The sequence below is a fragment of the Lycorma delicatula genome, chromosome 4 (genome assembly GCF_047948215.1).
Source record: "Lycorma delicatula isolate Av1 chromosome 4, ASM4794821v1, whole genome shotgun sequence".
NCBI classification, from domain to species: Eukaryota; Metazoa; Arthropoda; class Insecta; order Hemiptera; family Fulgoridae; genus Lycorma; species Lycorma delicatula.
Genome location: NC_134458.1, coordinates 206430739 through 206502827, shown reverse-complemented (window position 1 = coordinate 206502827; position 72089 = coordinate 206430739).

The following is a 72089-nucleotide window of genomic DNA, read 5'->3' as shown; positions in this document are numbered from 1 at the left end:
AAATTATATGCAGTTCTTTTAAAAACATTACAACAGATTTAACGATAATATAAGTAATTTTATATATTACTAAATTACATTCTTTGTAATACTGTTATTTTTTTGTCATATATTCCAAAGAAATAGTATGAAGTTTTTTTTTAAAAAAAGATCAGGACGTTAACGCAGTAAAAATAACATAAGAATACTGCATATCGGCATAACCACAGCTCAAGATTCATTCGGTTATAGATGAAATTTAATCACTAATGTGATTAGTCTACTGTGATATACAGTCCTACAACAACAAAATTGTGCCTGGAATGCGCGTAACAATCGATCTGGAAATATAGTTTTTAAAAAGAGGTGGTATGACGTTAACTTACGGTAATACAAATAGTGTATTTCGTGAACCATTAAATAAATGGTGACGTTGTTATTATCCACACATTTATATTGAACACTAATACTCCAAGTGCAATTTTACTCCTATCGGACAGTACATATAACAAAGAAAATCTATATTTACATCGTTAAACGTAATGCCGTCAATCGGAAGGTTTGATTAGAATCAAACCATGATAATTAATTTACCGTTGTAGTTTTTAACTACCGCATGACACTTCCGTTATAATATAATTAATGATTTCTTCTTATGCGATGTCGATTTGTCTCAACAACAATGAATTTTTTTTAAATAGAAACAAACACATCCTACTCCTGTCTGAATATTAATTGGTTAATTAACTTCCATATGAAGGTAAGAAATCAGGTGTTTTTTCCCCCATTTTCCTAGGCCCGAGGGCGCAGTTAAGCATCTACCAGGCCCTAGGGCCTCGCCTCTAACCACTAAGGCAGAGCAGCCAAGTCCGGCTATGTCGTTACCAGCCGCCCCACCCCGCAGCCGGAACTCGGTCCTTTGTGTCTTGCCTCTAATGAAGGCACACCCGAGGGGACGCCTCCATCGGGTCTCGATCTTTTATTTCTTAGGGGTTCAGGAGTCCCACCGCTTCATCGCCGCCGCCCATCCAGGCAAGCCCGGATGAACGGCGACTCCAAGAAGGGTTATCCCTCACCCTTCAGCACCCTAGTTTTTTTCTTCAATATCCCCGTAATGAAGTTTACTATTTCACCAAACAGTCTCTCATCCTTTAAGATTTTAGGAATGAAGCTCTCAACCATGAGTGTCCCAACAATCAGTTCACATTGATGGGTATCCTGAGTCCACCTATCACAGTGGAACACCCATGCTTAGGTGTGTCGTCACACCCACAATACAGGCATGCATCGTCCTCACCCCTCTGTCTACCATTCAGATAGACCTTGAACGTACCGTGGCCGGTCAGGAACTGGGTAAGTCAGTTTATTTAACTCACTAATTCCCCTCCCGAACCACGGTCGTATCTCCGGTATTAGACGGTAGGTCCATCTCCTTTTGCTAGATGCGTTCCATCGAGTCTGCCAATCCTCGAGCATCACGTCATGTGACTCGTCCCTGTTCATCTGATCATAGACTCTGACACGGTGTCGGACCAATTGATGCAAGGGGACCACCCCCGTGACCACCATGATGGCTTTGGTGGAGACAGAATTATAGGTCTTCGCAACTCGTAGGGCAATCTTTCTTTGAAGTCCCTCCAACAGTCTCCGGTTACAGTCAACTAAAGCCCCCTGTGCCAAACAGGCACCCCGTAAAACACAACCGAGTTCACGATGTGAACATATATCCTACTTTTCGACGAACGGGGGCCTTCTACTCCCCCCCAGGAGCCCGCTGAGATTAGCGATCACCTTCTCAGTCTTAATACACATTTCGCGAACGTGTATCTTGAGGAACCGCGGTGAATTCGCCAATTTTAATAGTTATCGGGGTGATCATTCTCCTCCGTGCCATAACGACAACTCTCGTCTTATCCGGAATTAACTGTAAGCCTCTTGTTCCAAGCCACCGATGAGTAAAACCAAATGCCTCGTTGGCTGCAGTCATTACCTTATCTTCCGTCTTAGCCGTAACTAGTAGTGCCTAACCATGAGCAAAAGCAGTTGGGGCTACACCCCACAGGAACATAAGTTCCTGTGGGGTGTGGCCCCAACGTAACTGTGAACTGTGGGGTAGACCCCTGTAGGGTCACCCCACAGGGGCGAGCACCCCGTCATAGACTACGTTCCACAACAGCTGGCTCAGAACAGAACACTGAGGGACCCCGCATGCGGCGTGGCGGATTCTTGTATATCTTCATCTTTTTCCCTGCTGTAATCAAATCCCGCAGGTTAAATGGTGTTATTTCATCCACAACCACTTCATCCCTCTCTGGTTCAGAAGCTGCCGAAAAGAGAGCCGCTACACAGTCCCTAACGTTGTTCTCTGGATGCATCGGAAGTCGCCGCCCGAACCTGCCGCTGACGATTTCCTTACCCCAAGGGTTTCAATCGATGTCGTTAATAATCTCCTTCTATTTGTCTCTCTTCGCCTGTCTGAGTTTATATCGGAACAAGTTCCTGGCCTAGATAAAATCCGCTAACATCCATATCTGGTTTCAGGATCATTCCAACCATCGGCACGCTGAAATTTCTGTCGAGCAGACATAGTCCGTCATCAGACATCCTCAAGTTCGGCTGTTCACCAGTATGCGGGTTTATTCGATCGACAATTGACCAGGAGTCGACAGCGACCACACTCTTCTGTTATCATTGCAATAAACTCTTCCCCTCATACCTCGTCCAGAGATCTGTGCCTAATTGCCTCGGAAATATATACACAACCAGCCTTCGAGGTGACAATTCTAGGTCAAACTTGGTGGTGATCACAAAATCTTGAAACGGATTATACGATAGTCCGAAAGACTACCGTTCTCAAGTACAGCCCACCCGTGCATCATGTTGATACGCTCAGATGTTATGAACACAGGATCTAAGACAGAACGCGAAGAACCCTGTTCGAACGTAGCTGCATCTCCGTTAACACAAGCGAGACCCATGGCTCCAGCCCATTCCGCCAAATACATCCCTCTGACGTTACGATCAACACCTCCAAATTCGGGGGATTTTTTAATAAAATCCTCCGTCACGAGAAGAATTCTTCCTGGATGTCGATGGACCTCCTCCCTTAAAGACTCTAAATAGGCATAAAAACTCCTCCACTCCTGTATTAGGTGAATAATATCACGAAAAAATGATCTTGTCGCCCAGATATGCCCATATAAATCCGTTTCCATAACCATTTGCATGTACCAGAATTCCAGGAAGTGGAAATCCGATCGCCGCAGCCGGATTTTTGTTGGGTCGATTAACCAAGACGGATCATCCACTGACTTTATATTCGGTTCCGCTAAGAGGAGCACATCCACGCAATTCCGCAATGCCAACTCCCAACAGGTCGACCAATTGCCTGCTCTTGTTCGCGTTAAGTTGAAGGAATCTCATTTCGAGACATTGCATCCATCGACCTGTGACCCTCCTTGTCACAAATTGCACAGACCGCCGGCGCCACGCACTGTGCCCATCAATGGCCGGACTTCCCAAAATTGAAACATCGCGACGTTCTATCGATGTCAGAGCAGGCATAGGACATGTGGCCCGTGCCCCAACATCGAAATCATCTGTCTTCATACTCTCTTACATAAAGATCTTACACTGCATCCACTCTATTTTCACGTGTGCCTCAGTAAGTTTCTTGGCTGCTCGCAGGAATGTGATAATGGTTGCATTCATGGTATCCCCAAAAGCGGGGCGAACCGACGATATTCTAAACTCATCGCGCCCCACAACAACTTGTGCCATAGCGTCCTTAATTTCCTGTTAGGTGGTTTCCGCCTCTATATCCTTAATGTGAACCACCGATCTTCTATTATCTTTTGACTTTAAGTCCACGTGGAACTCAGCTGCTTTGTTTCTCAGGATAGATTGAAGCTCTTCCACTTTCTGAGCTCCTTTGATCCGGATCCATAATTCATCTTGAGTGCCCCTTCTAAGGGACAACACCTCGCCAGCCTCATCTCTTGTAATGACTTCTTTCAATTTCTTTACCTGAACCACATATGTTTTCCCGCTAGATTTAACAACTAGAGTTCAGCTATCTCTCACTTCCGGCGCAGACCCCAAGATCCCCGGAATCTTAAGCACCTGAGGTTTGGCCTCCCTCTGCTTGTAAAGTCTCATTGGATCCCCGCTCTTCTTAACATGTGCGCAAGTACTTTTTTAATTAAGCCACCCAGCCTTCCTCCCGGTAACACAAAACCCGGTTGTGATGACGCCTCAAGAACACATTTTACTGAACCTACGATCACCATCAGCACTCGCACGCATGTGCAAGTTTGTCACGTCACGAATACAAATAAAGTGATCATGAGTGTATTTATTAATCCTATTGTAAATAAAATTCCTGTATTTAATATACGTATTTAGTATAAAAAAGGAAAAACAGTAACGGAGAAGACAAATTATTAAAGTAGATAAAGATTTTTTTTTTATAATCATTCATTTAAAACTAATTAAGTTAAAAATGATACTCAACTTTAAGAGAAGCATCACTCCTTAATAATCGAATGAGTTCAAGTTTATCTGCTGGATTCAAACTTTGACGTAACGTGTACATTGATCGAATCAAAAAAATAATCTAGAAATATTTTGGATATCTGGTGGATCTTTACTAGGTCGTAACTTGTAAGTAGCTTCATCCGTTCTTTGTAAAGTGATAATGTAAATATTACTGTGGAACATCGTTGAATCGGTAAGCTAGAATGTGTTTGTAATTAGAATTCAACGAGAAATGGAGACCGTAAGAAAGAACAAAGAAAAACTAAATATCTAACTACTTTGTCCGACTCGTAATCTCTTAACTATCCACAAGAAATAATTTGCTACAGTTATACATTCAGTAACAAAAGAAGATAGAATTGTTTTTTCAACCTATTTTAAAACTCTTAGTACAGCTATGAACCGCGGATTAATTTTAATAATCTTTATTTAAATCATATTAACGCCCAATCTTGGGCGTTAATAAGAGCAATCATGTAACTTTCGTTTATACTGCTAAACACATGAATGTCTTTGTTATGGTACTACAGGCTAAAATGTAAACTATACAATAAATTAGCTACAATGTTGTTGAAATCTCCCAGTAGTTTCATAAAGCTTAAAATTTAAACTTTTCCCAGTTGATAATTCTTATATTGAAAATTATTTTTTTAATTGTGATATTTAATTATTTACTTAACTTCTTACAAGAAATAAAAATACACTAATAGTTAAAAAGTAATTTTACAAACCAGTAAAAATGTTTAAAATTGGGAAACAATTCAATTCTGTATTCTGTTCTAATATGTCATAAAAAAAATGATACAGTTCAATATATGGTTGGTAAAGAGTTACAAATATAGGATTGAAAAAAGTTTCTTCATAATTTAATGCTAAAGTAAAACAATAATTTTAATTCAATTGAAATTTATTAAAACATATACATGCCGTTTTCAGCGATCACGTTTTGCCATCTAAAAAAATTTGGCACCTCCCTGTACTAAGATTGGGATCTACTGACAAATAAATTAAAAATCATATTTTTATACTCGTATATTATAAAAAATAATGAAAGAGATTTTATTTTTTTTTTGTCTTCAGTCATCTGAATGGTTTGATGCAGCTTTCCAAGATTCCCTATCTAGTGCCAGTCATTTCAATTCGGTATACCCCCGACATCCTACATCCCTAACAATTTGTTTTATATATCTCAAACGTTGCCTGCCTGCACAATTTTTCTCATCTACCTGTCCCTCCAACATCAAAGCAACATAGCAGGATGCCTTAAGATGTGCTTTATGGGTCTGTCTCTTTTTTTAGCTATATTTTTCGAAATGCTTCTTTCTTCATCGATTTGCCGCAACACCTCTTCATTTGTCACTTTATCCACCCATCTGATTTTACCAGTTTACGGTTTTTAGAACCGCATTTCAAAAGCTTCTAATTTTTTCTTCTCCGGTACTCCGATCGTCCAAGTTTCACTTCCAAAGCTACACTTCAAATATAGACTTTCAAAAATGTTTTCCTGGTGTTTAAATTAATTTTTGATGTAAGAAAATTATATCTCTGACTGAAAGCTCGTTTCCCCTGTGCTATTCAGCATTTTATATCGCTCCCAAAGATTTTCTTTAGGATATGCTACAGAAGATCTGATAGATTGTATCGCTTTTGCAGACGATTTTTCAATCCTAGCAGAGGATACAAAAACGGCGGATGAACTATTGAATATCTTTATGCCGGCTGAAAAAACAGGTCTGAAAATATTAATACATAAAATTGAGTACATGATCAACGCCTAATGTTTACCAAATTATTTAGTATCAAATCTTGTAGAATTAGGAAGACGAGGAAACTAAAATATCTTAGCGAAGTAATACAGTCAAGTGAGTTAATTGTAAAGACAAATAAACTATACAAGGCCTACGCCTTGTAATAAAAAAATAATATCATGAATGGGAAAGATTCGACATTACGTCACAGAAGTTAGGTCTATTTTGAAATGACGGGTTATATAAACCGCTTCAACTCAGTAGGGAATCTTCATGAGCTCACATACTCCATAATATTAGTAATTTTTTTTATTATATGAGAACTAAATTAAAACAATAACAAAGTAACAAAATTAGAAATTTCTTTAACAATGTTTACTCTCTAACATAACATCATATTAGTTTAAAACTCACTTCTATTCGAATGTCTAACAGGAATACATCTGCTCTGCTACACTACGCTTAAAAACTAAAAACTTATACAAGTTCAGCCTAACAAAACTTAAATGTTTTCTGATTACAGAAAAAGAAATAAAGAGCTTTAGTAATTAAAGCAAGAAATCAAAAGCCACAAATAAGGAAAAGACCTAGGTAGACAATTTAAAAATCAAAGTCTAGTTTACAGAAAACAAGAAAGAAAACTAAGCGAAAAAGATTAATTAAGATTAATTAACAACGCTTAAGAAAAAGAAAAGCACTTCTTAATCGTTCAAAACAAAGATTTTAAAACCAAGAGAAACACGAAATCGGATTTACAAGTTGTAAATAAACATTTTAAGAACCAAAAGAGATTTTATTAAAAGAAAACTAAGAAACACACTTAAACTGTTTCATAATAAAAGGCAACAGTCTAAAAAAACTTAATGAAGAGACTAAACACCAAAAGACAGAAAGGAAACTTAAAACAGTTAACAATAGTATAATATAAGGAAAAAGGTATTTAAAAATTAAACGAAAAATAATATAAGTAAAACAGAAATGGTAGAACTACAACGACATTGGTGTGATGCGATTAACCGTGGTGAGGTGGAGGGCCCCCATTCCAAAAATTGTTTTTTATTTTGGATATTTATTTACAATACCTTAATTAAATATTCTTTAAATAAAATACGTAAATAATGAAATTACAATTGCATTTATCTGTACTGGTATGTAATACTAATTGTAATGAAAATATTTTACTTTTTAATAAAATTTTTAATATTATGATTAGATTCTGAATTACATTTTTTTAATAATTTTATAATTTAGTCGATTTACGTTTAACAAAAACCAAGATATTTAAAAAAAGAAAATATTTTTAAATGTTTTTATAGAAATATGCTTTAGTTCGCCTTACAAAGTTTAAAATTAAATTATTATATTTAAAACACTGTAATAGACCAGTGATTTTAATAAAATTTTACACAGCTATTTGTTATTAAAATTTGCAAAAAGCAGTCAACAATTTCAGAAGATAAGTTATTATTCTTAATTTTCTATAAACATTAATCTTGGAAAGCCAGAAAATTTTATTAAAATAATTTCACTGTTTATGTACTTTTCTTCCATACGTATTCAATATTCTTTTAAAATGCGTAAATAATGTTTGAGTCATTTTATATTACAACTGTTTGGAGAGTATATTTAAAAACGCTATATGATTATTTGAAATAAAAATCTGTCAAGCGTAAAGCGGGAAAGTTAAGTATCCTGTTTTTTCAGCCGTCTCCATCATAATTTTATCTCGAATTTCTCCGATTAAATTTGAAAAAAATTTCACCCGGCTAATTTGCCATTTAGTAAAATATGACAACAAAAAACCGTTTCAAATTGATAGGTTAAAACAATAATAGATTCGAAAATAGATAAATCTTGTTATAAAGGTTACAAAGCTAATAAAGGTAACGTTTTCTCAAACACAGTTGAAGCTATCGTTCTACAGCAGAAAGCATTTAATCTGTCTGTCCCAGTATTTCATATGGATGCGATGTACCTAAGGTACCTGAAATATGAGGCATTGTTCAGAGCTGCTTTCTCTGATAATAATGATTTTCTCTAGACATCCAGTCTCTTACCATCATCATCGGTAATTATTCCTCTCATATCTGAGAGTCGGTGACCCGATTTATATCCTGCCGAAAATTTCCCGCCATAGCACCAGGGACAGATCCAAGGGAGCCACGGGGGCTATGGACTCCCCAAAGCCCCGAAGACCCTTGCATTTTGAAAACTCAGTTGGAAAGGATTAAAACATTTTACCAATACTGTATTCAAGTTGCAACTATGTAATTAACGTAAATATACTTTTTTTCTTAAGAGGTAATTAAGAGAGGCTGAAGTCACTTGCTCTAATGCACATTCATAACGACAAGCAAATACGATATAGATCCCGTTATAGTTCGGTATGCTAAGAAGCGTAATCATCGTGATGAATTTATCTTGTAAATAAATTATTGTATTACTATTATTGTATGAAATAAAATGTGTAAAATTTTGCAGTGTAATATATTAATTATAAATACTGAAATGAATGAACAAACAAAAATGAACTTAATCTAAATCTTCCTCTTATTATTTTTTTATTCCATCTTATATTATTAAATAATTTTGATTGTTTGCATGGCAGTTTCGATTAAAGTTGTTCGGACTATACAGTCCGAGCTTAAAAAGGTAATTTAGCTTCTGGGGTCTCCTTGAGGGTCACTTCGAATAACTTACAGCTTAACTTTTATAAATCGGAATAAAACTAATTAAACTTAAGCATTTTCTTAGGTTTGCCGAAACCGTCCCTTTTTGTCTCTTTTACAGAAATACTAATGATTGGTTAAACGATTTTCCGTGTTTAAAAATAGTTCAAAATATAGTATGTATCCAATAAAAGTGTGTGAAATATCATATATCCAACCCAATTAGAAGGGAGTAGAAAAATGTGACCCCTTGCTCCCAATGGCCTTCCCAAATTAAGTTGCTGGATTCACCCCTTCATACTGCAGGGTCTCCGCCATTCCAATCAACCTGCCTAACGTTTCCTCCTGTCGCCTTCTCAATTTGGTCCAGCCATCTTTTCGTCATTCTACCGTGTGACCTCGTGCTCTCAATTTTTTCCTGTACGACTAGCTTCTCAAGATTTTCGCCGGGCTGACAAACTATATGGCTGTAAAAGTGGAAGATGAACTAGAAACTATTTGCGGACAACCTCCTCTGTGTACCCAGCTCCTTTGTAATCAAGTTTCTTATTATCAACTTAATAATATAAAGCAATACTATAATCAATTGCTTTGTCTCAGCTGTCCCAGTTCTCTTATTACTATACAGCTTGTAATTTACCAGAATTCGAATTTCTTTTCCCTAATAACTATTATTGTTAGTTCTACAGCTAGTACCTGTGATAATTAGACTAATACCTGTGATTTCCCTTTGTATGACTGAACATTTTCTGTATATCATTGTGCAACAACATGTTTGGCTTAGTACTGCAGACAAAAGGAAACCGTTGCACTCCTATATTTATTTATTACACCCGACATAGAATGATTAAAATATTGAAAGTATCTATGCCAATTTCGGGAGTGAATTGAAGCTTATGTCAGATCACCTGTAACTTCCTGAATACAGACGACTTAAAATCTGCAAATATAAGTACAATCCCTTAGCATTTAAAACCTTAATACTAATAGAATTCAATTAGCACTACGGTTAATTTCAATTGGTTTTACGTTTCGACCTGCAATATTGATATGTTTATATTATGCAGTGAGCAAAAAATGATGTAATAATGTTTAGTATTTTTGGATTAGTACACCTCAAAATACTGAATTCCGAAATAAGGATTGAAAATTTTGTTTTCCCTGACATCTCAATAAGCGAAACAATATACATAATAATTTTAAGTTGTTGACTGGAACGTTAAAATATTTAAGAAATCTATAGAACTCCTATTTTAAAGGGAGAGAATACATTAATCCAAACATTCAACCGATTATAATAAAAAAAATTACATGTAATGAAAACAATTTTTTTTGATTCAATACTGCATGATAACAGTCAGAAGGTCAAACTTTGAAAAATAAAATGTTAGGTGTAGAATAGTTTTATGAAACTCTTAAAAAAAATATTCAATATATTTACATTGCTACTTCGACTTAAATATCATTCATCTACTTTTCATATTAAGAAAAGTGATATAATCAGTCACCTTAGTAAAAAGCTGAGCTGCAGTTCATGATTTTAAAGCAAAAAGGAGGAAAAAACACAAAGATTAATAAAATTAACGGTCAAAAATTTAGAATACAAAAATTCTCGGGAACCTTTCTTTTGTACACCAAAACAATTGGAAAATTGGTTTTATTAATAAAATAAAATTCTAAAGATATTTCGAAAAGTTTGTATGCATTTTTATTGATTAATCTAACGTTAATTTTAATGAAACTTAAAATACTAAATGAATTTAATGAAAATTTTTATACACGGTACGGCATATTTATAGATTTTTCTTTTTTAAATCTAAACCATAACAAAAATTTAAAAGGGCTTATGTAAGGATATTAGAATTATCATATCGCTTGGTGAAACTACAGTTAGATTAAATACAATATAGAAGGTCTATTAACAGGCTTAGCTCGTTAATCTTTGTCAAATTATCTTAGGAATCATGATTATGTCGCTGGCAGACCTTTTTATATTTAGTCATGCTTGGCCTATCATCAGTAACATTTCATTTTTACCGGTATTTCCCACACACACACACAATATACACATACACATACTCACATATACACACAAACAAACAGCCAGACAATCATGTTACACATAAATTTAACGTAGGATATTACACAAAAGAACAAGTTTCTTTATCTCAAAAATTCTACTAAACAAAGAAATAATGTATAAAAGGGAGATAAAGGGTGCACGGTACATTTTATGCTGCTTTTTTCATTCCATATATACATATAATATACCTAATATAATATATATATATACATATATATATAATTTTAATTTTCTAGCGACTGTAGCTGGAATAGGTATAATAGAGGTGAAAGGATGTTGATCATGTTAAAAATGGGATATTGGGTTTTATGCAAATTTGTAGATTTTAGAGCTCAACTAGTCCATCTAAACAAAGAAAACATATGTATGTGTTTACCGATGTATGTATGTATGTGTCTCGCACTGCTTTTGGCCTTATATCTCAGGATTGACTAAACCTATTTACATCATATTGAGATAAAATATTTCTATATATGAGCCATCCATCATACTAATTTTTTGGGGAGGATATCGCGAACAAACAAATTTCGATTTTCTTCAGAGGCATTTTAGAGAAAACTTTATTAGAAGATTATATGTTACCTGCAATGCAATATACATAATAAAAATTAAAAAAATATCAAACCTCCATCTCTTAAAATTCAAATATATCTATTTGACTATTTTTTTCTATTTCCCTTCGGTTTAAATATTTTTCAAAAATGTATACTTAATATATAGAGCTATCAAGAAATGCCTACAATTTTTTTTTTTTAATTATCCACGCCGGACCTAAAATGCAGAAAAGTTTTATTGGAAATTTCCTTTTTCTTATTTTAGCTTTTATTGAGGAGGATGTTAGATTTAGATTTAGAGAAAACTTTCCTTAAGCAAATTTGTTACGTAACCTATAGGTTACGTAACAAATTTGCACATAAAAATATGCACATATATGTGCATATTTTTAGAAGGTGTTTTTTTTTTCTAATTTATTCCACACTTCTAAAAAACATACATTCTGTGTTTTTGTTTTACAGCTCTAAATTAATAAACGAGAAAATCTTACAATACTTTATCAGATTTTTTGTTTACTAGATTTTTTTCTTCATTCCTTTTGTTTCTTAATATATTTATTACACGACCTACATTCTTAATTTTCTATTTCATATTATTAAATCTTTGTCATCTACAGTTTTTAACTGCAGAATTTGAACGCGGTCAACTTCCTTTATATCGATAAACACAACGTCGATTTCTAAATTACACTCTTGTTTTTTATTTACAAAATAAAGATATATTTGAAATTATACATAAAAAGAAAAAACTAGTTGTAGTAACACAATGTACCGGAGACAATTTCCTTGGTTTATATACATTTTTGTAATCGGTGAAATTCTGCTTTCTATCAACCAGTAACAGAGATGAGTTTGTATTCACAGGTACTTAAGAGATATGGCATTCAAACGATAACTTTACTCGATATTCGTTAATTATTACTGGTTGCTATTGTCAATCAGTAATATGGAGCAGGATAATCACGAAATACTTCACGTTATCAGTGAGTTTCAAAAAATATAAATTTTTGTTTAATGATAAAATATAAACTAGTGTTTGTGACAGAATAAGCAAAAATTTTAGACGTAATCAATCGATAGGTCTCATTAAAATTCTATTATAAACAAAAAAATAAACATAATTAGTGAAGAAATTCTTAGTTTCAGTGATAATTTTAGTACTGTTTAAAGTTCTATATTTTAAAGTTGAAAGAAAACATTTTTTTTGTTTTTAGTTTTACCCAACTCAAAAAGTTTAATAAAACTGAATTTATTACATTTTAATAGCACACTTCCGTGGCTGAGTAGATAGCATCTCGGCATTTCGTGCGGAGATCTCGGGTTCGAATACCGGTCAGGCATGGCATCTTTTCATACGCTATCAGATTAACCGCATCGGACTAACAACCGTAGCCCTTAATGCCCGCTCTTCTTATTCTTTTAAAATTGGGCACCTTAGGACCACAATAAATATCTTAACCTTTTTTTTCTTTTACCTTCCTTTCTTCCCAATATTTCTTCATTCTTTTTCCGTGTTTTCGCTTTGTCTCTTCACGCAATCCATAGTCATGCTTCTTTTTTGGTTATTTCTGGAAACCCTTGTTTTCTAAAACAATATTTCTAGATTTATTTCTATATAATATTAATTATTCCGTGATATTTAGTTCTCTCATATCCTTTAAAGCCTCATTAAACCAGATGTTTGTAGTTTTTTGATTATAGACAAAATTAAAAATTCTTTTACTCAGTTTTTCTTTCGTTCTGAAAAGATTTCAAAAAAATATCAGTCTTCTTTTTCTTGTAAAATCTGAAAGCCTGTCATTAAATTTATAAAGCTCTTCATTTTTTCTAATCCTCCACTTATCTCTTCAATTTTAACCGGCTCTAATATTTTTCTTAATATTTTCCTTTCTTTCTTCTCTAGCTCTTCAATTTCGCCAAGGTATACTCCGCAGCGTACAGACATTTAGGTTTAATAACTATATTATAATGTCAATTTTTTGTTTTTCTGGAAATTGATTTTTTATTGTATAAATGTTAAGTGATACGAAAAAATTATTTTAATAGCCCTAATTTTATTTGATTTTATCTAAACCGTTGAATTTTATTATTTCACCTAGATATTTCAATTTATCCTCTTTACTAATTTTTCTATAATCGGTTTTTAAAGTCTTTGGAGTATTTTTAATATGTGTCATAAATTCAATTTTTTGAGAAGAAATCTGTAAACCTGTTATTTCTATTAACATTTTTAAAAGAATAATTTGAATTTCTGCAGTTTTAATATCCGGAGACAAAATTGCCAAATCATCTGCAAAGGCTAAACAACTGACTGAGTTTCTCACTCTTACTTCCTAGTTTAACATTTTTTAACTTTAAAATTTCTATCTGTTTGTTTTATTTCCTAATTACTTTCATAACAAAAGAAAAGTTCTTATATTCATTTATATTCATTCATTATAAATTAGTTTTTAATCTATTATTTCATAAATGTATTCATGACGATAAATATATTTAAACTGTTTTTCTCGCAAATAAATTCAGTGTGCAGTAACTTTTATATAAAAAAAAATAAGACTGAGAGATATTCTAACGAATTATTAAGCGAAAAATAAAATATAATATGGAAAATAAAATTTTGAGGGATTTGAAAAGACTAGATTTAAACTGAATTCTCAAGGATTATCGATAAGATTCCTATTTAATAAACAAGTAAAAGTTTTACGATTTTTTTTTTTTTTTTTTTTTTTTTTTTTTTTTTTTTTTTTACTTCATCCAAAAAACATAAAACAAAAAAAACCAGTTAGAAAAAAATATTAATACATAGCAAAATCTACTGACAATTTTATTTAGAAGAACAAAAAGAAAATATATAAAAGGGTGAAAGAGCAAATCAATAAAATCATGATTTCTTTTAAAAGTTAAGAGTCGGTCGTAACAATACATTTGAATACAATACAAAGAACTGATTTTGAATTCAATTTAAATTAATTTTCTTCTCTTGTATATAATAGTCTCCTCTTATCTTGTGTAGCCTATATATTTATGTTGCGATTTTTTTTTCGTGGTAGGAATTACATTCCTTTGTTTAGCAGTTATTTAATAGGCTACGTAAAAGAAAATAATGAACTGCACATTAAAAACTAACTTTAAAAAAATTCTAACTTTCACGTTCTGAATATTGAATGGAATAAAATTATAGTTCATCGGAAATCTAAACAAAATGAATTAGAAAAAAATTTATAATATATTAAAATAATGAAGCAATAATAATAAAAAATAATTATTAAAATACAAATTGAAAAATAATAAAAGTACTAATTATTTAACAGATTTAAACACAATAATTTATTTTACTAACATTAAAATTAAGAGAACTAAATTCTGCCTTAAAATCTGCAAATTCTAGAAAAAAAAGTAATAAAGAAGAATATTTATAATATAACTGAACTTACATAAAAAAAATTCCCTGGCGAAATGGTAGTGTCTCAGCCTGTCATCCGGATATCCCGGGTTCGAATCCAGGTCAAGCATGTTATTTTTCATACACTGCAAATTTCTGTCAGATAATGAAAATGCCAGTTGATGTCTGTAAAATTAAAAAAAATTTCGTCCGTAAATAAAAAATAATAAGTTAAAAATACAGAAAAATTATAAATAAAGCGCTATTCCGAATTTATAACAACGAAATCTTAAAAGAAAAATCAAATAAACAAAAAAAAAAACATTAAAAAGTAGAGTCGAATATACTTAATTGTCTAAATTTCAACTTTTGGAAATGTGTGCCATAAAAAAGATATTTTCCTGATTTGGCAATAACTTAAAGAAATTGAGTTTTAAAGAACGACTGAACAGTACTCTACCTTTTAAATTAATAAAAATGTTTGTGAATATGAAAATGGAATTCTGTAGCGTATAAAAAATGCCATGCCTGGCCGGGATTTATGCCCAGGACCCCCGGGTAAAGGTCGAGACGTTACCACTCCGGAGATCGGAGACAAATTATTAAAAATATTTTTTAAATACAGATAAACATACAAAAAATGATAGTGGTACGTGTCGAATAATTTACCGCCATGGTTTCATAGCTCGGTTGGGTTAAAATTATTCTAAGTATTATTTTATTCGCAGGTTCATTGTAATAAATAAAAGTCTTTGTTTTGATTATATCCCAAATTATTTTTATTCTAATATTCAAACTTACGCTTCATATACGTAACGTTGTTATAAATTAATTATACATGACTGTTAAACACATGTTGAGTCTTTGATGGCTGATACTGGACAGACTAACAAGAGCGTAAGACCGTAGTTAAAAATTCATTTAAAAAGGCGTAACAAAAAAGTGAGAAACCATTATTAAAAAATTAAATAACTCATATTAACAGTATGAAAAAATATTGTTCGTAAAAAAAATAAAAAGTTGAGAAACCTTTCTTTTTTTTTTTTTTTAGTGTTGCGGAGAAATACCAATTACGTACTCCCACAAGTGGGGGAGTGTCGGACTCGCACGTGTTCAGCTAGATGTTATATTAAGAGCCTATGTGTGCCCGCACCCTACCGACTAAAACTCCTATTTCACCGTTCCTCCCCACCCGAGGTCGGATCCGCAGTTAAGCAATACACGACCCCGTGGGTGCCTTTGAGTTCGGGGGTCAAGAGTTCCCGTGCCTCATCACCATCGCCCATCCACGCAAGCGCGGACGAACGACGGCTCCGCAGAGGGCTGTCTATCGCTCCTTCGCTCTCCGGTCAGTTCTTCACCTGTATTCAGGGCTTCATTTTCTTTAACTCTCTTTTATCTTTTTCTTATCACTCTCTACTCCTCTATTTTCTTATTACATCAGTTTTTGATTTTTCTAGAAGATGTTCTCAGGACTTCTTTCTCTTTCCTCTCTTCACTCGTTTCTCTCACTTCTCTGCTTTCTCTTAATACATTATTTTATACCTTTAATGGAACCTGGATCGGTATTTATTTTAATTTAAACCTCACCCTCCCAGCCAGTAAAATTTCTTTGAATTAACTAAAACAGAGTGAGCTAAACTATTTAATAACCGGGAAATATATTGATTTTCTCACCACAAATTTTCCAGTCGATTTTCTTGAAGTTTGAAATGAAAATATTTTTAATACTAGAATGATTTTAGCCTAGACATAATTGCGGTATAACAGTACAATATGAAGAGAGATGATGAGAAAAAGTTGAATCTTAAAATAATTTATCTAATCGTATAGTTTTCAAAAAGGTTCTAAACTGGTTTTACCTGAAAGAAGCATACTACGGAACCACCAATTCTCTGCAAACTAAAAAAAATCATCGAAATCGGTGTTTGTAATCGTGAAAAAAAATTTTCACAATAATCAGTATTTATTAAAACATTAATTAAATATTAATCGAATTGAGAACTAAAATTCTGTATGACTAAACGTCGAGAAAATTTATCATTTTCTCATTCACATACGATTTTTCAGAAAACATTCTAAACATTAAACTGATATAAACACATCATAAACATTTAATTTTTTTACCTTGAAAACAATATATAGATGAAAAAAATACTTTATTGTTTAAAAATTATTTATATACAAATCTCAGGTACGGTCGGCCTGTGGCTGTGGGAGGGTTGCTAATTGAACACTAGTCGAACACACATAGGAAATACACATTAGGAAATAATATACAAATATTTTCGAATAACCCTTTACAGGGTACGATAAATCAACTTTGGTTTTACTTCCTTTATGCCCACACTTCTTTCATCCTTCAAGATGTCGTTTTTTCTCTTCTTCAGACCACTTCCTTCCACCGGTTGATTCTTTCCTCTCCTGAAAACCTGCCATCTGAATTACCTGTCTAAAAAGTATTCTGTCATTTATTAAGTCTGTATTTATTCTAATGTTTTGCATGTTTTTTTCTATTTCCCGATACTATGTGGACTTGGATTTGTAACTTCATACAAACTCAAAGATCTGTTTAGAAAATTTATTATCATCCATCCTATGTATAGGTCCATACCATTATAATCTTCTTTTTCTCATAACATCTGTCAGTTTTTCAACTTTCAAATACATTCTTTATTAGGTCGTAATTTTAATTCTGATTCACTGTTACTTTTAAGACCTACTATTTTCCTCAAAATTTTACTTTCGATCTTTTATCATTTTTCAAGATCTCCAATCCCGGTTAGTTTAAACATTTCGGATCTAATCACTGTTTGATAATATTTCAGGTTTGTGTTCCACGATAGACGTCTCTTGTTATCTGTGTTTCTCGTAATGTGAAATGGTCTTTCCATTTTTTGTATTCTAGTCCCTATTTCTATTTTTTTTTTCTTTTGTGGTGTTTGATATCCATTCTCCAAGATATTTAAAGCAATCCGTTTCAGGTATGAATTTATTATTTGAGGTGCATCGCTGACGTTTGTCATGAACTGTGTTTTTCTAAATTATATTTGTAATCCTATTTGGCTGTTTTTTTATGACTCGGGGATTTGTTCTTGTGCATTATATATTTCATTAAAATACAATATAATCTAATTAATTTAACATTAAACGTTTTACAGTAAATTCTATCTTTGATCTGAAAGTACCTTTTTTTGATATTGATAAGTCGGAGAAATGCCATTTACGCACGCCCCATAAATGGGGCAGAGTCCGACTCGCTAGATGTTGTTAAGAGCGTATGTATACCTGCACCCTACCGACTGAAACTGAATTGAAACTGATTGAAACTGAACTGGAATATTTAGGACTTTCTCAAGCTATTCTGTCCTCGCATCTGACTCCTTACTCCTAATAGTACGGGTGACCATACGAGTGCGTTTACGACCATATGACCAAGCGTTTAGTCCACGCACAGGTGGACGCTTCACTCCAACGGACCTGCCATCGCTATAACAAAAGGTCGTACGCCTCGCTTTTCTTCATACCTGAATAAGTTGCGCATCTCATTTTAGCAAGCAACTCGACTGATGGTGTTCCTGCTATAACAAAGACTGCCTCATCCGAGACAGTCCTATATGCGGAGCACGCTTTCAGAGCCATACGCCTCTGTAAGCCCTCTAATGTGCGTACATTTCTCTTCGAACTCATGGCTTTTTCCCAAACAGGATCCCATAAAGAATTATAGAGTTAACGTACGTATATTTTACGCATGGAAGATTTAGAGCCACCTACATTTCTGAAAGTACCTGGGTTCAAATTGCAGTCATATTTGGCACCGTTTAAATATACAACATTTATCCTATCGAATAAGAAAAGTTCGGTTAAATGTAATTTAATTTCAGCCTCTAGTTCCTTTATTGAATAGATAAATTTGAAACTGAAACTAAGTTGTACGAAGATGTTTTTTGAGTTTAGTAGCTGGTATATTCTTCCAAAATCACGCAATATATCACTGATATAAAGAGAAAATACTTAACGAATCGCTAATTTTATGTAGCGTAATAATGTAATACTACGTCATGAATTTAAAGTATAATAATTCAAACCTAATTTTATCATTACCGACAAATATAGTGTGGAAATAGAGCTGCACTTCATTTTTAAAATAATGATACAAAAGAAAGTAAATATAGTTCGTACCAATCCCGACCACGATAATTTTCTAACCGTAAAGATTGACTATTATTGTTAACCCTAAGTAATTTGCTTGATTACAGAACTACTGTTAGGTAATTATTTTGTAAAAAAAATAATAATAAAGCTAATTACTCTATAAAGCTGAATAAGAAAGTTAAATAAATATTTGGTTATCGTTATATTAGAAAAGGATTTGACATAATAACAAGTTGTTTTAACCATTTTTTATTTGTAAAGGTTAATAAATATATAAATATCATTTCAGTTCTGTATTCAATTATTTTAAATAAGTTATTTAATTTTAATAATCTACTGCTCTGATAAATAAATAGTACACTCGGTCAAAATATAACCTCAACTTGTAATTACTATTATTATAGCAACCTTGACAAATAATTTTGTTGTATCATGATGATGAGAAATTGCATAAAATGATATAATATTTTCATTTTAAAATGTCATCTATTTATAATAAAGAAGTAACACTTGCAAAATTATATATTGACTAAATTTAAAGTTATTCTATAATATAGAGATTAGCACATTTCATTAATATTATTTTTAAAAAAGAACACATATTTATAGCTTCAATTTGAATGAATCCTCATAATAATGTAGCAGCTATTTTGGTTTACTATAATTTAATAAAAAAACCTTAAAAAATATATGATGTATACAAATGAATAAACATTTTCGATAGTTTGTAAAAAAATGTATTTTTCAAATATGAAGATTATTGCTTATATGATTTTAAAAGAAATTTCTTTAAAGTATGTGTGTAAAACTAGAACAAGTTCCATTTTTCCGGCGCAAAAGCACTTTTGTACGTGCACAATGAGTGGACAGATATCAACACTACAATCCAATTCATCCTAACAGTTGAAATTATATTCCGTTCAATACCAACAATAATGGTTGTGGTGTGATGATACCTTTTTTAGGTAATCTGCATCAACAGAAAGGGAAGATAAAACTTTGCTTTTTATAGAACCCTACAGGAGTAGTTGCAAGTCGTTAAGTTTGGGTTTCTTGGTAGCCATTGATCATTTGTCACCAACTTTTATAATTTCATTAGTATACGTGTATTAAAAGCGAAATGCAACTGACATTACTGTACAAATAACGAACAAGCTGAATTGGCCTTTCATATTTTATTTTAATACATAATTGGGATAATTACTGCTTGGTGCTCAACTCCATGAACCTGTAAAGTATGATAACAGGAAAACTCCCACTCTTTTCACAATATTTTCTTATCGTAGATATCCATAATACCTATGATTACTTCCTTTCGTATATCGCATATTACAGAGATAATATACAAAAATTAAACTGAAAGTTGATCAACTTGTTATACGTTAAAGTTATTGATAAAAACATAATTAAATTCCAATAAAAATTGACGTTATTTCTTTTTACTTCCGTGTACGAAATAAAGGAATTATGAGATAGCGAAAAATTTCAGTTTCCAGATTTCAACGGAAATGTCCATTATGACCATCCCGGAATCCATTTTGACTACTTTCGGCGTGACGTCTGTACTTACGTTTGTATCTCACATAACTCAAAAACTATTAGCCGTAGGATGTTGAAATTTTGAATTTAAGACCGTTGTAACATCTAGCTGTGCATGTTCCCTTATGATTGGAATCGGCTGAACCAAAAGGGTCCTTAAAAGTCCAAAACCCCCAAAAAATTGGATTTTGTACTTTTTCTTAACTGCAGTAATAAGCCCTTATTGAGAATTTTTCAACGATATTACTTGAAAATTGATATATTACGAAATATATATATATATATGATAATAAGTGGTACTTATTCTCATTGGTTCCAGAGTTATAGCCAAATAAAATATGAATTAATGTAATATTTGGATCTTACAATCATCGGTAACAATATTTCTAAGTACGTACTTTCGTGACTGCACACATAAGAATTTCATACAAATTCTGTTTATTATTCAAAAATAATTCATTCAAAATAGCAATTCAGATTAAATACAAAATTAAGTTAATGGCAATTAAATTATAAATACCAAAATACAGTCCAATTTACTAAAAAATTTATAATGAACAATAGAAACTAATATTGAATTAACAATAGGCTAACAGAACAAAAATCTGCAATTCACACATTTCACTTTATGTATTATTCACTTTTACGGTTTACAAAACACCCTACTATTTATGAATGAATAGAATACTATCACTTTCATTCTTGTTTACAAATAAATTACCGAACAGTTTTTCGTTTTCAACCACTGTCCAAAATTGAATACTTGTGACGCACTCTTTATTTTTTTTTTTTTTTTTTTTTTTTTTAGTAAACACTAACTTTTATAGTTTTTCTGCACCAGACTCAAACTTCAAAAAATCGCCAAATCGCCACTCCACAAAAAAGAGCTGGTCTTCGGCAGTATTTATATTTCCTGATCTGCAGTACCAGAACCCGAACCGTCCTTTTGATTGTTCAGTTGAATAATCAAACTACATCATCAACAATCATTACTACAATTGCAGTAATTTCCATTGTGGCTTTTATACAAGTCTTTTTCTAGAAAGAATCCCTTTTTCGCCTCTTCTAGATTTTTCTTTCTTAATATTCTCTTTCTGGAAGCTTTTCTACCTATTAAAATATATATATATATATATATATATATATATATATATATATATACATATATACGATATATATATATATATATATATATATATATATATACACATATATATCGTATATATGTACACATGTACAGAGTGATCACAAAGACTGTAACAAACAATTAGAACATATTCTACTGGTGAAAATAACGAAGAAATTTCATACAAACATATGTTCGGAAACGCTTCGTTAGTGTCGACTGTTGAAAGCCAGTCTTCGGTAAAATACTGCGCCTTCGGTAAAATTAGGCCAGTCTATAATTCTTGGAATCCAAATTATAGGGTAAATTTAGCGGTTTAATTTAAAATTGGAAAATAGGTCCCAGAACTGTATTTTTAGTTGTTTTCGAGAAAGGTGGAGTAAAAGACAAAAGATTGGGTGGTCGGAAACACAATTTAAACCAAACTTGTAAAGACTTTAGACCATTTTAATAAAATGGTTTGCATAAGGTCCACAGAAACTAAATAGAAACGAAAGTTTATATGGCATTGTTAGATAATACACGCATTATCGATTATAAAAAAACTATAATCGATCTACAAAAAAATAAGTTTAACAATGTAGCCACTGAAAATTCCAAAATGTTAGCTATTTAACTGATGTATTATGGATATGTATGAAAATAAAATATTACGAAACGTTAATTTTTCAAATTTAGAGATAATTATTAACAAGGTTTTGAGGAAATTTCTTCAATTTATTATCTATTAGTGGAACACATTCCATATGTGCACCGTGAGTCAACAGATATCATCGACACGATAGTCCAGTTGATCTCAAACATGAGAGAGCGTATCTCGTTCAACAGCGTTTGTTATACGTTGTTTTAAGTAAAAGATTAAAACTTCGTCTTTTATATAAACCCCTCCCACATGAAGTAGTCACAAGGCGTTAAGTCTGGACTTCTTGTTGATTAACATATCATCGCCATGTTTTCGACAGTTGCGGCCGATCCACCCGCTTGGAAATGTTCATCCAGATAATCTCGAACCTCTATGAGCCAGCGACGGAGCTCGCTTCTTGTACGAGAATAAAGTTCTCAGATTTTTGCATCGATTAAGAAATTAAATATTTGCTTAAAATCTCGAGATGAATTTCTCCAATTACTACGCATTTGTAAAAAAAAGCCGGTCCTTACTCCTTTTCACAGGAAACAGCACAAAACCCGTTCACATTAGGCGAATCGTATATTTGTTGCACAGTTTCTCTAGGGTTTTCTGTTTTCTATATTCGTACATTATGAACTGACCTTTTAGTCAGTACACTAAAAGTTTATGTAGCTAACATAAACTTAACTCGTCATCAAAAATTAGACCGTGAAAGAAATTATCTGTTCCATCAATACGTTCCTGCATGTATACACAAAACGTTTTACGTAAAACTTTATCTCACTATAGCTCACTTACAACGCCATTTTCAACAGCATCCATAAAATGTTCCATACTATTCTATTGGTTGCAGGATATTTAATTCTAAACTCACTGAACTAGTTAATTTACATCGACTACATCGATATAAGGCGCGACATGATCACCTCGTTCTTCTGACGCGGGAGTTCTTCCAAAACGTTTCTTATTACCGAGACACCCTGGTTTTGTAATTATTCTTTTCAGTCATAGGTGGATTGTCTTGTAGGTGGACATTTACGGAAATTTGTTCTAAAACTTCGCTGCACGGTAATAACTGAGATTGTTTTGGTAAATGCCAGCACACAAAAACCTTTTCCACAGGAGTAGCAGCCATCTTGTCATACTGGTTATGCGACACAATAAACAACATTAATATTAGCAGCAGCAATTACACAAATTTAAAAACAATCGCTGTAAAACTATATTAGTTACTGTCTTTACATATAAAAGTTACTTTTTTATAAACTATCAAAAGTATTTGTTTAATTAATAATCACTAAATATAAATATATATAAATTTTTAGGAAGCAATTTTCAATTAAAAACTGAACATTTAGGCAAGAATATGTAATAGACGATCCAGTAGAAAAAGAATGCGTGAGTTAGTCACGTGTATAAAATAGACGAAGAAAAAAAAGAAGATGCATTCCCAAGAGATTTTAATCACTATTCAAGACACCACAGAATGGAAGAGTAAAGTTGTAACTGTCAAAATGTAATTATTGATGCAGTGTGTACAGGAAGTTTTGATTCTCTATAATTGGTACCGCAGAGTCAAAGCGAAACTATAATGGGGATATATCGTTGAAGAACTTCGTAAGAGGTTTTTTGTACGAATATATTATTAACATTTAAAATACAAAAATATGTAATAAATTTGAAATAAATATGGATTATTAAATTTATGAATTAAATACTTTTAAATAATGTTTGATTTCTTCCAGTAATTTAGAAAGTACAAGATAAATAAAAACAAAATAAAATTTTGAACCAATGTATTAAAAAAAATTCCTTAACCCCTTTAAAAAGATCCGTAATGACTACTGGTATAAAAATTAATGATATCGTTAAAAGTACTCGTTTTCTTTTAGTTTTTCAAATAAGAGACACAAGATAGTTGACGACTACATTGAGGTTTTATTTTAATTTTAGATGTGATACACGTCTAATCATCCGCAGTTCCTTAATACGATCATTAAGTAAAATTATTGTCAGTCAGCACAGGTATATAATATTACTGTTACTACTTCTATTATTTCTATTATTATTATTAGTATACATGTTTTAATAGTTGATGTAATCAAACATAAAATCCGTAAAGGAATTTTCCATGGATCATAATAAAACTTTGATTTAAAACTTTTCTGTTTTTTTTTTCTTTTTATGAATCAGCTTTACAATACGATATTGTACAAGTACTAAATATGGTACCTAATAGTTATTTATACATTAAATCTTATTTAGCTTTTATATTTTAAAATTATACAAATGTGTACATCTTTTTTTGTGAATATTTCATTTTTCTTTTTACTTTATCGTCGCTAGGAAAAAATAAAAAATAAAAACTTAAACTAATATATTAAATACAAAAACATACAACTACTATCACAGCTAACATACTAAAAATTAATTATAATTACTATCACAGAAGAAAAAATATATATATATATTTATATATATATATATATATATATATATATATATAAAACTAAAATAAAAATAAATTTAACGAACTCGGAAGAAAGGAGTGTAAAGCTCCTTCTCGGATAACAGAAATAATAAAAATTTAACATGAAATTCATAACAATAAAAAAAATAAAACAAACAGCAATATTAAAAAGTATGTAAAATAATAACACGTCGAAGAAATAAAAACACCCGGCAAAACTTCTTTATCATTGCCCAGGATTCGACGATTGTTCCTGGGCAATTTAAATTTACGACGTAAGGCCGCATAACATATGCAATCCTAAAGGATGTGGCGCACAGTCAAGCGGCAGTCGCATCGTATTGGTGCGTTTATTTTTGACATCAGATACCCGTGAGTGACTAACCGCAATCGACAAAGGACCACTTCCTCTAGACGGAATTTTCTGAATGACAGGTCCCATGACAACACAGTGTTTTTAATGTACCGGATTTTATTATTCGCTGTGGCAGTCCAGTCACTTTGCCACTTTGCTCGAAGAGCGTGTTTTTCACAACATAAGCCGCATGTAGTAACACGAGTGGTGAAGGAAGGTTGACTACATGCATCTTTAGCAGCGGAATGTGCACGTCCATTACCCGCAATTCCTACGTGGCTAAGGATCCAGCTCACTTATGTGTTGCGATGGTTCAACTCACCGTTTGCATTATAGATTTCGGTGACCAAAGGATGTCTACAGTAAAAATCTTCTAAACCTTGGCGTGTACTACAAGAGTCGCTAAAAATATGGATATGACGGTATTTTGGGTTAACGATATTCAAGACCTTTATGACAGCGTACAGTTCAGCGGTAAATACAGAAGTAATATTAGATAGATCAAACATATACGTAGATTCCGCTATTAAGAATAAATGCGCATCCAACGGTATCACTATGTTTCGATCCATCTGTGTATACTATTGTGTCTGGGCCTATTTTGCAGAGAATATGATAAACAATTTGCTGAAAGACGATAGGTGGTGTTGATTGTTTCTTGTATATGGTAAGATCAAAAATAAAATTTATAAGGTTGATTCTCCACGGAGGATATGAACAGGGATACGTTGGAAAAATAGAACCTATGTAAACGTATAAAAGATGTAGTAACCACCGAGTTCGAACGCTGAACTGCGTTGGTTTGCTTGGCATTTCTGCCGCCACCACGCCATTCGGTCGCCCTGAAGCATAATACCGAGTGTCTGTGCCACAAACGGCAACTGAGCCTCAGACAGTTTAGCGACCAGTGTCCTAAATAGCTCCTAGAGCTTTTCTAAAGTGTCAGCGAACTAAGCGCGGTACCATACACCACCGGCTTACGTGTCCCAATCGCTCATTTGTCATATATTTACTAAAATTCCGCACATATGGTCATGTATGGCATATTAATATAAAAGGAGCACCCCGTCAACTACTAAAAATATATATGACATCCATAAACTAAATTTTACTTCGTCTAGACAGCAATTCGCTGCCACGACTAGGTCGCTGAATGCTAGCAAATACCTGTCCGCCATATTAAAGCGCTTGCAGCCTTAATTGACTGGTGGTCAGCCATATAATTCTAAGTTAGCTTCCCACAGCAGTGCGGTAGGAGTCTTTCCCTTAAGTAAACTACTGATGTCGGTTGAATAAAGCAACCGCATCAAGGAACTCCCACACGGTCCGACAATGCGGCTCTCGCCACATTGACTCGCCGCTTGTGAGTGGCCAATTTGCCCCTTGTTCTTTAAGTTCCAGGACGGCCCGGTCTCTGGCCTCCCAAGAACAGGACAGTCTAATATCAGGTGTTCATTTGATTGGACCTCCCCGCAGACGCACAGGTCATCACCCACCAGGCTGAAACGAAACAGATATTGGTTCAAATTAACATGGTTGATGAGCACCTGGGCACCCGTTGCCTTTAAAACGAACTGGAGGCATACCATTCCCCCCAGATCCCCCTTTAAAATGCAGATATGCAATTTAAAGAGGGATCTGGGGGGATGACTAAGATTTTTACAGCAACAGCTTGAATGAGGGTAGCTTGTGGTATCCTTGTAGTCGACAACTCATTCCGCATGAAAATAGCAACACCACCACTCTCTCTACTGTCTACCAGACAGTCGTATCTCTCACAGATATAGCCTCTGAGTGTTACCGCATCTTGTAATAGACGCATTTCTTGGAATTAATGGTTCATGTGTGCACATAAACACTCTAACATCTTCAATGCGGGACCTCTAACGTTCCACTGAATAATGCTCATAAATAAAAGTAGTTAGATACAGAAATACAGATAAATATATGAAAAATTAGTTATAGGTGATCCGGTTTTTCTTTCGAATTCTTTGTTTTAAAAAACTCCGATGCCCTGTGGTCATACGGTTCCTCTACCATATCCTCCAGTATACATGGTGCTGGAGGGGGAGATTTTGAAAAATTAGAATTTGCAGACGACATCCCAGAGGAGGTGATTTTATTGAGATCCCTTGACAGGGAGCTTACTAGTATTTGGTGGCTTACCACCAGCTTTATTTACTCCTTTCCGCAAAGGTACAACTTCAGGGACAAAAACTTTCAGAGGGATTCCCCTAGTGTTAGTTTCACTAGCTGTAATTACTGACTTCTTATTCATCTTCGTTAACTGAGAAATAGTTGCAGTAAGTAAAGCAACCTGGTCAGATAACATCTGAACAAGATTTTTAAATCAGCACATAACCTAGCCCAATGCTCTCTTTTTTCTCTCCTTATTGTTCTATTAAGGGCTCTTCTAGCATCAATGTATTTAATGGATGCATCCTGATATCTCTGCCCACCTACTAGTCTGTCTTTGTTTGATGCGTCTTTTAGCTTGTAACGTCTGCCTCAGGTACGCTATCTCTCTTGTCCACCAATAAACCATATGCTTTTTGGCTCCATTACGTGACTCCCTGTCCATTGGTCAGTGGCTACCGCCACTATGCCCTTGCCTCTGTAACTTAGTCTCCATGCAATTCTGTGGCTGATATCCTTAAAAGCCACGTCTCCCTTCGTGTCTGTCTGCCATCCGGATCTTGCAGCCTCATAGACATTCTGCTCCGTGATAACCAAAAAGTCAGCATTATTTTCCGCAACTATTCTGGAGACTAGATTATGAGACAGCGTACTCCTGTTGACGTTAGCCTGCAGTATTCTAAGCATTCTGGTTTTTAACACACTGCCAAGCCCCTGTTCTGTGTTCTTGACTATTACATGTACGACATTTCTTAAGTTCCTGGCAGTCAGCTATCAGGTGCCCTTTTCCACCACAATTAAACCAGAGGTTAGTTCTATCCGGGCCTTTACAATCCTGATGTCGATGGCCAGTACCCCAACATCTAAAACATTTCTCCCCTTCTTCACGTATAAAAGCTCTACAATTTACCCAGCCTATTCGTAACCGTTGTTCTTTCATTTTACAGGCTGCCTTGTAAGATGTAATCACCGTCACATTTTTGGTTTCAGCAAAACCTGGTCTTATAGAAGAGATCTTAACCTCGTCAGTATCGCCGATCCTTGCCGTAATTGCGGCCAAAATCTCCTCCTCCGTGGTGTCGCTCTCGACATCCCTAATATGAACAGTCGTACGCCGACCAGCTCTAGTCTTCAGATCACTTTTAGATCCGCCACCTTATCTTTCAGTATACTCGAAAACTCTGCAGCGCGTTTTGAGCCCTGTATTCTGACCAGAACCTCTTCGTTTTTTCCCTTTTTGTAATGAGATTACATCTTTAACGTCGTCTCTAGCTACAGCCGTCTTCATTGCTCCCAGGAGCTCTGCATATGTTTTGCCCTCAGACTTAACTACTATTGTCCTACTATCCTACGCAGGTGGAGTAGCCTTCTTGATACGTATTTGTCCAGGCCTAACCTGCGTGGCAGCCCTATCAGTATGTAGGGTCAAAACTTTTATCGTGTCCTCTTTTTTCCTATTCAAGTACGATACAATCTTCTTCATATAATTGCCGATGTTATTGTTCGGCACTATATAGGACAAATTAGAAGTATTACTCGAGATTCTCCTCAGAGCTTTTAATATAATATACATTGTATTTTTGTCGTCCATGATAGAATCATAAAATATTCTATACTTGCACACTGTTACCTAATTATTAATTTAAAATAACAAATTAATATACCGTTATATTAATTTATTATTATTTTATATACTTAACATCCTCAATTACAAAAATGTACTTTAACCATTTCTATTTTTCTTCTTTTTTTCTTTTTCTGTTCAAATCTAGTTTATTATAGTCGGAAATGGGAAAAATCGAAAATGGAAAAAATTTAAAATTGTTTTTCAAATTTTTTCCATTTTACGATTGAATAAACAACATAATTTACGTTTAATATTTCACATTATTAAGAAATAAAAACGACGGTATGCTTTTATATGTAATTTTATTCTAAATAAATGAAGAATAACAATAAACAAGTAATAAAGTTTATATTTGCCCTTCAAATAAAACAGTATATGTGTATATATCCACATAGGTGCAAATGATGGTTACTTTATAAAATAGCCGTCATTTGCGTATTTTATTCATAACAGGCTCTTTTTTTTCTTTTTTTGCGTAAATAACAATTTACTGAACAAAATATTATCTCTATTAACAACGTAACAATTATATTAATAACAATCTTTTAATAGAATAACCTTGAAAAAAATAAGATTGTTAACAGTTCTATTGAAACAATATCCTTAAAAACAATGGCCTAATCAACTCTCCAATTAACATGATATCATTTCTATATATATATATATATATATATATACACACACATGTAAGAATAATAGAAAAATATTACGAATGAGCTACCTAATTTAATTGTTATTTTTATTTTAATCTTTTGCTTTCAAACAATTGTTGAAAAGTTCTAATTAACAATAAAAATAGTCTAATTATTATTAATAAAATAGCCTTAGCGAAATATGTAAATATGTTTAAATAATTAATTCGTATTAATTCTTAGTAAAGATTACGATAATTTATATATATATATATATATATATATATGTATAGTATGACAAGATTCAGGATACATTTTTTTTTTTAATCGTACATATTACGTCATCACCTGTATCTTTCATAAAATGTATTGTTTTCGACCTGCTTATAAATATCTTATTTGTTTCGGAGGAAAGCAAAATGCTTACTACACAGAGAAGCTGTTCGTCATTTCGTAAACGATGGAAAAAGTTAAAAATTTTTTATCATTTCAATAGAATTTGTAGTAAGAATGAATTGTAACTGCCATTACTGTACTAAAAATGAACAATTTGAATCGGTCTATTATATTTTCTGGATAAAGTGAACAATGAAGAGGTGTTGCGGCAAATAGATGAAGAAAGAAGCATTTGGAAGGAAAAAATTGTGTACGGTGGCCACGTTTGGAATATGTATAACAAATTGTTAGGTATGTAGGATGTAGAGGGTATACTGAAATGAAACGACTAGCAGTAGATAAGGAATCTTGGAGAGCTGCTTCAAACCAGTCAAATGACTGAAGACAAAAAAAAAATATTTTCTATTTACATAACTGGAATAATTACTACTTGGTGTTCAACTCCATGGACCTGTAAAGTGTAATAAAGTGAAAACTCCTAATTATTTCATATCTTCTCATTGTACATATCCGTAATATGTAACACACCGCAATTACAGAAAAAACATCCAAAATTTAATAACAGTAAGAAAATTAAATTGAAAGTTGGTGGATTGTTGCTTATACTTTAAAAATTATGAACTTTTATGTAACTGAATCCCAATAAAAATTGATTTTTTTTTCTTAAGAAAGAAAATAGGGAGAAATGTTCAATATTTATTTAGTTTTTAATAAATAACCCCATACATAAATAACATTACTTTTCAAGAGAAATTATAAACATTTTTTTTTTTAAAAAGCTTATTAAATTATTTTGTAGCTAATATTAATATACTTTTAATACTAATAGACTTTTGTTAATATAAATTATGTTTTTATTAATATAAATAAAAAAACTGGATGCAAAAAAATTTTTTTATTAGTTAGTTTTCCCTTTCTATAAAAATAAATTTTTCTTTTTTATCTTAATTTTGTTAAAATAGTATGCCAAATAATGAAGAGGTTGATATTTGTTAAAAGATTATTAAATTTTGATAAATAAATTATTATAAATAAATATATATACATAAATATAAATATAAAATAAAAATAATAAAATTTTATAAATATAAATAATATATAAATATAAATATATATATTATTTATAAATATATTATTATTATAAATATTATATATATTTGTGCGCATATATATATATATATATATATATATATATATATATATATATATATATATATATATATATATATATTCGCATAGTTTTACCAAAAAGAGAAGTATTTTAGGATATTATTGTAGAGTTAAAAATAAAGTCGTACAAGTATACGACAGTGAAAATCTATAAAACATTAATTCGACCAAACGTGACCTATGGATCGAGGCGTGGACCTTAAACATGGGAGACTTTAAGGCTTTGAAGGTGTTCGAACGGTAAATAATAAGGAGAATATATAGACCTGTATTTGAAGAAGGAACATGGAGCATAAGAAGGAATGAGGAAATAAAAGGAAAAATTTGTCCACTGCGTGGACAAAATACAGGAAGGGTAATAAAGTCACGAAGAACTGGTTGGCTGGATCACGTGGAAAGAATGACAAAACAAAAATTGTAACGAGGGACAAAGCATGAAGGAATCGACAGAACTAGGACAAGAGGCAGGCCAATAACGCGTTGGCTCAAGGATGTAACAAAGGATGTGACAGCGATGGGAGTAAGAAAATGAAGAGAGGCGGCAAGAATAGGGAAGATTGGATGTGAACTGTGGAGGAGCCTGTAGCCCACGCCAGGCTGTAGCGCCAGGATAAGAAGAAGAAGAAATATACGACGGTCAATCAATAATTAAAGACACAAATACCTGTGGTGGCAAAAGGCCTGGTAAGAGTCTTACGACACTCTTAGAACAGAAAATTGATAACCTTGTGCTGCCTTTTGAACAGCTGTATGAGTAAAATCGTTTTGTTTATAACCTCAAAATCTCATTTTAGATGGTGAGTCCTCTTGAAATTTGCAAATTAGTTGAACAGCATGCAATGATCTGTTTTTCTTTACGAAGGTGAAAAACCAAGGTAAAATTTACTCTCGCTTGACAAAATAACACGGACAAAGTTGTATGAATCTCAGAAATGTACACATAATATAGAAGCGGATACAAAATTTAAAGACTGTTGAACTTCAGTGATTGACGACCACCATTCTGAACGTTCGATTGAAGTTTCAACTCCAGCGCTGAAACCTGCATAGACTCCCTCTCATCCAAGAAGACCGTGGATTACAGTTGAGAATATAACTGAAAGATTACAAGGAAGTGTTAGGACAGTTCTTAACATTATCATAGACAAGCTCAATACTGTAAAATAAGCGTAAGACGTGTTGCAAGAGTTGACAGATTACAATAGGATTACAAAAGGAAGAGCATGGAGTGGAATCACGCGAGTTTACCTGTCAAGAAAAAATTCAGAACCCGACCATTAAACATGTCAAACACATCAAACTTTAAAGGCCAAAACGGCCTTTTGGGACGCAAAAGGCCGTTTTTTTGTCGATTTTCTAGAAAATCAGCAAAGAATAAACAACTCATACTACTAGGACATGACTACGACATGCTTATCAACAAAATGCCAATAGTAATGAAAGAACGCCCTGATTACAGCGCAGAGACATAATTCTACTCGACAGCGCCCGGCGTCACACAGCTTAGGTAACTTGAGAAACCATTGAAAAATTGCATTCGGAAGTAGTACCTCATCTTCCTTATAATCCTGATTCGGTTCAATAGGATTTCCACTTGTTTGGTCAACTTAAAGAGGAGCTATATAGTAAGAAGTTTATGGTGAAGAACTTTAACGTCAAAAAATATGTGCTATATGTTAAAAGTAAAAAATATCACACTGATTAAATAAGCCGTTCAAACTCTACAGCAATTTGTATCTTTAATTACTGAATGACCCTCTTTGATCAAGAATCTTTTGTTCTGAATTACGGCTGCCAAAATATTATTCTGATTTCTGTTATATAGGTAACAAAAAGTAGTACTAAAAAACTATTACAGACACCAATTTTTGTAAAGGTTAGTATAGTTTTATATTATATAACGTGAAAAATACTTTTTTTAAGTGGTTCCTACGACTATATCTCTAATCTTTTGGGGGGGGGGGGAAATCAAGAAAAACTTAAAATCAAGTTAGAAAATACGTTTTTTTTTTGTTTTAAGGCGTAAAATAGGCGCAAATTACTAATTTGCCGATTAATATAGAAAACGTTGTAATAAATTTTACAAAGAATTTAATTCTGAAAAAAATTGTTGTAAATAAAGTCAATACGAAACAAACTACTTTGAAAAAATTTGTTATAAAGCAAACGTGACAAAGAATTTTTAGATTCGAAACAACAATTAAGATGACCAATACTCAAGGTAGTAAAGATTAAATTTAATTGTCTTTAAGATGATTTTAAAAATAAAACAAATCTAATTTCATTAGCTTCAAATGAATGTTAAAAAATTCCATCATTTAAAGCAACATTGTTTAGAATTTTATCAGTTCATCTCGCTTTTTATAAAGTTGATAAAAAAAAATTTTTTTTTTTTTGTAAACATGAAAATTTTATTACTTTAAAAGTCTATAAACAAAGATTTGGAATCATATCGTAAATTGATATAGTTTTCACTACATTGTATAATATCCAATTGCAAATGTTAATAATATCCTTCTTTCATAAAAAACTTAATGCACTGAACTACGATTTACAATTCCTTGTCTCAATAATAAAATTAACCGAAATATTGCCAATAAAAAAAGTACTTCAGATTTACTATTATAAGAACATAAATATTTTTTTTTTTTTAAATGACGAATACTAAAATTTTCATATAACTAAAAAGTAAAGAAAAAATATTTCAATATATAATGTTTCGCCATGGATTATTATATGTATTCTTTTTTCAATTTTTTTACCGTTTTTACTATGACGTGTTTTAATCCGTGTATTTTCTGCGCTCGTGGCATGTAAATATATTAATGTGAAACGGCTACTTCACTAAGTCTAACAATATCTTCTGATTTCGTTAAGTAGTATGTAAATACGTTTCTGAAAAGTTTTGACCCTCAACATGAAGATCAACAAAAAGCAATCATCAACAAAAGTTAGGGAATGTATTCGCGCATACGTTGAAATGTACTCACTAAAATTTCTACCATTTTGGACGCTCAGTTTTTGTTTGATAATCGTTTGAGCAAGCCATTGTGAGTGTTTTTGTGAAAATAGAAAAAATCGAATATCGTGCCGTGATTAAATACTTGCGTTTTTGTTTTACCTTCTCCCCCGGGCCGGATCCTGCAGTTAAGTATTACAAAGCCCAGGGTAGTGTTCTTTACTCTTACCGACTGGCGGGCCTCCACGTCTCGGCCCGCCAGTCGGATCTTACTTTGTGCCCGCCGTAAACCCCCAGAGTAGGATCCACCAGGCCCGGCTATGCCATCCCTGGGTCCCACTCCAGGATCTGGAACTCGGTGTTTATGCCAATGCCTCTAACGGGGAACCCCGAGTGAGGCATCCCCGCCGGAACTAGGTCTTCTTCGCTCAGGGATGCGAGAGTCCCCGTGTCTCATTTCTTCCACTCACTCATGCAAGCACGAGCAGCTCCGCAGAGGGCTGTCCCTCATCCCCGAGTCCCCCGATCCTTCTCCTGAAGAACCCTCGCCACGAACCCTGCGATGGTATCAAAACCCTTGGAGCTTCACAACATGGTGGCGATGATGTTCTCCACTCTGAGCGGTCTGGTAATCGCCAAGAAACCTAGGCGGTATTCGTCCCACTGCAAACACCAGAACACCACGTGTTCTGGAGTATCCGGGTCGCCACAGTAACAGCAGTAGTGGTCATCTGCTTTCTTCCTACCACACAGGTAGGCGCGGAAGACTACATGGCCGGTCAGGAATTCCATGAGCCAGTAGTTTACCTCACCAAACCACCGACCGGCCCACGGCTTTACATCCGCGATAAAATGGTGCATCCACATGCCCTTAGTGGACGCATCCTACCTAGTTTACCAATTTCGTTACAGGACCGCTTGTATGACCCCCGGGAGCATTTCCCGGTAGCCCAACACTCGAGCCTCTGCAAGCTACTGAAGAAGTGGCTGCCCCGTGGTCACCACTACTACCTCTGCCGACACCGAGGAATATGCTGATGCCACCTTGAGGCCCATGTGACGCTTTATCCCCTCTAGCATCCTCCTGTTGCGACCATGGGCCTCTTCCGCACAGGAACGCCATAGAGAAGTGTTGCATTGACCGTGTGTGCATAAAGCCTTTTTTTTGCCGCTGGTGGTCTGCCGATCTTCAAGAGCAACCTAGCCAAACGTTGCACCATTCGTTAGCGAGAAGGCGCGCTAACCTCTTTCACATGGTGGGTGAACGATCGCTTGTGGTCCAGCCACATTCCCAGGTACTTGGTGGTTCCCCGCGACTGGACCACATCTCCCTCAATGGTGATCGCGAAGGGCGCCAGCACCCGTCTCCTCGCCAGCGGGACGAACACAAATTTTCCTGAGGTCAGCTGCAACCCTTTTTCCGTTATCCATCTTCTGATCTCAGCTATATCAGCGTTCGAAGCGTTAGCCACCCCCTCCTCAGTTGCTCCACAACCTAAAGGACCAAATCATCACCGTGCAATGGGCAATGGGAGTCACCACTCTCGTGTAACGCAGTCAAAGTATCTCATCATAGACCACGTTCCACAGGAGGGGGCCCAAAACAGAGCCCTGGGGCACCCCACGCGTAGACCGGAACCGCAGCTCTTCAAATAGCCACTAACGCCCAACCTCCTCAGCAATGGAAGATAGACTCCCAGCTGAGGGAGTTGAATACGTTCCTCACATCAAGAAATATTACTATTGGTATAAGCCTGGTCCTCCAGGTACTGGCCACCGCCTTGTCAACTATCTCCATTACTGAATCGACAGCATCAATCGTAGACCTTAGACCATCAACCGTAGGTCGAAAGCCAAACAGTCAGTCGTGGAGACCTCCGCCACGTCAATCTCTTCCCGGAGCCTTACGTCGATCATTCGCTCCAATAACTTAGTAATTTCGCTCACCAGACATATAGGCCTGTACGAAGACGGAGACTCCTCAGTGTTCGGTTTCTTTACTAAGATCAGCCGTGATCTTTTGCAGGCCTCCAGGATGGATCCTCTACTTAAAACGCCATTTAGTAATGATTTGTGTTTATAAGGAACGTTTAGTTAGTTTCTCAATATCCTGGTCGAACCGTGAATACGCAACAATACCCTAGACACGAACTATAAAATTCATCTTTACATTTTTTAGGGATGATTTAAAGGAAAAGCCCGACATTTGTTTCTTTCAATATCGACATAATTTATAATGCAAAATGTCTGTAAGGTTAAATATCTGTACCAAAAAATTATCATCTGTAAACTTGAAATCGCCTTCATCAAAACAGGATCATAGATATACAAACAATTTTACAATCGTTTGTTTGTCTTTTTTAGGAATGGTTTAAAAGGAAATTCCTAAACATTTAGTAAATTTTATCTAAATATGGTTGGCGTAAACATTTCTTATAAACATCATTGTTGTGGCTCAAATGTAGATAAATTGATTTGCTTCACTTTTCATGTCGTTATGAAACGAAAATATGATTTTTTAGTGGTAGTTAGTACAGATGAATTATTTTAACCAAGCAGAACGGCCCATATTCATGAAGTCAGCTGCTTTGAAAAGGTAGAAATAAGTAAATTTACATCCTTTTAGAATAATTTATAACCAAAAAGAATAATGCTGACAGATTTACAATTTCCCGTTTTTCCGTTCTTAAACAACAATTAAAACGTTTCCCCTTTGGGATCGCTGAGAACAAGGTTTTCTTGTTTTTTTTCTAAACAATTTTTAGGAGTAATTAGGAAATAATTTAGTTATATATCTGTTGGGAAAAATAAATTAATTAGCAACAAGCGAGGGATTATTGATTTATATGGTATCTAGAACTCAATTCCCTCATATGCAGATTTGTATTCAGTATCGAATGGGAAATTTTGCTTTTGCAGCTGGTTATAATCAGCTAATATATTGCTGTAATTACTATTAAAATGATGTTCAAAACAATATTTTGCCTGTGTTGGAAAAAAGTAGCATTTAAGAACACAAAACAAGAACGAATTTGAACGCTTTAGTATTGATGGATACTGCTGTTGTTCCATGAAGAATTTCACTCGAAATTTCCTAGTTCCCTATTACCGGCTCATCAACCTTTGCGTCAACTAAATATAAAATTTGAAAGTACCGAAAGTGTTGGAGAAATTGCACGGCCAGGTAGGTTTAGAACAATTTCCATTTTACAAAACAAATTAATGTCTTTTTGGGAAATCGTCACAGGCATGATATTTTCTTCAAATCCAAATGAACTAAACCGCCTCAAACTGTCGATTGAAAACTCAGATGACTTTGTAAATCGGGAGATAAATTTATCGTGAAAAATTTATAATTCAGTATTTACTGCCGTAAATAAATGAATACAGAAGGATGATAACACTTTCTGATTAATTTTAAACATAACAAAATGCTTTTTTTGTTTAGTTATAAAAATTATCTGGTAATATAATACCGCCAAATTACTTTATTTTTGCCTTCTCCAATCTTCCTTGAATTAGTATAAAGTATTTGAGTGATAATTAATATCGTGTAAGTTGTGAAAAAATCCAGTTCAAAACCAAAAATCCATAGCGTTACAAAAATTAATGTTTTGAAGACTTTTGTGTTTCTTTTTTTTGTCCGAAAGCACATAAAACAAGAATAGCATTGATGCAAGTGAAGCGTATAAAAAGTATTAATTGAAATTTTCATAATACTCAGTTATAATGATAATAAGTAAATATGCATATATTAAAGTAAGGAAACTGCTTCTCATTTCAATTAATCTGAGGAATACTAGGAGGTGCAAATCTACATAGTTACGAAATTACATCTTTATTGTGTTTGACATTTTTTCCACCATCTTAGAACCGTCATATTGAATCTTTTTTTTTTAATAAGAAGGTAAAAATATTATGTAAGAACGTGATTTTGGGTTTAAAATCATTAAACGGTTTTAATATAAATTATTAGGTTTTTGCAACTTTGGTTATAAATAAAAAACGAAAGCAATTATCAAGAAACGGTTTTCTCGTAAACGTTTACATTAAAATCATGTATCACAGGTCCACCTTACTATCTAAAAAAAAAGTTGATTCAATATCGCAGCAGATCCAAGATGGCGGGAAATTTTCAAAAATACACCATAAAGTAGTAATTTTTTAACTATGTACATTTGTACTTGTTTCTACCTCCTAGTATCCCTCAGTTTGAAAATATGAAGCTATTTTCATACTTTAATATCATTCTGTATATAGCTATATATAAATGGAAAGCTATAAATAAACATTTTCTTACATCATCACTAATTACAAATACTCTATTACTAATTACGAAATCTAATCAAAGATAACGCTTGATTGATATTAAAATAATTGTTGAAGTGAAATTACAGTAGCAAAACCGTTATTTTATTTTGACACGATTGGTTTGTTCAAAGACCAAAGTATCCATTACGTTTTTTTTAACAAGAATATATCGGCAATTGAATGAATATTACAAAAATTAAATAAAAAAAAGAAAATAAATTCGATTAAATGGAGTAAAAAATAATAATAAAGATGTAATATCAACTAGAATCAAATGATCTGATACAGATGGATGCTTCAACGCGTTACTGAAATCACGGGAAACAATTTACTATAATTAAACCTAATTTACAAAAGGAATACGACAATTAATACTATTAATAAAATAGAATAAATCATCGGCATTTTATTTTGAAATTTTCCTTAAATTATACATCATTATACATACCATGAAGTAATTCAATTATCATAAATTCTGTCTGTTTTCTTTGGCAATAGAAGGAAATGTAGAAGGTAAAAATTGTTAAATGGAACAAACCCGTAACTGAGGATTTCCGTCTGTTTGTCTGTTGGTTCATAATTTCAAACAATTTTATATGACCTTACATGTGATAAAAATCCATTTCGTAAGTATGTAAAAAAACAAAAAATAACATCTCCAGTAAGCATATTAGAGAAAGCGAACAATTAAGAAGATTTCTTTACCTTTACTCGTGTCTAATACGTTGTAAGTCAATTTTCTGAAAACAAGTAAGAATATAATTTATCTGCGAAGCCGCAGCGATTAAAAAAAAATTTAACACTAAGTTATGATTGTCAAAGATAATTTCAAATTTCTCAGCCCGATCCGTTATACAGTAGTTCGGAAAGTTGCTGTGCACTGGAATTATGGAAGTGTAATGACGAAACTTTTTTAATTATTTTTTTGTATTTTTTTCATTATTTTAACAAAATGGATATTACAGTATAAATGGAATAGTTTATAAAAGGTTTTGAAAATGACCTCTTCCAACATCAATACAACACTGCATATGTTTCAATTTATTTTCAAACACTAACCAGCTGATTTACTGGAATGTCTCGTACGTATGCCATTGCAGTTTTTAGTTCGTCAGTTGTGCGTGGTCTGTTGCAATACACTGCTTGTTTTGCTGCTCTGAAGGAGTCAGATTACGGGGTGTTTGTAGTCTGCACAAACGCCCCGAAATGATTCGTTCACCAAAGACCTTTCGTAAAAACATCACTGACCTGTTAGCTGTGTGCGCTGTGAGCCGTCTTGTTGGAACCAACATGATTGATTTCCACTTCTTTAAACCGACTAATGAAGTTTATTAAAATGTCCATTTCTTTTAAGTGAATAATGAAATTTGTTAAAACAGCACAATAACGATCACTATTAACTATTTTCGAAAAAAATTGGAACCAGAATGAACGTTCTATTCGTACCTAGCTATAGTTTAATTTTCGCTTCGTGTAAAGATTGTTCCTGTAATTCATGGGGGTTAGTTGTCGGCCACAGTTGTTTATTTTGTGAATTAATATACCCACCCAGATGAAACAACGCTTCATCTGTAAAAAAAACTTAAATCGAGGAAACCTACTGAATTTTGGTAAATAAAACGTTTAAACCGTTGACAATAATTTAGTCTTTTAGCATTATCTGTAGGTTTTAGTTCTTTAACATATATTACTTTGTAGGGGAAAAGTTAATTCTTTTCTTACAGCTTTATGCGCGGTAGCAAATCCGATAATTTACTGCTGTGCTAACTTCGCATTGACTTTGATGGACTTTCGGTCATAGCATCCGAATATCAAGCGGCTTCTGTTGGTTTAGTGGTCTTCCAATTCGATCAGCGTCTTCAACACATTCTGTTCCCCGAAAGTTTTCGATAAGAATTCACACTATATTTATAAATCAATTAATAATTTCTTTAATCTTTATATTTGCCACCTTCATGAAAGACCTACTTAACGGGAAAAATGCGTTCCTCGACCGAAAGAATCATTACGTTTCTCGCAACTATTGATTTCGATAAACGAAACAAAGTACGTTCAATCACAACTCAACAACTGACGTCTTTGTTTATTACTGAGCAACGCTCAACGAACTCACAGGATAATCAACCTTACGCCGAAAAAATGCAGAATGCACAGTGACTTTCCGAACGCACTTTAGCTGTTAAAAAAAAAAGTGATTTTATATCTCAATCATGTACAGTGCGAACGATGAAAATAAAAGCTTGCTTGCACGAGACTAACAGTCACTGTGCAGGGTATTATATTCGAATTTCAGACGGCTAGAACAGGACAGTTGATGGCATGAAATAGCAGGAGGTGCCCCGCCCTGTATCGAGCGAAAGTGTGTAATTTTCATTTATTTACTGGAAAGCCATTTTAGAATTTAATCGAAGAAGAATACAAAAAATTAAAAAATTCTATAGGAAACAAGTATTTTTTTCTATTTTGACCGAAGATTTCCTTCCAGGTAATAGATGGGAACTCTTATACGGACAAAATACCATGTAATATGGCTAAAAATTAATAAAAATTGTTTTTTCAGTATTTTTTTCAGTTCCTTTACAACAAACCCTACCGCCTTTTTCGCTCTGGACAAACTTGGATTATGGGAATTTATGAAATTTTTTTCCAAATTTCAACTCGGCTAATAATTTCCGTTCTGGCTTTAACAGTGATCAGAAGATCAGACAGAAGATCTTCATAATTTTAGTATAATATTCTATTTTAGGTGTTGTTTTTTTTTTTATTGTAGAATTTTATAACGAAATTAAAATTTATTTTCTATGCATTAATATACTAAAAATATAACTTAATGGTTAAGACAAAATGTAAAAACCAGTTTTATAACCAGTCCTTTACAAAAAATGAATGTAGTGAAATATACATATAACGCTACAGGAAACAAACTTGTCAGCAAAATTACTTTTAAAACAATTTAATAAAATATTACAAAAAATAATAATACCAGAAAATGTGGAATAATAATTATCGTTCGCGTTAATTATTTACAACTAATAATAACAAAATACTTTAATTGTCATGACATTTTTATTTAAGTACTGTACCAAATGAAATACATTTTTTCTTTGTCAATTTGAACTTCAAAGAAATGTTAGTTTATAAAGTAACTTCTTTATCCCGTATTAATATAAATAACAACCAATTTTTATTCCAGAAAAAAATAATCTTGAAAAAGGGGAAAAAGTGGAAATAATTTTTATAGATCGTTGTTACACACCGAGTGAGGTATGCGAGGGAAAAGCCTTTATAATAAATACCAACCGGTTTCAAAAGCAGTCAATAATACATCTTAAACTGTTTCAATGTTCAACAGCGAAACAGTAAAAAAAATTAATACAGAAAATTCTTTTACCTCAAAACGATCTATATTTTTAGTATGGAACCACTACATTGGGTGTACTGTATGCTACTTTTGAAACTAGCTGTAAATAATATTAAATTGCCACCATTTTTAGGGTTATATTAGCCCGATTTTTTGACGTATGTATGTGTGTTCGTATGTAATTATGTGTGTCGCACTGCTTTATATTATAAATATTAAACAGATACTGTTCCACTTATAAATAAAAATAGTGAGTAAAAATACAATATTATCAATAAGAAAAATTAATTAATTATTATAGAAAGTAAATATAAATATATTTTAAAAAAATAAATAAATAAATTATAGTAATTGTAATACGTTATTGTTGATTAGATAAAAATAGAATAAGATAAGAAATAACGCAAAATAAATTAAAAAACAAAATATTTTTCATTACAAGTACATACAATATCATTAAAAAGCACTGTTAATACATTATATATATATATATATATGTATATATTAGGTATACAAAAGAACTTTCGTTTTACGCTGATTTTTTAACATTACATCTTTATGGTAAAAAATTAATTCATGATAATTATACAAAGTATTTATCTTTAAGTTTTATGTAATTTTTTTTTTAACTAGCATAAAATTAAGTTTTAAATATATATATATATATATATATATATATATATATATAAAAAATAATACAAAAAAAATGTGATAAAAAGGGTAGTTAATATGAAATGAAATAAATAAAAAAATCGCCAAAACTAGGCAAAATAGATTCAGGGATAGTCAAAAAATATTTCCGTTGAAATATGAAAACCGTAATGTTGCGCCATCACAATACTTGCTTTACTTCGTACAAGGAAAAGACGTGTTATATCAAAAAAAATTTGATTTCAGAAAAAGCCAGTAATATGAGAAGAAATTTAATCATCAAATTAATTATTCAGAATCATATATTTGATAAGTCGATCCTCATTAGTCAATTTTGTTTCTGTTTTCTGAACAGAAAATTTTGTTCTGTTTGTTGTGTTAACTAACACAAATGTAGTGGTTTTACTTTGTTCTGTTAGTTGTGTTAAGTGTTTTCCTCAAGTTTGTGTTTTTCTTAACTTAAAAGTGTTTTTTTCGTTATTTTTAGTTATAGGCCTAGTCTAGGCTACATAACCTAGAGGTCACGGCGTTGCTATGGACCAGTTTCCAGCTGTACTGCATAGCAACCACTCAGCGGACGGCAGCTTCGAGGCGGTAAACAACAACACGCTGGTGAATAAAAAACGTGGCCCGTTGAATTACTCAATCTGGTATCCACGGAAGTCGTTACAAAGAAAATTAATTAGGGATGAGATCGTTGAAAATATGAGTGGTTCTTCGGGTAATAGCAGTGACTGCGATATTTCGGACTCGATTCCGATCTCTCCGCCATGGCACCGTTTGCCATTGCGGAAAGCACGTTTCCGGTAACTGATACGACTCCTGGAATTGACATCCTCTCTCGAATAGATTTGATTGTCAGCCGGTGGAGGAGTCTGACGGTGCTGCTTCACAAAAGTAAGAGGTTAAGCCGCCTCCGATGGTATTGTATGGTATTTCGGATATCACGAAGCTACATGAGTTGTTGGAATCGTTGGTAAACATGGTGGAATACCCCGTTAGAATAATAAACAGTAATCAACTTCGGCTGCTGTCGATGGATATTGAGAGCTACAAAAAAATAATTCGTGTTGTTTGCGAAGATAATCTATAAGGTATACCTTCAGGAGGCGTGATGAGAGGGCGTTTCGGATGGTGCTTAATAATCTTCACCATTCGATGCCAGTTGAAGTTATACAGCAGGAGATTGAGAGTCAGGGACACAATGTTCGGAGCATCATAAACGCACGCCATCGAGTACCGAAGGAGCCGTTGGCGACTTTTTCGTAAATCCGGAACTTAAGAATAACAATGAGGAGGTGTTCAGGATATAGTCCACAGCGAACTGTTGCGTTAGGTTTGAAACAGCAAAGAGAACTACAGGGTTGGTGCAGTGCATGAGGTGTCAACAGTACGGTCACACTATAAATAACTGCATGTGGCCGTATCGCTGTGTGAAGCGTGCAGGGGAACACAGGACCGCCGGTTGCCAGATCGCAGGTTGCAGTTCTATAAGGAGATCCTTGAAAGGAAAGAGAAGAGGAGGATGAGTTATGCTCCGAAGCACGCTCCTGAGAGGTCCGAGGGTCTGAGAGGCAAATTGTACGACCTAGGCTATGATTTCCCGTCTTTTGGACAACAGGCCAGTAGTAATGCGGATAATAGTAACTGTGACTCTGGCAATATTCACTGGCAGTGTCGATGAAATTAACTTGATAAAAGTATAACTTTTATAAAATAAAGTATAATTTTTATGAAAGTAATGAAAAAAATTACTTCGCATTTTGGGTACGGAATGTAATTTTATAGATGCCTAAGATTTAACTTTTATAGATGCCGAAGCTACTTTAATATTAATAATTCTTTAAGTAATGAGAAAAAATACAAAAAAGATTTCTTAATAATCCAAATTAAAAGAGTTGTAACCAAAAAACAGTAAATATAATTTTTTGGATTTTGGGAATAAATTGTAAGAAAAATTTGTCTGCAAATTATTCATATAAATTTTAAGCTTTTTTTTAAGGAATGTTTTGTCTAAATTTAACTCTCCTTCAATAAAGGTTAAAATAAGAAAAAAAAGGTTTCAAAAAATCTTTTCGTAATTTTAGGTTCGGAAGTCCATAATTAAAAAAAAGATATTTAAAAAAACTAACTGTAAACATTTCTTCATAGCTCTATACATGAAATAAAAACTTTCAAAGTAGTTTTTAATTTTTGAACCGAAGGGGGATAAAGTAATTTTAAGAGGTTGGGGTTGATTTTATTGATACAAAAACTCTTTCGATTTTTTATATACGAATTGTAGGTAAAAATTTCTTTAATAAAAGTTTTCCCTAAAATGCCTCTTAAGTAAATAGAAATTCATTTTTCGCGATATCCCTCCGCGCTTTAACGAATTTTGAGAAAAAATAATATGATCAATGCCCCATATATAGAAATATTTCAGCCAAATTTGAAGAAAATAGGTTCGATCAATCCTGAAATATAAGGCCAATTGATATTGTCACCATACTTTCACCTTTAATGGTTATTATACCTATATTCGATGGGAAAGTAAAATGTAAACGAGTCGAATAAACAAATTCAAAAAACCTTTATCATTAAATCTTTGATATACGAGTACATCAAATAAGTATATAAAATGTTATTCTGTTTCCCTTTATGCATTCGTAGCAGGTTAACAACTAAATTATACATTTTTTCCCAATAAATCTTCATCCCAATTTATAAAAGCAACTAAGTTTTCAGTCGACAGCTTGAGGTGGTTCAAGTCATTCAAATTTGAAGAAAATACCATATCAATGACAATTCATCAGAAAAAATAATCACAAGGTATCAAATCACATAAAGCTGGTGACTATTTAATTGTTCCTCAGCGGTCGAGTTATTCAGAAAATTATGATCAAGGGAAACTTTGATAATAATGAAGAGAACTAAGTGTAGTGCTCCTCTTCAGGTTGCCAAAAATAAGAACGACCGATGTTAATAAGTCCAGAATAATATTTTGTAACGTTTCAAGTTATGAATTTCCTGTTTCACTTCTTTTTAAGAAATATGCCTCCTATTTTCCTCCTACTGCCTCCAACATACCTCATATTTTCGTGACAACATACCAAACGTGAACTCCAGAAATAATAAGTTCAATATGCGTAATTACACAAAGGTTTTAATAAAATTTACAATACAATTACGACCATCTCGAAATCATCTTCACAAAATGCATGTAAAATTGACTGATAGCTCTTAAACTTAAATGTTTAAAATCTTTCGTAAACTCGGTATGAATATTTCTAGCCTAATGAAAATCTTAACATTGGAGGATTTTTATACCTCTTTATTAATTTCTGTTACATGCAGTTTTTTTTTCTAAAATGGAATTAATCTTAGGCCTCTTAGTACTTTGAAAGTGTTATATTTAACTTACGCACGTGTGAGAGTCGAAAGAAGAGAATTAGGAAATACGTGAAATTCTTCATGAAGGGCAGCTTGTTATGTAATGTGTCATATAATGTTCTTAAATGCGACTATTTTCAATATAAGCGTAAATACTTACTGAACAATAATCTGATACTAATTACATCAACATATCAGCTGATTATTGTCAGTAGCAAAGCCAAAATTTCCCATTTGTGCTAGAATTTAAAACTGCAAATAGATGAAGTATGTCTTCAGGAAAAATATTTATATTAAAATAGGTACGAAAATGCTTTCATTATAAATTTCGGTAAGCAAATTATTTTACTTAAATATTTACTAATATATGCAACTAGTGGTATAAAATTTGATATATATCCTAATTTTTACAAAAATTGACGATTCCAGCAACCAACTCAGTGAAGAATACAAAACTATTTAGATTCTTCGATTTCTTAATAAAATTTGTGATTTTGTAATGAAAAATAACGTTAGAAAGGTCACTTTAATATGCAACACTTAATATCTGTAAAAATTCTCAAAAAAATTTAATTTTAATAAACAATAAAGACTCGAAAAGAATACAGAAAGAAAATTTTTGAATTAGAGTCCTGCAAGTAAAACGAAAAAAATCAGCAGAGGAGAATGAACTGAAAAAATAAAAGCTAAACAGTTCAAAAGAGCTTCTGGAGGAAAAGAAAGAAACTGCATGAAATGATATTTGCGTAGTTCTTGAAGGCCTTCCGCGGAGAAAAAAAAGACAAGTCAAATATTTATGCAAATACCTAATATTATTTTTCAGATATTAGCGGTTACGGTTCATCGGATTGGAGAAACTGACTTTTATTATCCTCTTTTTGTTTGCTTTAAATTTTAATTTATTCACTGTCGTTTAAATGAATCTGCGAATAGTTAAATATTTTATGAAAATTGATTCTTCCGTTCTGTATTTAAAGCACACAAAACACACTACTCAAAAAAAAAAAAAAATACATTATTCTCCTACCGAAGTAGTCAGTTAAAAAAAATTATAATATGACTGCACTAGTTTTTCAATATAACGTAGTTAATTAATTTTTGTAATGTTTATAAATTCTCAACCAGTTTCGTCGGTTTACCCTATACGTAAGTTGTTTCACACAGATAGAAATTTTAATGGTAGCTGAAGTAAAAAGAAATTCTATCAATTTGTCTAACCAGAAATGTAATCAGTACCTAATTAGTTGAACTATAGGCTTATTTTGGTTAAATTAATCCTTTTCAGGTATTTCTTAATCAGAAAAAATAAAACGTTTTGATATTATTTTACTTTCTTTTCTTGGTAATGTATAGATAAACAAGTTATTGTAAACCCTTTTCATTTATTATTCTATGTATATATATATATATATATATATATATATATATATATATATAAATAAAACATTATTTTTAATAAAAATGTTAAGATTCTCAAAGTTTTTAATTTATACGAAAACCAATTATCATGACATATTGTGTAGGATGTATTTTAACAATTTTAATGATTAATAACAAAGAATAAAAGGCAATAACTAGAGTGAGAGATATTGTACTTACAAAATAAATAAGTGTTAATATTTTAAACACACCAAAATAATCTATATTATTAAAAAAAGTTGTGTATGTGTGTGTTTGTGCGCGCGCCCGCATGAGCGCAACTCTAATAAGAAATCGAGCAAAACAAATAGTATGTTCAAATATAGGACCAAAAATCATCTGATTACACCAACTGGCACTTTGCTCCAAACTTGATAGTTTTCGAAATAATCGAGGGAATATAAGGAGGAGATCAAAACATCACGCAAGAATCAAACAACTGATTGCTTTGAAATTTTCAGAATACATTCATCTTATCCCACGGAAGGTTTTAACCCATAGATCGAGGCCCTAGCCCTTGTGTGTGGGGGGGGGTAACAAAGCTTCGATGTCAAGAACGATGGGAACAGATGAAAAAGAGCTTTTCAGGTTTTAATTATTATTTATTATTCTCACAACCACGAAGATTACGAATACAGTGGAGATCCAGCCGTCTGGCTAAAAGGAAAGAGCGAGCGAAGCAAGCCCTAACCGGTTAGTATAACGTAATAATAATCGATAAAATTTAATAAGAAAGAAGAAATACAAAAGATGATGTTTTTTCCAATATTTTAATTAAAGATTTAAATAACATAATGAATTTTATTCCTTACCAATACTATAATAATATTAATATGGTCGGTCGGTAGGTATCTAATACAAAAATCAAAAAGTCGTGAATCGTGATAGACGGTACATCACAAGGACTTCTTCCTAGTGTTCTAGTCATAAGAACCGACTGTAAAATATTGTACAAGCAAGGCCTCTAATGATTCAGTATCACAAAGAAAACTAATTTTACAAATTATCTTAATAATAATAATCAAATAAAAAGGTTTAATCAATGTAAAGTTATAGGATATTCTATGCTATATTATAAATAAATTATTCTAGAAAAAATATATATCTAAATAATTATTTATACAACTCATGCGTAATTAATTTGAAATTATTTGAAATTATTTGTATAATAAAAAATAAATATGTTTAAGAAAAATACTATATATATATACATACATATGTATATATAAGAAACCATATAAGCATATCAATAACAGATTGACCGACACATATAAACCAAACCGATAATTAATAACAAGGTCAAAATAATTGTAACGTAAAAGTTCTGTAAATTCATTCGTACTTGACATTACATTAAACTGCATCAGGTTGAAACCTTAAGTTGGGTTATAAACCTTTGAAGAAAAAAGATAACATAATTATTGCCTTGTCATTGAAAATCCATCCAACAGATAACTTCCATAAAATTAGAAACAATTGAGAAAAAATATCTAATAAAGTGAAGAGACTTCCACGTATATTATATTAAGGAATCCCTGAAAATTCATATCACTGATTTTGAATATTCTACCAAACCACAGAATCAGATTAATTAAAAAATGTACTTCTTGTAGCTTACAAACATGTAAAGAAAAATAAAAGCCAAATAGTTAGTAAAGAAACTTCCTGATATCTTCCTAAGAAATAAACAAATAAATGTAAATTGTTGTACCATTGATATTTTTCTCCTTTTGTTCCAGAAAAATTTTCTATTCTAAAAGAAAGGTGCCAAGTAATTCTCTAGAAACCAATTATAAACAATCTCTTATATTTCTTAAAAGATCGAACATGCAAACTTTTTAAAAGGTTTAATTAACTTTGTAGTGAATTTCTCCTGACTGATAAAAACACTGTGGATGGATTCAGGGAATTCCAACATAAATAGTAATTAAAATTCTGGAATACCTTATGGGTAATCTTACCTAAAAAATTATTTTTTTTTTCTTTCTAAAATATACGAGTAGTTTGAAATAACCTATTTCCAGCGATACCAAATTTTTTCTTACGGCTAGAAATTAACACTTCGATATTTCTTGCAATATTAACACAGAATTAAAGCCAATATTCAGATTAATAAGTGATACTTTAATCTATTAAAAAACTGTTTTAAAGGAATAAATCTAAACCAAATTGAATTGGGCAACAATATTACTTAAGCTCGATGTCAAAATAAACATTTGTCTTTTTATCGATTCTGTGTTAACTTTAATGTGGGCTGTGAATATTTAATGACAGATATGAAAGCGTGTGATGTTCCAACATATAAACCCCAATATAGTAGAGTTTATAAGAAACCATGAAATAGTTAAATACAAAACAATTTAGAATGGAAGAATTTCTTATCTGGAGTCCAAAACTTCCATTACAACTTCCCTTTTAAGTTTTAAGAAATCAATTTCCTGAACTTTTTTTTATAATTTTATGGAAGTAAAATATCAGCCCAAAATGTTCATTTCATGCGTTTTTTATGATTTTATTTTACACACACGCTTTTTTTAACAATCAACTTTGTAATAATCAAACATATAGAAAATTGTTTTACTTAACTTTTAGAATTTATAACTGCTGATCTTCAAAGAAATTATTTTTTAATTACTTAACTTTCAATTTAAAATTATTAACTTTCAAAATAAAATTTTAGTTACAAAATGAGCAAATTTATACAATTTCAAGTTTTCTAAAAAATACGATTGCTCTATAAGGTGTAAAAGGTATTGGCATAATAAAAAGAAAGTCACCGGACGACTAACATGTTGTTAGACGGTAAATTTTTTTTTGAAATGCCAAAAGTTATACAAATGCAAAGAAATTTAACCACTAAAAAAAAAAGAAGTAAGTCGGTTGTACGTTTAAATATGATAACGCTTTTCTTTTTTTTTTTAATGGAGAATCCTCATTTACGGGCGCCGAAGCAGTGTCGGACTCGCTAACAGGTTCTGCAAGATACTAAAAAAGGCGTTTGTATTTCTGCGCACTACCGACTAAACCTCCATCCCTGACGACCCGCCTCTCCTGGGAATGGCTGGTAAAGCATTACTTCAGAATACGGGGTAAGCACCCATACACACATTCAGACAACAAGGCACATACACAAAAACACATCCACGCAAACTTAAAAACCAGCACAAAACAACACGAAACACACTTGAACCAAACATACCAACAAGTATATACCACCTGCGCACAGACAAACGCACACCAACAACTCTTGCAACACTCGTACTTACCATACGCATACTTACATACCATCAGCTTTACCTCGGAAGTGGGGGAAGCCCCCGGGATCCCAGCTGGTGGAGTGACCGCGGCTTCATTGCATTCAGCCGACTCTCACAAGATTGAGGGGCTCTCTAGGCACTCTCCCGTGGTCCCGTCCCCCGCACCGGGACTCCAGGGCTTAAAATATTATAACCTTAACAGTTGAAGACCACCGTAATGAATCATTATTAAATATTACCCAGCTATTCTCAAGCATAATAAGTATCTCATGTCAGGCATAATAGAGGAAAATGAAGAATGAAGTAGTTTCCCGTTGTCTTCTTCGCTGTCAAAATACAATTTCGTGTTGACATACAGAAGTAGCTCGTAATGTGCTTCCAGCGCATCCTCCGTTTTTTCGGCCGTATAGTCCGTAGACCCGGCGAAAATCTTGAAAAGCCAGTCGATTTGGGGAAAATTCGAGGGCAACAGGTCACGTGGAAGACCGCCGAAAAGATGGCTGAACGAAATTAAAAGTCGACTGGAGAAACGTTAGGCACATTGATTTGAATGGCAGAGGACTGTGAGCTATGGCGGAAAATTGTCAACGGGATATGAATCGGGTCACCAGCTAGCAGACATGAGAGGAAAGATCACTGATGAATGGCATACCAAGCTGTTAAAATATAATTAATATTTCAGCCCTACAATTATTCAACATAAAAACTGGCTCTTGTGAACACCATTATCTCCTACAAAAAATAACTCTGACAGGTGTCTTTGTATCTTAGATGATTTAAATGCATTACAGTCATAAGAAAGACTGGGGCAGAAAGTGCAAAGCAACAAATTTCGTTACAGATATTGCTTCAATTCATCGGGGGAAAGAAGAAAATTATAAAGTAAAATATCTTGATTATACGAAAAATAAACACTTGCGCTAAACAAAACCCAATGTCAAGTAAAGAATAAACTAGGAATAAATGCAAGGTGCCTGAGGTTCCAAAATTTGAAAGCCTATTAGAAATAATACCTTTAATATTTTTTTTTAATGAAAGAAAAAACTACTCTCTGGTGATTAAAATGCTTTTCAAAGAGTATAAAACAAGTTTTATTGAAATAAATAAAAAATCCTTAAACGATGAGTTTACGTAAAATCGACATCCTTTTAAAGAAGAAAGATATCTGTAAATAAAACAATTTACTTCCAGACGATATAACGTTTACTTACTAAATACATAACAAAATTCCATAAAGTTTCTTAATGATAAAAATATTCTAGCTTCAGGAAATAAATTTATGAAATCTAAACTAGTAATTTCCTAGTATTCAAACCAATGAAACTTTAAGACTCACTAGTAATCTTAATATACTATTACTGCTAATAAACTGAACAATGATAATGCAGATTATGAAATAATTGTAAATGATGGTTATGTTTCAATAAATTTGTGTAAAATTCAGTAATAAAATAATTCTATTATATGTTTACTGTAATTTTATGAATTCTTTTCCCCTAAGTAAAAATTAATTATATTTTTCTTCAACACTAGTAAAATTACAACAAACACGTAAAATTTACTATTTTTTTTTTTTTTAAATAACTTCATACGTAATAAAATTAACAAGTACCTTTATTATCCAATAATATGGAAATATTTCATTACTATTATTATCATACGTCAATACCACATAAAATTTAATTCAAAATTCAGTTTTATTACTTTTTACAAGCTTTCTCTGAATTATTTTATTAAACATAGTTAAAAAGAAGAAAACGTTTACAAGTAAAGAATTTGTCCGAAGTAAAAAAATAAATATATATATATATATAAAATATAATCTTTGTTAATGAAAGTAGAAATATGAGTTAAAATTTTTTATTAACAAAGTATAATTATTAATTAATAATAATAAGCTATCAAACAGCTTTAAAAAAATTATAAGATGTTTGAAACATTATTAAAAGTGTAAGCTGTAATAAACAAAAAGAAATCAAAGGAAATGCTTGAGTGAAAGATTATGAGTGTACCATTTATGAAGTCTATTAATTCTAAACGCATACCATCGAAAATAGGAAACCTGAAATAATTAAAGATTATTAATTAATTTCTGTAATAAATACGAGTGATAAAATGAAAGTAATACAGTAAAAAGATTAAATATTAATAAAAAAAAAAACAATAATCCAGAATTAAAAATATAAAAATCTAATTAATTTATAGATAGGTGATAAGCGAAGACACTAGAAATTAATATAGACAATCAAAATTTAGCTTCAGTAAAGAATAATTGCAAACAAAATATAAACTTTTGATGGTTTATAAAAATTTAACTTTTATATTTAAAAATAGTAACTAATATGGTTTTACAGGGATTTTTTATGTTGGTACAACTGCTGCTGTTGACGTCAATACTGCATATATTGTGTAACCAGTCTAGCAAGATGGCCGCCACTACAATGGAAAATGCTTTGGAAGATGCTCGAATTATCCAAAACAAACTCCGTTACTATAGTGTAGCAACATTTCAAAACAAGGTACGGTCGGCAATCAACAGATATATATCTATAACTGGAAATTAGAAAACAAAGGGTAATTGCATAAAAATAACAATTGAGGAAGACCTTCCTGGTAGTAGAAGTCCACATTGTTCACACTGTAATCCGACATAGTCCAGGTAATCAACTAAATCAAGTTTAGAATTACCGATTCCTAAACAGTTGAAAAATACGCCTTATACATTACAATTTTACTCTGTTCACTTTAAGAAGTACCCAGTTGTAAACAAATCGCGCGACGTTGTAACAGATTGTCTTGAAAGTTACGCGCACAAATTATACGTTTTGATGTTTTATGTTGGACGTATGGTCTGACTTATGTTTGATATTTTCATTTGGCGCCGATTGAATTGAGTTATTTACGAATTAATTTTCACGTCAACTATATTTAAAGTTACATCACTGTTGACAAATACACGACAAACGATAAAGTATTATATAAATACTGGTGAGGACAAACAACTGAGACACCCGGTACACTACTACACTAACACAATCGCACACGCTGCAGTAAAATCTCACTACTACAAACAACAGCTAGGATTCCTCGTACGCTGAACACAGTATAGTACAAAGTTTAAATGATTATGTATAGATATGAAGGAACGGTATTGACGAAACAGATGGTTCCATTTATCGCCTAATTTTTGGTTACGAGTGTACATTTCATGTTAGCGGTAAGGTCAGCAGACATAACGTACCAATATGAAAAAAACCTAGAGAAACTGCGCAAAAAATAAACGATTCACCTAGTGAACGTGTTTTACGTTATTTCCCGCGAAATGGTGTACAGACCGTTTTTTTTTCACAAGTACATAGAAACTGGAGGAATTTATATCGTTAAAATAATTGAATGGCTAATATTTCAACTCGAGGAAAACATTGAGAACATCATTCTTATACAAGATGGCGTTCCACTTCACTGGCACAAGTAGGTACGAAATTATCTGGGACTATCTTCCAAGATCGACCGTTCAACTGATGAAAACATGGCGTTGATAAGCTGGGCACCAAAAAGTGCAAATCTAATTTTCGCCTTGTGACAACTTTTTGTTGGTTTTATAAAAGACAAAGTTTTTGTCCTTCACCTTACTATTGAAGATGACAACACAAATAGTTGTTAGTGCAGAGCAGGATATGTTTTCAGATTTGTGGAATAAATTTGTCTACCGTGTTAATATCGCTCGTTGTGCACGCACAGAATTTATAGATATAAGCGTTAAGAAACTTCCTCTAAAATGATTTATTTATGTAAAATTCATTTGAATAGACACAATAAATCATTTTTAATAATTCACATTAAGCCGGTTCTCAAATGTAAATACTTCAGCCGAGAACAAGAGTAATGAGAAATATAGAATAATCAAACGAAAAATTTATAAAAATCATAATTTATATCTAAAACAATATTACTTAAATACCGCTCAAAGGATAAAGGAAATAATTTTGTAGGAAGCGAAATAAACACGATATAACTTATCATATACAACACACATGTATCATATAATAAACAATACGGTAAAATATATCTTGTAAAAACATCACTTAGAGAAATAAATACAGAAATACCCAAACTAAATTAATTAATATACGCTGTTAAAATCACAATCATCATTTACAGAAATATCATCCAACTATTTCTTTAAGGAGTGAATAGAAACAAAATTACACAAATCAAGATCAAGCGTTAACAATAATCGACTAGCTGCATTACATAAACTTCTCCTAAAGAGAACTCTATTAGCAAGAGGTATACAAATATTATTCATCAAAATACTGTCTAGTTACATAGGAATGATTAAAGTGGAATTTAAATAAATGTTGATTTCTTAAATAAAAAATAATACATTTTTACCATATACAGTTTTAAGATTATTAGCCTTAAACAAAGAATAAAGCAAATTATTAAGGAAAATATACGTGTATATATATATATATATATATATATATATATATATATATATATATATATATATATTATCAAAGTATATATATATATATATATAGTAATATATATAGAGTAATAATCTCCATACTTTAAAAATAAATTTTTACAAAACATAAAAATTGTCCATTTCATTTATAATCACCCTGAATTAAATAATTCAAAAGAACTTTTATTACACTAAAAAATTTCTTTAAAGGAAAAAGTGTAAAAATAAATTACTACATTAGGTAATAAAAAAATATTCACTTTTTCGCTATCTATTTTTAAACAGTCATTTAAATATTTTTCTTTGTAAAATGGTATACAATTTAAGCATCGTATGATAATAAAAACGGTAGAGAATTTTGCTAATATTTTTTTTCACCAACCAGTTTTCCAGCTACTACCGGGTGTGAGTGTGTGAATAGGCAAATACAATTACTGCTACCGGCTTGTCAGACCTGACGTACCTGCAGTGAGAATGTAAATATACCGGTAAATATGTAGTCTGGAACAGACGCAGGTCGAATACTCCTGAGACGTATAGTTAATTTAAACCCAATCACCAAAGAACACCAGTATCTACAGTCTAAAATTCAAATTCATATGAGAAATCACGTGCTTTTATAAGGAGTCTAAACTTAAAACTCTGGACTTCGAAAATCAGCTGATTTTGCGATTACGAGTTTAAAACTACTAGACTTACCAGGCGGTTAACTTTTCTTATAACAAAAAAAAATTACTCGAATAAATAATTTTTAACAGATTACTTTTTAAGAATATTCTATATTTATTAACGGTAAAATTATAAGGCAATTATGATGGCCACGAACAATGCCTATAAACAAAGAACTACTCCGTATTTAGAAAGTTTTAGTTTTACTTAGTATTTATTTATATATTGAAAGAAGATATTAAGAAAAAAGATATTAATCGTCCGATTCAACATTTTTCTGATAATTCAAAAGAAGTTCCATTGTTAGTGATTCTGTTGGTGTGCCTATAAATGCCTATTAATGATTTCACTTTTCACTTTTTAAACAAAATAAAAAGGGAATGAAAATAATACTAATAAATAAGTTATACTTCGAGGGATTAAAATGTAGAAGAAATAAAATAATCATTGACATGGAAATTTTCAGCGAAACATATTTATGAGATATTGTACCAATCCTTATAAATTGTAATCTAATTGGTCAGTATATCTGCTTGTTAAGGGAATGCAATAAATTTATGTAAGTGTACGAGATGCAGCTGTGTTTACACAATATATATATATTGTGAATGTGTGAGTATAAATCTTAAAACTTCAAACGAAGAAGAATCTACTCAACCGGAAGAATGAACTGACTGTGAGAAGCAATCTTATTGTATATCTCCACCCTTAACATCTTTGTGATTTAATGTTATAAATTCTTTAAATTACACAATAGGCTAACATATCTTAGAATCTGACCTTATGTATCTTTTGCTTAATATTTTATTAAAAAGATAAGAAAATATGTTAAAAGTTATTCAAAAAAGATAGGCTGCTAATTTTTTTTCTGTAATATTAGACACTTCAAAACAAGAACACAAAGCAAATAGATTATAAGCCTATTACAATACTTAAAAGAATGTTTATACAAAATGTTATTAAATGTACAGATTGTTTACTAATCACAGTTTAACTGACAAGACAACCTACAGAGTACTTATAAAAATACTGAAATAATTTTCTATATAACAGTGATGAAAAAAAAAATTTCTTTATTCTAATGTACAAGATAAGTAAAAGATTTTCCTTGCGGTTTTTGAGCCTTATCAAAATGAGTAAAATTTTAAAATAATTCAAATCTTAAGATCGTCTTCCACGGATTTGGATAAAATCTGAACTCGTTTTTTAAAAATATATAAAGTCACTAGCTATTATTATTATTTTATTTTCCAATCGCTTCTTTGATGATTAAGAAATAATCACCGATAGGAAATAATATCGGTGTTTGGGCATTTATTTTATATGCCGTTCCAGGTATTTTCTTTTTAAAAAAATGAAGGAAATCTCAATTTTACAGCCGTATGAAACGCATTAAAAAAATAAAGGTAAAATTTTGCGTAATATTCCCAACGTTGCCCTTGACGCATCTCTACTTAAAATACGCATAGCATTAATAAATATAATAAATTAATTATATAATATTTAGAGTGCGATTTCGAAAAATATGAAGAAAACGTTAAATAAAAGAGATTCGATCCGATTTCTCTCTCTTGATTAAATGGCGTTTTTACTTCAAAACGTTATCCAGTATTAAAAGTGTAATTGAAAAAAATTCAAAATTCTACGTATAATTTTACTGTCCTAGTTGACTCTCTTAAAACGTCGACTCCATCAAATGACTTTTAATCATCAAAACTATACTGTACTACCCGGTTAGGGCTCGCTTTCTTCACCTCACCGTGTAGCCAGGAGGATCCTCCGTGGACCTCCGACGACTTCGTTATTCTAATGGTCGTGAGAATATTAAATATTTTACGGATATTCATTAAAAAAAGGAATTAGCCATTTTACTTCATTATATTTCTGTTGCCATGACGACAGAAATATAATGAAGTAAAAGTTTAAATGTTTGTTTCTTTAATGAATATTTTAAAAATATTAACCCTCAAAGAGGCTAGGGCCTCGATCTACGACTTAAAACCTTCCCTTGGATAACACGAATGTATTTTGAAATTGCGAAAGCAATCGGTAGTTTGATTCTCGCGTGATGCTGTCGCAAACATTTGCATTTATACTCGTATAAGCGCAAAAGGAAAATAATAATAAAATTTTTGGTAAAAGGATTTGGGTTCCGTTCGACCACCCTACTTTAGAGCTACGTCATGTAACATTTTTAATAAGAGTTACAACTTGAAAAACAGATAAAGTTTTACAATTATAAATTTTTTTAAACTTTAACTCGGGTTCCAGGAGACCCCTTTAAAAAAAAAAAATTCCCACGTCATCTACATTTCATTATTAAGTTCAGTTGGGTTTTCAACCTTGAAATAAAATTTAAGAAGATTGAATTTTATTATGGCCCCCATTTATACTCTTTTTGGAGGGGGGAGTGGCTTAAAAGTTTATTTACCGAAATAAATATTAACTTTAATATGTAAATCATTCATAATCGATCAACTTTTAATAATAGAAAGACCGCATAATCTGTCGCGTTACACTATCTTCCTTACGGGAGTGACACAAAAAAAATTATGATGATTGAAAGATAGAAATTAGGGCGTTTCATTTTTGAAAATATTATTGTTCGCGTCTAAACCAGTAACTTCGGTGAACAGAATAAAAGTTTTGCTTTTACGACTAAACACAAATCGGATTGAAAATAGGTTTGACTTCGACTGAAGGTGGTTGGGTAAATGATCTTTCTCAGTAACCCTGACGTATGAAGCTTGTTACTCTTGAGAATGTTACTTAAGTGACTGGTGAGTCATATCAGATCGTCCACAGCCGGTACACAGCTGCAAAAAAGGAACGCTAACCTTACACCAATTATAATTATAAACGAAACAATCTCAATCACGAAACAATTTTTTTTTTTAATTGTATTGTGTAGATTACACATTTAAATATTTATTATTTATAAACTATTTGTTATTTAATCTCAAAGAATTAATAGTTTTATAAGGTTATAAATAATTGTGTAATTACTAGTTAAGTTAGTTAAGAATTGAACAAAGAAAATAAATATACATCTCGGTATGATTGTGTACACACATCCACATACAAACACAAACACTCATACATCGATTCAAATATAAATTACATTGTACTGATTGTTTTAATATATTTATTTTAATAATAATTTAAGATAAACACAGGGTTACTAAATACAATAAATAAATAAAGATAAAAATAATACTAATAACAAATACAAGAAAAATATACAAAGAAAGATATGTATATAGAAGTAGGAGCAAAGAAGAAGAAAAGAAAAAAGAAAAGGGAAAAAATGATTGGAATGCAATAATTTGCTATCAGTTGTATTATTCGTATGAGGAAGGGTCGTATGGTACAAACGACAGTAGGGTTCGTACCATCCTCTTTATACTTCTGCTTCTTCTTCATCATCTTCTTCTTCTTCTTCTTCTTCTTTATCTTCTTTTCCCTTTCTTATTCTTATTACTATTATTATTATTATTCTTATATCAACCTTACAGTACACAGGACTAGACTGCATTACACCTTGGAAAGTGAGGTCAAAAACCTGAGAGTAAGGGTCATCTACCCTAATGGTCACAACGAGTTTCCTCAGTCATGCATTACTGAGTAATACCCGTTCGGGTATTTTCGAATATTTTGGTTACAAAATCTACACGTTATGTTTTATATTGTTATTACTAATTTTTTTTCGAGTTTTGTATAACAATTTTATAACGTAGTATTCAACGCAATATAACTTTTCTTTTATTCAACTTTATTTCTTTGCTTCTTTCCGCAAAAAAAATAAAGATCAAAAGAAAAAGATAACGCACATAAAAATGTACGTTTATTTACAAAAACAGTAATTTTTATATAAGCTTTTCATATAAACATCAATGATGCAAATATTTTTATATACATTTGAATGAACATAGTAGGTAAGACAAACAAAAAATTACAAAAAAGCACACATAATTATATACTGTGATTTACCGTTCACTGTTTATAGAAAAACAATTTAAGAAAACCATTTTCGGAAAGGATTTGAAATATCATACCTGAATTTTTATATATATATATATATATTTTTTTTTTTTATTTATTATAGATACCATTTATTATAGTTATGATACCAAAGAAAGCAGGGGCAGATAAATGTGAAGAATACAGAACAATTAGTTTAACTAGTCGTGCATCAAAAATCTTAACTAGAATTTTATACAGAAGAATTGAGAGGAGAGTGGAAGAAGTGTTAGGAGAAGACCAATTTGGTTTCAGGAAAAGTATAGGGACAAGGGAAGCAATTTTAGGCCTCAGATTAATAGTAGAAGGAAGATTAAAGAAAAACAAACCAACATACTTGGCGTTTATAGACCTAGAAAAGGCTTTCGATAACGTAGACTGGAATAAAATGTTCAGCATTTTAAAAAAATTAGGGTTCAAATACAGAGATAGAAGAACAATTGCTAACATGTACAGGAACCAAACAGCAACAATAACAATTGAAGAACATAAGAAAGAAGCCCTAATAAGAAAGGGAGTCCGACAAGGATGTTCCCTATCTCCGTTACTTTTTAATCTTTACATAGAAATAGCAATTAATGATGTTAAAGAACTATTTAGATCCAGAGTAACAGTACAGGGTGAAAAGATAAAGTTGTTACAATTTGCTGATGATATAGTAATTTTAGCTGAGAGTAAAAAGGATTTAGAAGAAACAATATGTTTGGAAAAATATAGTTAAAAGAAGAGACAGACTTATAGGCCACATACTAAGGCATCCTGGAATAGTCGCTTTAATATTGGAAGGACATGTAGAAGGGAAAAATTGTGTAGGCAGGCCACGTTTGGAGTATGTAAAACAAATTGTTGGGGATGTAGGATGTAGAGGGTATACTGAAATGAAACGACTAGCACTAGATAGGGAATCTTGGAGAGCTGCATCAAACCAGTCAAATGACTGAAGACAAAAAAAAATTATAGATACCGTTAAAGGAAGTATTTTTAAATAACGCAATCGGACCATATGATTATTATTTGTTTATATTTCACTGGGTAAAAATTTTTTAAACATTGTATTTAAATATACATAAATCTGTTCTAATTATTTAAACTATAGAAAGGATAGAATTTATATCAAAGTCTCAAAAAGAGAGAAACTAAGCGATACAAGTCATCGGAATTTAGATCGAATTATCCTAAAAAAAAATTGATATCTAGTAAATCTGTCACAAAAATTGTGTAGAATGAAAGATCAGGATTTTGAGCATATGTTTCCTATGATCAGGAAAATCAATTAAAACTCAATTTTTCAGTACAAAGAATATAAGCATACCGCTACTGAAGAGATAGTCAGATTAGTTTAGTTATACGTAATTGGTAGTCTGACTAAAATTAGGAGTGGCTTAGAAAAAGCAACGCTTGGAAAATTTTCAATTTGAAATAAAACATAAAATAAAAGCAGTGAAGTATGAAAAATATTAGAGGATAATGGGAGGTTATACTAGACAAAGTAAAATAAAAATCAAACTTTTTTTGTTATTTTACCAGTAAAATTACAATGAATTAAGAAAAGGAGATACCAAATTAGGTAAGTCACATATCCAAATCTACGTAAAGGTTATCTACGATAAGTTGATATCAAATCTATATTCAACGGTTAGAAAGAAATTGTTAAAATACGAAATATTTGTTTTCGCGCGCGCGCGCGCGCGTGTGTGTAACAGTTACGGAAGCGAAACATCGAAAGGCTGTCAGGGATACTATAAAAGCTTGTCAAATGCACTGTTTCAGGAAAATATTGATATTAGGTGAATCGATGGAATACGTAATGAACGAGTAGAAATTAAAGAGAGAAGTCAAAAATAAACATTACAAATACACACATAGTAAAGCAGCAAAAGTTAGTAAATTAGGTTCTAAAAGGAAGTTATAGAATAAACACAGTAAAAGAAGACAATGATTAGAATAGTATAATAGATGATGAAGGATAAAGGATGAAAGAGGAAGGTTATGTTAAAACTGAAATAGGTTCAGAATAGAAATAAATGAAAGATTACTACAACAAACCAATGAAACAACTAAAGACAAAAAAGACTGTACAAAAGGTTGAATTTTTCTTAAAGATATTTTGTTTAGTTTGAAGAAGAAGTATTTCAGATATCCACAACTCAATTTTCAATAAAGAAATTATTTTCAGGTATGTATATGTGCAACTAACTTTTGAGATACAAAGATTTTTTCGTTTTCTTTAATGATAGATTCTTACATTTCCTATTAATAGATTCAAGATTCAGAAATTGAAATCTTTTACCTCTTAAGTAAAAGTTTAATACGTAAAATGCTGTAATTAACAGTAGTTTACATATAAATTAAAGAGTGTTTTTGTAATTTCCGTAATAATTGTAGTTTTATAATTTAAAACTAATAATATAATATTTTTTTTATGAAATAAATAATTGATGTACGTACTAATTTTATACTACATGACGTAAAATGTGGCATTCTAAATCACAAAGCGAACATATAAAAGATAATTTGTAAAATTGGATATGTTTTCATGAAAGTGGCTGAAAAATATTAGCTTCGTGAATAAAATGAGAATGAGAAAATGGGAAAAATATGGATAAATAGAAAGTGTAAATGTTATAATATTAAACAGATAACTGACGATTTGAGATGTGAGATATGTTGAGCTCAATAAATTGGCAAAGTTTAGAGTGAAACTAAGAAGTGATGTCTCAAACTGAAAAATAAATATCTACGTAATTACGGCCCACCTTACTTTAGAGTAGAGTAAAATAATAGAAAACAATGAATGTAAATTAGGTACATTTGTATTCTATGTCAACTAATTTGGTACGAGTATAGTACTATATAAGTACGAGTATAGTAGATGTTTTTTTCTTGAAAATTAAAAAAATTAATGTGATCCGTATACAAATCCTTTTTTTCACGTTATTTTGTTTATATATAGCTCTATTTTTGTGTTTATATTGTTCTGTTTAGAGTGTTTTATGTTTCTAATAGTTATATTTTTGGTTTACAACATTTATATTTTTTTGAACACTTTCTGGTTTGGGTAACCTATTCGGTTGCCTGGGGTATTTGGGCAAACTTTTATTTATTTTGGTAATAGTGTTTTGCGGATATATAAACTACATATTTGTGTTGGACAAGTGTATAAACGATTATATGGATTTAAAAACAAGTAAGCAAAAAACAGTATTTGAGATACTTTGAGGACTTTTGCTCCGTTGCTAAGGACTGTTTTTTTTTTTATTTATTTACTTTTTTGTCAATGTGTATTTTTTACTTACTATGGATCAGTTACCACCAGCTGATATGATCGTCGACGAAGGGATATCTGATTCTGGAGGTTATCAAATAACATTTAGAAAACTTGGCCAATATTACCGTCGTTGAATAGAAATCCGAGGAGGATAGCACGTAGAAAACTAATTAGAGATGACATAGCAAATAATCTATCGGAAAATTCAAGCGATAACGACAGTGTAATTATGGAATCTCAACCTACTTTCAGTCAGTGGAGAACCATACCTATGCCGAGAAAACAAACTGCAATTCATAATCCTAGCAGTGGTGGTGGATTACCCATATCAAATAGATTTAGTGGCCTTCCATTACAGGATACGAATATTACGAACCAAACGGAACCCGTCGAGCTCCCACCTATTGTACTTTACGGGATAAATGACGTGCTAAATTCATAAGAACTGTTAGAAACGGTCGTGTGTAAGGAGGATTACAACATTCCACTAGTAGGAGGTAAACAAGTTAGAATAATTTCTAAAGATATTGAAGCGTACAAGAAAAACAAAAATATAGTTCGAAAACATGGTTTAATTGGTCACACCTTCACTAGAAAGGATCAACGAGCCTTTTATGTTGTGATTAGGAACCTGTACCACTCGATTCCACTGGAGATGGTCAAGGAAGAAATCGAAGGCCACGGGCATCGAGTGAAAGACTTAATAAATGCACGTCACAGTGTAACTAAAGAGCCTACATCGACTTTTTTCGTGAACTAAAGGCGCAGGAGAACAATAAAACCATATTTGAGTTAAATTCCATTGCAAATTACAGCGTGTCGTTCGAAACACCCCGGAAACCAACAGGCCTCGTGCAGTACATGAGGTGCCAACAGTACAGGGACACCAGAAACACTTGCATGAGGCTCTACCGTTGTGTAAAGTGTGAGGAAGGCCATAGAACAGCTGATTGTTTCAGGAAGGACAGGAGCACTCCTGCAACCTGTGCTTTATGCACAGGTCAATCCGACCTTTGGCAAACTATCGACGTTTCAGAGTGTACCAAGAAATATTAGAGAGAAAACGAAGGCAAAAGACGAATCGGAGTTCACAACTTGTTCCGACAGTCGAATCCGCTAGCCGTTAGGCGACCGACCTCGCGTTTCATGATAAAAATTTCCCCACGTTGGGATGTGGAGCGTCTGAGACCGCCTGAGTCTTTCCACAGAACGTCTGCTGCGGCAGTTGGCCGTATTTTTGAGAATAATGTAGACACATTAGACATGCTTTCATCAAATATAGATTTCCTAACAGATTGGAAGTCTAATAACCTTAGTTACTCAAGTACTCTCAAAAATTTGTTAATGAGAAAATTTCTCCGAATCGTTACATGGAACATTAACGGCCTACGTTCTAGGGGGGTAAGAACTAATATGTATGGCAATTACCAAATCTCTGGACGTAATACTAATATCAGAGACGCACTTTACAGACCGGAATTACCTTAAGACTTCAAGGTGTCTCGGTGTTTGTAGTTCTCGGTGACACAGGTTAGGAATTTTCTGAGGCATCACAAACTTCCAGGTTTCTACACTAACAAGATTCAGGCAATCACGGTTGTAGTTACAGATTGATTGGGACTTATAAGACTGTCTGCGGTGTATTGTCTCCGCACTATACAATAACTATTGAGTTATTCTCGGAATACATTGTAACACTAGGTTCTACGTTTATCGCTAAAGGGGACTGGAACGCAAAAGACCAGTTGTGGGGTTCGCGGTTGACAAACAGCAGGGGAAGGATGTTGAGGAGTTGTGTTCAAAATCTACGCCTGGACTTAGTTTCGGTATTTCATCCGACATACTGCCCTACGAGCCTAACGATGATCCTGGAATTACTTGATTTTTTTATCACTTCAGATATATCATCTAAGCACAACGGTTCTGAGTAGGAAAAGGAGGTTTATCCTGCATACAAAACGAACAGATTGGGTATCTTGTCAGGACTGGATCGAGACGAGACTGATTGACCCATTTCCGCCCGATATCCGTGAGGATATTGACTATGCAACATACTTTCTACCATCGGTCATGCAGGAAGATGCATGGAGATCTATCTACACCTGAACTGTATATTCGACCACAGACAATACCTATCCGAGAGAAGTGACAGATCTACTTGCCTCAAAACGGCGTGTCAGACGAAACTGGCAGAGATTCATTAGGCTAGAAGATAGAATACTGCGTAATAGGGCTGCGCGGAGACTGAGGGTATTTTGAAGGTAATCAGAAACGAAACATTCAAGGAGTATATCGGAAATCTTTCTAACCTAAAGAGAGGAATGCACCTTATGGAAGGCTACGAAGGGACTACAACGATCCCCAAGAACGCTTCCTGCCCTACAGGGATGTACTGGATCATTGGTGAGGAATGACAAAGATAAGACCGACCTATTCTCTAAACACTTAGGTGAAACATTCCAACCTCACGATGACTAGGATCCTAGTGACGAGGATATTGAAGAGTTTTTAGAGAGCCCAATGCCAGTCAGCTTTACGATTAGACCGATCTCAACAAGGCAGTTACTGAAATTAATCCACCAGGGAAATCGATTAAAGAAAGCCAGGTTTTGACTTAGTGACACACAAAGTGCTTGTCATGCTACCCCGTAAAGTCATCACGTACATTAACGAACTCTTTTACGCTGTTCTTTGGACGTCTTACTTTCCAGCGGAATGGAAGGTATTATAGGTGGTAATGATGTTGAAATCAGGGAAGCTTGCATAGGAGGTTTCTTCTTGTAGGCAAATTAGCCTCTTACCGGCCAAACCTAAATTCCTTGAAAAGCTGTTACTTCGCAGGCTTAGTCCAGTTTTGGAGGGTAAGGGGATAATTCTGGACCATCAATTTCGGTTCAGGTAGGCCACTCCACCATCGAACAATCCCATAGTCTGGTCCCATAGAGTTGATATCTGGAGGAAATTCTGTTCGGTGGCATTCTTAGACCTCCAACAGGCCGTTCATAAGGTATGGTTGTCTGGCTTGCTATATAAATTAAAATTAAAACTTCCTCAACCCTGCTACCTTATCTTACGGAATTATCTTGAGGGATGTTTCTCTCAGATAAGATGTAATGATGAGTAATCGAAATTCTTTGAGATTAGGTCGGGCATCCCCCAGGGCTCTTTACTAGGTTCTGTGTTATATTCCATATTCACAGTGGACCTTCCAGCCTTGGAAGATTGCATCGTCGCTACACTTGCCGATGACACTGCTATCCTTCCCATTAACGAAGACCCTGGCCTAGTCTCGCAGGAACTGCAGATGACATTAGACCTGTCTGGCATGGCAGAAGAAATGGAGGATTTAAGTTAAGCAGGATAAATCAAAGCATGTCCCATTCGCCATGCGAAAAGGTGAATGTACCAGTGTGTACTTAAGTGGTATCTTGATTGCAGATACAGAGAGTGTGCGGTACCTAGGACTTTACGTAGATTGGCGTTTTTACCTGGAGTATCACGTGAGTATGCAAAGAAAACCATTAAACGCGAAGTATAAGGAATTGGTTGCTACGGAAAAACTCACACCTCACGTTATCCAGTGAAGTAGTGATTTACAAGGTTATTCTACAACCAATTTGGACTTATGGTGTAGAGTTGTGGGGAGTAGCAAGTAATAGTAACATAGATATCATACCACGCTTCCAAAACAAAGTAACGGTAGCAATTGCAGAGGCATCATGGTTCACACGAAATGATGAAATTCACGAATGTCTTGAGCTTCCGACGGTTCGTGAGGTTGTGAGACAGCGCAGTGTTAAGTACCAGCAACGACTTGAAAATCACATCAACCAATCTGCTTGATAACAGCAGGGTCGTCCGAAGGTTGAAACGACTACATGTGCTTGTCTTAGGGGCTATTGCATTACAGTTTGATAAATGACAACGCCAAATCTAGTGATATTATTTTAAGTTATTTTTATTTTTTTATTTATTAATGTTTTGTTTTTATGGACTATGAAGTGTTGGCAGAAATATTTTTTCTAATAAATTACTGATAACTATTATGATTTAGTTGTTATAGTCTTATCATGTGCTTTTTGTCAAGCGACTTATGGTTCCACGAATCACAGTAATATTAGATATTTCAGATGCTGCTATCTGATTTCAAAAAAAAAAAATTATAGCATAAAAATAAAATATTATAAAATTATTCTAATTTAAAAGATTTTCAATGTCGAATATTGTATGGGTTTTAATCTCCACCATTTTAACATTTTGAGAGAATAAAAAATAAAGAATAATAACTTTTCATCTTTGTATCTTTTTTTGGTGAAAAGTTTCAGCTTTACAGATAGATGGATCTCCGTTATAAAATTAAAATAATTTCCTCAAGATGTTAAAATATATAAAAATGTTCAATCTGTTTCTAAAAACTTTTTACAGAATGCAGACATGAAAATTGTTTAAAAAAAATAATTATTCAGTAAAAGAAAAACTAAACTTCAATCGGAGATTAAAAATAGAATTAAAAAAAAAATTTTGCACTTATATTCACTCTAAGTTTCATTTTCATCAATTTTTAATGAAATATAAAATATCAGAAAAATATTTTAGATTAATTTTGAAATTTTTAACTATATTCTATAATTATCCTTAATTAAGCTTCCCAACAAAGCTTTTTATTTTATTCAAATCTAATCGATGGCTCTCAGTTACAATCCAGCAAACAGTGAAACAATTTTAACATGTTAATTTTAAAAGCTCTATATTATGGTATAAATTTACCAAAAATATCGTAAAACCGCTTCTCTGTAAAGAGGCACTGATTTTATATAATCTATTAAATTGGATAGAAATCTCGGATGACCGAGACATTCCTCGTCCCACCATATTCGGGGCGGATGGACGTTATACGAAAGTCATCATTCACCTCCACCACTACCGATACCGCATCCTTAATAACGTTTTCAGTCATATCCGGATCAACATCCTATGCACTACAGTGCGCCTGGTACTCCGAGATTACAGATCCGGTGCTTTATCACGCAGGGTCGTCCGCAACTCCTCCGCTTTGGTGACTACCTTAACTCGTATGTGTAGTTCTCGGAAACGCCTCTGCTGAGGAACATCTCTCCCACGTTCTCCTGTGACACAGTCCCCTTGACAGTCCGGAGGAGATCTGCATACGACTTACCAGCCACCCTCACCCAGACAGTCTCGTTGTCCTGAACAGCGGGGTGGATCGCAAAATACCTAGCATCTTCTTGTCGGCAGCCTTATCACCAGCTTCGGGAAAATAAACGATTACGGGCTCCCCTTGTTCACGATGAATGTAAGCCAATATATCTTTAATTTGAGTTCTCAGTCTATCACCAGGTAGCACAAATACAGGCGAGGGCAACTCCATGAGAATCCTCCGCGTCGCAGCCATTTTCATTGTCAACACCTTCTCCTCACCACTAGCCGCCACATAAAAGAGACCTGAACTACTTACAGAAGAGAGCATGCCTGCTCATGATGAGAGTCTCACACCTGACTACGTCACCTGTCTGCACATCCGCAGAGCATGAAGGTACTCCAACCGTGCTCCGCCCTCCGGCCAAGTCTTGAAAATGAACCTTCTCCTCTACACCGCCTGAAAGATCTTTAAGTAGCGCAATTGTCCTGATGGCCAGCTTCTGGCCGCTATCCTCATAAATTCATCGTCAGTCAGCGATCGTTCAAGGTCGCGATTATTAAGGTCGCGACGCAATCCTACCAATCCTGAAAGATGCATTGTCTGAACGGCCTGATCAAATGTCGCCTTAGTAACGGGGAGTAAAGCCAAATTGGACGTTGGAAAAAAGGAAAACCCGAACGTTATAAATCAAATTTTTTTAAATTAAAATCCAAATTGATCTCCGTGGCGAACTGGTAGCGTCTCGGCCTTTCATCCGGAAGTTCCGAGTTCGAATCTCGGTCAGGCATTGGCATTTTTCATATGGTACAAAATTCCTCTTCCATATTCCGTTGGACACTTTCTCTGCAAGCTTTTATGGTGAATTAATTCATCAAGCAAGAAAAATCAAATTTCAATCGTGTAATATTTGTTAGTGCCACTGATTAAAATGTAAAAAATACGAGTAATTTTAACTTCCGCAACTCTTTTCGGGCTAGACATTCCTGTCATCACAAATCAGTAGTTTTTCTTTATTAAATAATAAAAATAATTTATCTACTCTTTTAATAGATTTATTGAGACATAATTTTCCCTAATTTAATGAATGGTTGCGCTTGCCTGAGACATAGTGGCCAAATTGTATATATCCCGTACATATTTCTCTTTCAATCACTTAATCTCCTACAGAGAAAGCAGCATGTGCGTCTCATAGAGCTGGTACATTGTAGGAAGTACAGATTGAAAGTGCACGATGATTTGTCAAAATTATATCTGTTGACTGGAGCGGCAGCATGTTTTAACAGGTGTAGCAAATACCTACAGGGAAGCTAGGTTCTCTCCCGGTAAAATCTAGCATTCAACTCTAAAGTTTACTGGAATAGTAATGGTGGCAAACTCTAACTTGATAATTTTCGTAATAAGATTGTTTGTGTTAATCTATATTATTTGATTTATAGGTAAGCTAAGGTGAATTTTTTCCCGAAATTTTTGTGTTATTTAAATTTTTGTTTAATAAAAATAACAAAAATAATAAGAATCTATTTGAAGTATTTTTTTTCCTTTTTCTAGTTTTATATTATATCCACATGCCAGAATTTATCAGAGATTTCTATCCAATTTAATAGATTATATAAAATCAGTGCCTCTTTACAGAGAAGCGGTTTTACGATATTTTTGGTAAATTTATACCATAATATAGAGCTTTTAAAATTAACATGTTAAAATTGTTTCACTGTTTGCTGGATTGTAACTGAGAGCCATCGATTAGATTTGAATAAAATAAAAAGCTTTGTTGGGAAGCTTAATTAAGGATAATTATAGAATATAGTTAAAAATTTCAAAATTAATCTAAAATATTTTTCTGATATTTTATATTTCATTAAAAATTGATGAAAATGAAACTTAGAGTGAATATAAGTGCAAAATTTTTTTTTTAATTCTATTTTTAATCTCCGATTGAAGTTTAGTTTTTCTTTTACTGAATAATTATTTTTTTTAAACAATTTTCATGTCTGCATTCTGTAAAAAGTTTTTAGAAACAGATTGAACATTTTTATATATTTTAACATCTTGAGGAAATTATTTTAATTTTATAACGGAGATCCATCTATCTGTAAAGCTGAAACTTTTCACCAAAAAAAGATACAAAGATGAAAAGTTATTATTCTTTATTTTTTATTCTCTCAAAATGTTAAAATGGTGGAGATTAAAACCCATACAATATTCGACATTGAAAATCTTTTAAATTAGAATAATTTTATAATATTTTATTTTTATGCTATAATTTTTTTTTTTTGAAATCAGATAGCAGCATCTGAAATATCTAATATTACTGTGATTCGTGGAACCATAAGTCGCTTGACAAAAAGCACATGATAAGACTATAACAACTAAATCATAATAGTTATCAGTAATTTATTAGAAAAAATATTTCTGCCAACACTTCATAGTCCATAAAAACAAAACATTAATAAATAAAAAAATAAAAATAACTTAAAATAATATCACTAGATTTGGCGTTGTCATTTATCAAACTGTAATGCAATAGCCCCTAAGACAAGCACATGTAGTCGTTTCAACCTTCGGACGACCCTGCTGTTATCAAGCAGATTGGTTGATGTGATTTTCAAGTCGTTGCTGGTACTTAACACTGCGCTGTCTCACAACCTCACGAACCGTCGGAAGCTCAAGACATTCGTGAATTTCATCATTTCGTGTGAACCATGATGCCTCTGCAATTGCTACCGTTACTTTGTTTTGGAAGCGTGGTATGATATCTATGTTACTATTACTTGCTACTCCCCACAACTCTACACCATAAGTCCAAATTGGTTGTAGAATAACCTTGTAAATCACTACTTCACTGGATAACGTGAGGTGTGAGTTTTTCCGTAGCAACCAATTCCTTATACTTCGCGTTTAATGGTTTTCTTTGCATACTCACGTGATACTCCAGGTAAAAACGCCAATCTACGTAAAGTCCTAGGTACCGCACACTCTCTGTATCTGCAATCAAGATACCACTTAAGTACACACTGGTACATTCACCTTTTCGCATGGCGAATGGGACATGCTTTGATTTATCCTGCTTAACTTAAATCCTCCATTTCTTCTGCCATGCCAGACAGGTCTAATGTCATCTGCAGTTCCTGCGAGACTAGGCCAGGGTCTTCGTTAATGGGAAGGATAGCAGTGTCATCGGCAAGTGTAGCGACGATGCAATCTTCCAAGGCTGGAAGGTCCACTGTGAATATGGAATATAACACAGAACCTAGTAAAGAGCCCTGGGGGATGCCCGACCTAATCTCAAAGAATTTCGATTACTCATCATTACATCTTATCTGAGAGAAACATCCCTCAAGATAATTCCGTAAGATAAGGTAGCAGGGTTGAGGAAGTTTTAATTTTAATTTATATAGCAAGCCAGACAACCATACCTTATGAACGGCCTGTTGGAGGTCTAAGAATGCCACCGAACAGAATTTCCTCCAGATATCAACTCTATGGGACCAGACTATGGGATTGTTCGATGGTGGAGTGGCCTACCTGAACCGAAATTGATGGTCCAGAATTATCCCCTTACCCTCCAAAACTGGACTAAGCCTGCGAAGTAACAGCTTTTCAAGGAATTTAGGTTTGGCCGGTAAGAGGCTAATTTGCCTACAAGAAGAAACCTCCTATGCAAGCTTCCCTGATTTCAACATCATTACCACCTATAATACCTTCCATTCCGCTGGAAAGTAAGACGTCCAAAGAACAGCGTAAAAGAGTTCGTTAATGTACGTGATGACTTTACGGGGTAGCATGACAAGCACTTTGTGTGTCACTAAGTCAAAACCTGGCTTTCTTTAATCGATTTCCCTGGTGGATTAATTTCAGTGGTGTATCGCCATTCCGCCTTGGTTACAGACCAAAAATCTGTCTTAAAGGCATCGTTGAATCATCCTTTGCAGATACTCAACTACTTTCCTCTTCCGAAGAGCCGTAAAGATCGTCTCCCAGC